Below are 68,209 nucleotides of genomic sequence, written 5' to 3'. Positions count from 1 at the left end.
AGTTCACAGTCAACATCCTTTGAAATTAATGTCCTTACATTCACTCCTAGCAAGGAAAGCACTTTTTAACCAATCATAGCTTTCTCTATATCAATTAAGTCTCTTATGAAGGGACTCAGTCTCCACAGATATGCTGGTCTATTTTTTTTTTAAATAATTTTAAATGAAAGCTGCTCTAGTCTCGCAGCAGACAGGATTTTATTCAGTACTGAGTCTCCTCACACCACCTCCGACACACAGATGCCTTTTAGAGAGGCTGGCTGACAACTACAAACACTCCTTGAAACAGCTCAGTTACCAGGAAAACTGGATCAGCACATTCAGTTCAAAGGAACGTGGCTTTGGACAAGAATCCTGCCCAGAGTAAGAAAACTGTATTCAGCCTATAAAAAGCACATGTCATCATGTGATGACATCAGGTCTGTCAGCGCTGCCTTTGCACAACCGGGGCTGCAGCAGCCCGACAAGACGGGCAGGTGTGGCTTGGGATCAGCCACTGACGGCCAGGCAGAGGCCCAGTCATGCACATCTCCTGCTCTGCAACTGCCAGGAAGAAGCAGCACCTCGCTGACATCACCCAACACCTTTTGGAATTCTCCTCCTGTCACGTTTGGACAGGGTGACACCTAAAGAACCACCAGCTTTTGATGGAGATTGTGAAATGCTGCTCAGGGGAGGATCTGCTGTTCTGTTCTCTTCCATACCCTTCTCACTGGCAAAGGAAAATTAATACATGCAGCAGGTTCATGGAGTGACTCGTGTTTAGACATATTTTTGATCATAAGATCAAGAGCAATCACAGCTTTGAAGAAAGATCACCTCAAACAACAATTAAGATTATTGTACAGGTCACAGATGAAGTTACACAGTAACAACTCACTTTTAATGTCTGCGGGTTTTTTTCACCCTGGAAGAATAATTGAAGTTATTAAGTGTTCTTTTCCATATTCTGTTTCTTCCCTTGGGAGGACACGTCTGCCACATGAAAACTCCACACCTCCCGTGCTGGGGCAGTGCCAGCACTGCGTGCAGACAGTTTTACCACTGTGGTATTCTTAGCTGTTTATTTAAACCACGCTGATGCAGGAATTCCATTGGCCCTTCCAGTTCAATTACTTTTGAATTCCCTGAACATGGGCAGCATTCCTGCAATTCACATTAGCGCCAGAATTTTCAGGGCTACTTGTGGCTCTCCTTGGCCGGGAAGATTCAACAGCATCAAAGCAAACACTGTTGGATCACAGCAAGGGAACAAAGTGAAGCAAAAGCCACAAGACAAATGAAGGGGATATCAGAGTTTCTATTTAAGAGGGATATCAGAGTTTCGAGGCGAGGCGGCAGGACAAAGGAAAACTCAGAGAACACTGCAGCAGCTTTCAGCAGCTGCCGGTTACATCAGTCAGCCCTGGGGCAGAACAGAAAAATGCCAACATCAGGAAATGCGGGATAAACCCAGACATTTTCAGCAGGTGGAGAACTGTGCACACAGATTTTAAAGTAGCTCGACCAGACACTGTCTTAAGCTGTGCCAGGTCGGACATTTGGAAGAATTTCTTCACAGAAAGGGTGATTAAATACTGGAATGGGCAGCCCTGGGAGGTGGTGGAGTCACGTCCCCGGAGGTGTTTAAGGAAAGACTGGGTGGCACTCGGTGCTCCGCTCTGGGTGACGGGGTGTGAATCCGTCAGGTTGGACTCGATGACCTCAGAGGTCTTCCGAACCTAATTGATTCCGTGAGATATCGCTCCGTCTCTTTTCCCCATTTTAAAGCTGCGAATCCCAAACTTCCACCGCTGCTCCGTGGGTATTTCCAGCCTCTGCTGGCCGCTCCTCCGCCCCGGCAGAGGCCGGAGCGCGGTACCGAGCTCCCTGCCCGCCGCGGCCCCGGCAGAAGGAGGTCACCCTGGAGGACTCGCCGCTCCCTCCCCGCCTTTAAAAATAGCCGTGGACGGAAGGAGCCTCCCGGGGCCGGCCCTCCTCTACCCGGCCCCCAGCGCCGCATCGCGCCGCGGGCAGCGCTGCCCCAGACACGCCGCGGGCCGCGCTGACCTTCCCCGGGCCCGGCCCCGCCGAGCGCCCCCGGCCCCTCCGCGCCTCAGCGCGGCCGCGTCCCGCGCCCGCCCCGCCCGGCCACGCTCCCCTCGCGGCGCCCCCGCCCTTGCCGCGGGGTCGCGGGGCCGCCGCGGGTGGTGCAGCCCCGCAGCCCCCGCCACCCCTCGCCGCGGCCCGGCCGCCCCTCACCTGTCCCGGCCGCCGCCGCTGTTGGTGCCGCCGGGGCCCGCGCGCCTCCTTCCCCACGCCGCCATCTTGGAGACACTCGCCTCGCAAATGTCTCCGCCGGCGGCCCGCGGGCGCGCCGCGATGCCCGACGGAAGATGTAGTGCGTGGGGGCGGCGGCGGCCGCCGCTCGGGGTGGGGCTGAGCCCGCGAAAGGACTACAAGTCCCACAGTGCCTCGCACCGCCGCACGGCCGCGGGGGGCTCTGGGGCGTGTAGTCCCTTGGACGGGGGCGGTGGGGCACCGCGGGGAGACGCCGGTGAGGCCCCCGGCCACAGCCCCGTCACCGGTGGCGGAGCGGCTCCGCGGGGCTCGGCTCGGCTCGGCTCGGCTCGGCCCGGCCCGGCCCCGCCGCCCGGGATCTTCCAGCCGGTGGGAGGAGCGCGGCGGCGAGTCCCGGCCTGCCCCGCGGCCCCGCCGTAAGGGGATGCGGCTGCCCGGGGTGGGCACCGCTAGGCAGCCTGAGCATCGCCTCCTGATCCCAAAAACCCTGGAGGTTCCTTCCCTGCAGGCCACTAGGGATGAGGATCCCCTGAGAGGCTGGGCGGTTTTGGGGTGAATTTCGCTGCCTTAATCAATCTCGAAAGAGGCGCAGTGAACGGGGAGGCTCCCCTGCTGCATCTCGGAGGAGGAATGAATCACAGAATCACTTAGGAAAAGACCTCAAGATCATCACATCAGTATAAAGTTTAATACCAAACGCTTCTCTAGAATTGAAATGTGGCTTTGGTACTGCCAGAGGTTTCCCAGCTCCTGTGGATCCGTCAGGTTTTGTGCCGGGGTGCTTGGATGGTTATCTCCAGGATGCTTGAGCCTCGGCAGGGCTCCCTCTTGCTCCCGGCCGGATTCCTCCCCGAACAGGAGCCTTTTTATCAGGAATTTTAAGTTTTCCCTTATCAAACAGCAGCTCCTTGCTCCACTCCCCCTCCTTTCTCGGAGCCCTCCTCCAGCCTGACAGCGCTGGCTCTGCATCTCCCGTTCCTAAAACACCCTCATTTTGACAGCATTATTCCCAAGTGATGTAATGTGACTGAAGAGAACAAACCCCCGGCTGCCTCCACCTTCCCAGGCATCCCGAGGCTGCTCTTCCAGCCTGCAGGGCCCTCCCACACCGCTGCTCTCTCAGCTGTATTTCGGGGGGCAGCTGTTTCGGGGGAGGTAAAGGCTGCGTTCGCAGGAACAAGGAGGTGTTTGGGAAGCGTGCCCAGCCCGGCAGAACGTGCAGCACTGCTGGGACAGGCCGGAGCATGGACTGCCTGGAATGTGGAATGTAAACAGAGTGTGTTACCAGCAACAGCCCAGCTACAGATCCCAACTCCCTCGGGAGCAGCAAACCCCACGCTCCTGCTGCAGCCCAGGGGCAGCTTGTCACACTGGATCAAATCATCACTGTTCTCCACACCAACCTTCCCGGCAATTTGAGTTATCCAAACTCTGGCCTCAGCCTCTGTAGCCTTCACACAGCACTGGGAAGAGACACAAACGCCCTGCTAGGATCCTGAGTGCTCCCAGCCCTGGGGAGTGCTGGCTCCAGGAGGGAAGTGCCTTGTGTCCCTCTGAGTCAGCTGCCTGCCCACCTTGCTCTGGACAAGCACAGCAACTGGATATTTAAATATTTTAATTTTCATATTTTCAGTTATTATTTGATCTTAAAGCAGTGGACCTAAACACTGAGTGTCTGCTCATTTGCAGGACAACTCCCCAAGACTGGCCTGAAATCCCAAGGAGGAACAATGAAGGTGAGCAGGGCTGGATCAGCTGGCAAAGGAGAGGAACCAGTTGTGATCCTGCTCGCCCTGAGCACTGCACAGTCATCACGAGGTCAGCCAGCCCTGTGACCTCAAATAAAACACAATAATTTCACCTCTTACCTACTGATTGTTGCAGTGGGAGCATGTGGTTCCCTCCAGCACAGCACAGCCACTGCAGCTCAGTTAAGCCACACTTTTATTGTATTGTATTCCATGCATTATGTTCATGTTTTATAGTATGACAGAGGGAGGGATCAAGATAAATGTTAAACATAAACAAGAGCAGAAAGGTCATTTGTAACAGGTCCTGAGAAGGAAAGGCACATCGTAACCACCGAATCCAACAGAACGGAAACCTTGGACAGAGGAAGACAACGCTGGAGAGCGGATGAGGGAGGGGGTGTTTCAAGTTGGGGGCTGTGGAAGCAGGTTTGACAGCCACCTGCATTCCCCCACCCACCAAAGGTCTGTAGTTCAAACGGGTTTGGGGAGCTCAGTATTCAACCAAACCACTTCCACGCTCCTGTTGCCCGGGGAGAGTCCAGGATCCCAAACTCCTCCAGGCTTAATCAGCACCAAGGGGCAGCACAGGACTCGAAGCTCCTTTCTGCAGAGACCAGCTGGGAAAAGGCAGCTGGTGGGGAGGCAGGGGAGGGCTACCCAGCACCGAGGGACCCCGAGCCGGGTCCCACCCAGCCGTGGCAGGGTCACAGCAGCACCGTGGACTGCGGCATCGCTGGTCACCTGTGGGTATTGCTATTCACTGGCATCCGGGAGGAGGGAAGGCTGGGACAGAGCGTGGACACAGCAGAGAAATGGTTGGCACAGACACTGGCACACGTCTCTGTCAGGTCAGACGCCGGGGGGGTTGTAGCACCTCGAGGGGAAGCAGCAGCAGAACCGTGTGCTGTGCCCGGTTTAAGGCAGCGATCGCTGCGGGGATCCAGCGCCGGGAAGCTCGAGGTTCCTGCCAGAGCAGCACGGGGGCTCCAGAGCCAGGCTGGACGTGGGACTCTGCCCAGACAGCGAGCACAGCACACCCTCCAGCGAGCTGACACAACAGGGAGCTGCTGGAGACTGCACACAGTGGAAATGAGCACAAAACCAGGACAGAGCTCAAACATCGCACCCAGCCCTGCTGTGGCAAAGACACAAGTGTCTTATCTTGGCTTCCAGGGGACAAAACAGTTCAGCTTCACCTTGGAATCAAGAGAAGGGATGGTTCAGTCATCACAGCAGTACCAGAGCCAGCCTTGCTCCTGTAACTATGTGTTGAAGTGTGTTTTGCATGTTAAAGGAGGAACATTTAGCAGCCCACATTTCTTCTTGAGCCCCTTGTTACCTGTCACCCTTTCCCAGTCCCTCCAAGCCACCCTAAAAGGTCACAGCCTGGGTGAAATAAGCAGCAGGGGGATAGAAAGGAAACAGAGGCAGGGCTGAGCTTGAAGCCTTTCCTGAGCAGCACAAGGCAGAGGTGGCTCTGGCCCCTGGCACAGGTGGTGGGCATGGGCAGGGGTCTCACAGCCTGCAGTGTGCAGGGCAGGGATGGAGGTTGGGAGATTTGGAAGCCTGAGAGGCTGCGCTGTGCTGGTGATGGGCAGCCCAAAAGCATGGGCAGGCAGCAAGGGTTCCCCTCGAGCTGGTGGCCAGGGACAGCTCAGGCTGAAATCCCGGCACAGGGTCTCCATCCCTGGCCACCCCAACCAGGAGAGAAGATTTTGTAGGAGTTTTTGCCTTTGCTGCCATGGATTTTGTGCTGGGCTCTGGGAAAGGGCTGAGCTGCCTCTCACCTGGGGCTTCAGTCACTCCGTGGCACAGATTGTAAACTTTAGTCCCTGCTGAGCTAAGCAAGGTCTGGATTTGGTCTCCAGGTGAGAGGCTCTGCATGTCCTGCCTGGCTGCAGCCCCAATGGCTGCTCAGGGCTGAGGGTGTTGAAAACATCTCCCTCACCATCACCTCCCTGTAGCCCTGCCTTGGCACACTACAAAATCCTGAGAGCTCAGTGTGAGATGCTCTGGGGTGTAGCTCAAGCCCTGGAAAACGCAGGCAAGGCAGGACAGGCAGCAAGCTGGAACCTGGCAGTGCCCTGCCATCATGGTGTTACCTCTACATCTGAGTGTGGCAATGCTGGGTTGTGCTACAGAATCATCATCCACAGAGGTAAGAGCACGAAATCAGGGTGTTCCTGCTGCTGGCCAAGGTCTCCACGATGCTGCCAGTGCCCTGAGCTTGGAGCTGTGAGGAGGCCCTGAGCAGACAGGTAATGCCATGAGCCAGGGCTTCTTTCCAAGGGCTGTAAGGAGAAGCCAAGGGAATCCACGTGGATGCAGGTGCCTCTAGCACTGAACCCTGGAGATGGGCCAGGAGCAGGTCCTGGAGGCCTCACCCTGCTGCTCTCAGGATGTCCTGATGGGGCCTGCAGAGATGGAGAAGAGGGAGATGGGGGAAGCCTTCCTCTTCAGCTGCAGGAAACCACCCTGGTGCCCTGGGATGTCCCTCACTGCTTAGGCCAAGGCTGGCTGTGGGGCTGGTCTCTTCTCCTGAGCAGGCTGCGTCCACACCAAGGGCAGGGAGACAGGAATAACAGTCCATGGCTCTCTGGGACGCCACTTCAGGGTTGTGTACAGAAGCTGGGCAGGAGCTGGCATCTCCAGGGAGCAGCATCTGCAACTCAGCCACATTTCTTCCTCTGCACAGACTCTGCCACGGCCTCTGCAGTCCAAGTCCACTCCTCACACGGCTCTTGTCTCTAGGCTCCAAGGTGTCACCATCCCAGTGTCTCCACAGCCGGTGCAGCAAAGCCCCTGAGGTGCCACCATGGTCCACATGTTCTTGTACGTACTGCATGTGGGCTTGGACATGGCGTGGTGCCCACCAGGTGCTGCAGGGGATGAACCTGACACCAGGCTGGGGCTCCTCCAGCACCTCCCTCTGTCCCACAAAGCTTAATCCCAGCTGCCAGGAGGAAAGGGGGGCTGGCACCCCATGGCCAGCCCTAACCAACATCCCCCAGCAAGTTCAGAGCTGTCGCCAAGCAGAGGGGAGAGGATGAGGTGCAGAACAAGTCACGCCCTGGCCTTGCGATGGAGTTTGGTGGAAAATTCACCCTCTTCTATCCCCTGGCTTGGCAAAAGCACTGGTGGGCACCACGTGTGCCCAGGGGCTGTGGCCATGCTCACACGTGGGCAGAGAGGAGGAGGTGGTGCCCACGCTCACGTGCTGCACAGACACGCCTACAGAAACCGGGAATGGCGAGTGTGGGAAGGGGTTTCCTGAGACTGCAGAGAAGCCAAGGCCGTGTTGAACAGTCAGGGCCAGGTGTGCTGGTGTGGGAGCAGTCCTGCCTTAAGGCTGCAAGTGTTCCAGGTACTGCGGCAGCGGGTTCTCCTTGACGTACTTCTGAATGTACCAGCACGTCAGGTGGGCCTTCAGGTCCTCCTCCACCACAAAGTCCAGGGCTGCCTGCAACCAGTGGAGATCAGATGGGTCACAACCAACACCCCCGGCCTCGTGGGAGCCCTGTGCCCCTCACCTGCATGGGGGAAGCAGCAGGAGTCCCTCAGGTACCCCCTGTGCGAGGCAGGTGGAGGGAGAGGCTTGAGGGGAGAGCACAGCTGTCCCGCCACAGCCATGTCACCAAATCCCCAGTTTAACCCTCAACACATCCAGCCCCGTGCATGCTGTGCTGCAGGTGACCCAGCCCATCCTGTAAAGGCCACCTTCATCATCCCTTTGCCCCCACTTACAGGGCCAGGGAGCAGCTGTACCCCCAAAGCAGCACCCCACAGTCCCCCCACCGTTGTGCTCATGGCTCCCCAGCTCTCCCTGCACAGCCCAAGGCAGGCAGAGGGCTCACGAGGGCACTGAAGGTCTGAGAGGAGGGGTCCAGCTTGAGCTGAGGTGAGCCATCAGCCCCTGCACAAGGGTTTTTTGCTGTGAGGAGGAATGGGCTGAACCTGGGCCAGTGGCTGGATTTGCTGACACTTACCCAGCTCCTCTTACCACAAAAAACAAGAATGTCTGACCCCAGATTTCCATCTGCCCCGCCAGCCACCCCATCTCCCAGCAGAGCAGGATTCCCACGGGGCACGCACGCAATTCCAGCGTGACGGGGCCTGGTTCAGCCAGGATCTCCATCCACAGCTGGGATGGCAACAGCCCTCGTGGCCAGCTGGGGCCGTACCTTTGCCAGGTGCTTGGCTATTCCTCTCCCTCGATAGGCATCGGGCACTTCCGTGTGCTGCAAGTCCACGATCCGCTTCCCCACGTACTCGTAGAGCAGCACGGCCTTGTCGTGGCAACCTGAGCGGGGGGGACACAGGGGTGAGGGCTGGGGTGTCCCTGGAGAATCCACAGCAGGAGATGGGACAGAGGGGTGAGGGCTGGGGTGTCCCTGGAGAACCCACAGCAGGGCATGGGAGAGAGGATTGAGGGCTGGGGTGTCCCTGGAGGATCCACAGCAGGAGATGGGACAGAGGATTGAGGGTTGGGGTGTCCCTGGAGGATCCACAGCAGGAGATGGGACAGAGAATTGAGGGTTGGGATGTCCCTGGAGGATCCACAGCAGGAGATGGGACAGAGGATTGAGGGCTGGGATGTCCCTGGAGGATCCACAGCAGGAGATGGGACAGAGGGGTGAGGGCTGGGATGTCCCCTGAGAGTCCCCAGCAGGATGGGCAGTTTTGGGACTGCTACAGCATCCCTCGTGCCGTGGGGATGGCTCTGGTGCTGGGTTTCAGTGGTGGCTTTGCTTTCAGTGACACCTGGATGTCCTCACTGGTCCCCCCGAGGTGTGAGCAGGGCCTTTCCAAGCCCCTGGAGCAGGAGCAAGTTTTTGACCCAGCCCTGAATCAGTGATGCCAGCACCACATGTTTAGGGTAGGAAAGCAGCTGTGGGGAGGGAGGAGATGTGATGATGGTGGGGGAGAGTAAAAAGAAAAGGGGGAAAAACAACAAAGCTGACCCAGGTAACAGCTAAATAATTTCTCCTCCAGCAAAGGTGTTTTTTTTTGTTGTTGTGGCACATAAAACAGGGCAAGACTCCTTGGTCTGCTGTTGCAGCATTGTCCAGACATGTTTTGGGGAGGATGCTGGGGAGGTGAATCCCACAAACACACAGGAAAGCACACACAGGTGTGCAAGGGGGGCTGTGCACACAAATTTACATGTATACACACACAGGCTTCCTGTTTCAACACCCTGACCTTTCTCACAGCAGCTCAGTTACAGGAAAAAAGAAGTTTTAGCTCATGTATAAATCAGAGGAGTCAGAACACCCCTCTGGTTTCATCACAGAACCTGAGCCTTCTGTGCAAAAGCAAATGGTTCATTTCTAGAGAGTTTCTGTACTTAAAAGTGACTTTCAGAAATGCAAGAGCCCAAACAAAGAGACATGTTTTGTTAAAATAATGGGAACTTTTCCTTCTCTGCAATGGTTTTTTAAGGCTGAAGGGCTGCAAAGTTCACCTGCATTCAGGATCTGCTTTAGCTGAGCACAGTACACTCTATTTCACTGCATTTCAGCTGGCAACTCCAGCCCAGCTTGCCTCATCCCTGTACTCAAGAGAAACTAGAAAGGAGCCCATTGGAATTTTGTGTTTCCAGAGAAGCAGCTCAAGCTTCTATTCCTGCCCCTTTTATGCAGACACCCAATTCTCCTACACTGGATGGAAACCTTCACATTTCCAGCCCGAGTTTATTCCTGCTGGTTTCTGCCCACTCCTTTTTGTGCCAACATTGTTCTTGGGTGGACATAAATAATTTCCCTCCCTGCCATTCCCCCAAGTATTTCTAGGCTTCAGTCCTCTGGTTCACCAAAAAGCTTTGGGTTTCCCCCAGACAGAAAAGAGGGAGCACTGCAGTGTTTCTCCACATGGATCCAGGCACCCCAAAAAAGCCAAGGGAGCAGGTGAAGCCCTTCCCCAGCAGCACAGACCTGTCCTGCTGGAGAGAAACCTGCCCAGGCTGGGGCATGAGGTGTCCTCACCCTCGCAGAGCATTTGGTGGCAGCTCTCAGGGGTGGCAAGGGCAGAGCTGGCAGCACCAAAGGCTGTAAAATGATCTTATAACAGCAGCTTTCACTCGTTCCAGCCCTTCCACCCCACTCTCCTCCCAGGCTAAAACTTTCCATTGCCTCTGCCCGAAGCTTTGAGAAGTTTAAAACTAAATTGACCACAGAACAAAAGATCTTTCTTCTTTAAATACACTTTTAAAAGATATGATCTGTTTAAAGTATCAAGGACACAAATGCATTTTAAAGCTGAAGGTGAAGCAGTGTTTGGAGGATCTCAGACATGTCCTGGAAGAGCCTTTTCCTCAATATTCCCTGTACCACAGCAGCACCAGAAACCCCCAGCCAGGACAGGAGCTGCAGAGTGCCACCAGGGCACAGATGAACACACACACACAGAAAGGATTTTTACAACCAGCCTGATTTTACAACAGAGAGTCAGTGCTGCTGGAAACTGAGCCCAGTTCAGAAAAACATCCCAGCTCAGCCAAGGGCACGATCACATCCACACACGCTCACCTCAGTGGCACAGCACACGAAACCAAGGACACTCGTGCCACAGGGTGTGGTGTGGGCCCTGTGGGTCACAGCCATGCCTTGGAATGAGCCAGCCCTGGTGCTGTGTGCTGCCCTGGCCGTGGGAGCAGCTCCCAGGAAAGCTGGAAGGGGGGCTGGGAGCAGGGCTGGCCCTTCCTGGGAGTAGCCAGCCCCAGCTCGGTGCAATCCCCCCGAAGAGGGGGGGCACAAGCAGAAACCCCACCACAACACGGCATAAGAGACACCTCCTGCCAGGCTGCAGCCCGTGCCACCCCCTGGGCTCTGGGACAGCAGTGTCAGCCTGCACTGGCAGAGCTGGGCACAGAGAGCCCCGGGAGCCTGCCCCGGAGTTTCGCTGGCACTGAGGAAGTGGAGTCGATGCAAACCAGCACAGCCAGAGAGGAGCAGGATGGCAGCAAGGGCAGCACAGCTGGTGCCCTGCTCGCCCTCTGTCCCCTCCCTCCACTCACAGGGAAGGGGAAGCTTTTCTGGGAGCTGGGCAAGGGACCAGGTCTAACCTTGCTCTCCATGGAGGGTTTGTTTCCACCGGGAGCAGTGGTGGGCTCAGCCCTGATGCCAGACACAAGTGCCCAGGCTGGGTGGCTCAGGAGCCCGGGGGAGCAGCCCCAGCCCAGCTGAGGAAGGGACACGTCAGGCATCTGGCAGGACACAGGCACCCCATCCAGCCCATCCTTCACTGCCCCCTGTCCTGGCATACACAAAGTACCCAGGGAGGGGAGGCTGCAGCACTGCAGGACTGTCCCTTCTCCCTTTTCCCTTCTCCCTGTCCCCCTGCACCAACCCCAGCCCACGATACCCCTTTGTGTGCCCAGGACCTGGGCAGGGTCCTGGCTGCTGCCTGCAAGGCCAATTTCTGTGCCCCAGCCCCCTTTGGACAGTGCTGCAAAGCCATTCCCTGGGAGCAAGGGGACAGAACAAATGCCAACCCCATCTCCCAGGAGCAGGGGGAGGAGGCAGCTCAGGTCTTCTGCTGCTGAGCCAAACAGTGGGGGAAAAAAAAAAAAAAAAAAAAAAAATGCTGCGTGTGGGGTGGGCTGAGAGGACAAGAAGTCCTGAGGAGCTTGTGCATCCCAGGCTGGAGCTCTGCCTGCCATGGGCTGGCCTCACTCCCCAGGGAGCTACTGGCACGTTACTACGGAGAGAAAACACAACAGAGCACAACAGCCAGAGTGGAGACAGCACAACCCTCGTGGAGGGGCCTCACTCGCAGGAATGGCAGCGGGGGGGGGCTGGTTTGGAGCAGTTTCCTGTTTAGGAGCTCTCTGGAGGCGCCTGTGGCACGGGAGGAGCAGGGATGTCTTTGATGCAGATCCCTGGGTCCCTGCTGCAAACTCAGCACCTTCCCCCCTCTCCTGGAAAGCATCTGCCCCATCAGGGAGGAAAGCTCCAAGGCATGACCTGCTCCAGTCTTCCCAATAAACCTGGGCTCCTGGACAAGGGAGCTCCTGAGACTCAGATCAGCAGTGGGCAAAGCAGGAGCTTCCAGCCAAAATCCTGCCCGAGTGCAGCTGGGGAGGAGTGGGAGGTTTGGGAAGTGTGGTGTGCTGCAGCCAGCAGAAGCGTTGGATGAACGGGAGTCGGAATGTGCGAGAAGCTCGAGCATCCCTGAGGAACTGGAGCTGCTCCATGCACGAGAGCCTGATGGGTGTGATGGGCATCAAGAAGTGACAGCAGCTGCTGCTAAAAGCTCTTCCCCTGCCCCAAACATCTGTGCCAGCAGCTGGACCAACCAGCCAACTGCTTTGGCGTGGGGGTTCCCTTTGGGTTTCTTGTTTTGACCTGAAATTTCATCTCAGAGCCAAAGAAATACCCAACTACTCCTGACAAAACCAGCCTATATGATTCCCATGGAAGCTTTTAGCTTTGACAAATTGATGTTTTCCAAGAGAGTCTCTGCCCAGGGAGGTTTCTGGCTGGCTCAGGCTGTTAGTCACATCCTAGCCCATTACAAATCCTGTTGGGTGTCTTTCTGCCCTCCTCTCGAGGGATAACGAGGCTCAGTGAGGTCTGGTTATAATCAGCTTTACTTTCAGCTTCTAAATGCTCCTTCATTTGGGATGCAAGGGGAAAGGGAACGCGTTCAAGTGAAGCAGCTGCTCCTATCAGAGTTTCAGCAGCTACTGCAGCAATGAGGGGAGAGAGGGGAGGAAGCAGCAGAGAAAGAAAAGACAGGGCAAGCCCCAAAAAATCGAGTGCAATTCATCTCCCCTGTGCACAAGGAGGAAGTCCTGCCACGAGGTCACACAGGGGTGCAGAGGCAAACACAGGATGATGCTGAAAATGAACACTTTCACAACCAGTTCACAGCTTTCACTGTCTCAGGCCTCCTGCTCCAGGGATTTCCAGAAATTCATCACCATGCAAAGTTTTCTACCCAGCATCACACCACCATAAACCACCAGCTGTCAAAGTCTGGCTGTTTGGTCCATGTGCCTGGTGCATCCATGTTTTCCCAGGGTATCATCCAGAAATCAGGAACATCACAGGAGAGTTGAAAGCCCACAAACTGCTATTCATCTCTACCACAGCTCAGTGACACGGGACAAGAGTGCTCCCTGAGGGACACGGGGGTCACTTTGATGCCAAAATCTTTGTCTGACCCATTTCTTGGCATTCCCTGCTTGCTGCAGGGAAAACCTCCCAGGGCATTCCACACCAGTGATGCTCATGGTGCCAGGAGCAACAAAGAGCAGTGCAGGAAATAAACACCCTGCCACGCACTCCCACAGAGATGTTATCTCCTGACCAGCTTCCAGGGCTTGGCTGCTACCAGCAAGTGCCTAACAAGGAGGAGGAGAGGTGGATCACCCACTGCACGTGGATGTTTGTCAGCACAGCAGCACGGACACCATCCCAGCAGGACACTGCTCAGCTCGGCTGAACTCGCAAAAAAGGGCTCAGACTCCCTGAACTCCCAGAAAAAAACACAGCCTTGATCATGGGGATTCACCTGGGTGAGGCCACGGCCACATTGGATGGGGCTTGGAGCAACCTGGTCCGTGTCAGGGCACACAGAAGGCGTCCCTGCCCACGGCTGGAATGAGATGAGCTTTAGGATCCTTCCAACCCAAACCACCCTGGGATTCTGTGATGCCACGACCCCCTCCTGAATCAGGAGTTCTGTGCTGATTCACACACGACTCCCACAGCTGATTCTCTCCCTCTCAAAGTTCACCCTCTCCAGTCACGACTCATCCCCACTCAGCCACCAAACACTGCTGGGCCCATGGTGTGGCTGGCAGAGCTTTTATCCAGAAAACCACGATAAAAGATTACGTTTCCCTAATAATTGTTGACCCTTGGCTGTCCCCTCTATTTCCTGCACACACCAGCTTCACTGGCTGGGACAATGCTCTGGTGGTGGCAGTGGGGACCCGGCACCTGGGACCTCGTTTGATCTCAGGCTGAAATAAGCAGTTGGTGAAATTGTTTTCTCCTCACCCGTCTCCTCCTTCCTCATCCACCACTGCTGAGCTTCCAGCCTGCACTTTGTAATTAGTGGTTGAAATGAAAATGGGGTGGGGGGGGGGGAGGAAGAGAAGTCTAAAATAAAATCCGGACTATTCTTGTTGTTTTATCGACGAAGCCTCCTGCATTCCCTATGATTTCTGAACTATACGTTATTTTTTCTTTTTTTTTTAAAGGCAGCTACCCTGCAATTTCTGCAGGGCAGCGAGGCAGTTTTACCCAGAGTAGCTCTCAGCACGACAAATGGATGGGGAAGAGATGCTGGGATCCTTCACTATCTGTAATTAACCATTAAGATGAAGGCTGGGAAAGAATCAGTGCACCACAGAGAAATTTTAGTGGCACCTACTTTTTGTTTTTTTTTTTTTTTTTCCCTTTGTTCACTCCACCCAATATGTGACAGAGCTTTTGGGGGGGTCACTGTGTCACCAGAGCTCCACAGGTGGCTGTGGCAGCTTGGATCCGTGTCGTTGGTCCTACAGAACCGTGGCACCCACCGTGCTGGAGCTCCCGGGGGGCTTCCCTGAAGGAATGTCCCCAGAGCTGGCACCGCGCCCCCACATCCCCCAAAGGCACCTGCTCCGGGGGGGGGCCCGGGCAGTGCCCCCGAACGTGCCCGTGCCACCATCGGGCTCCGCACACCGACCCCAAGCGAGGGAGCCGAGCGATGCCCGGATCCCCTGCGAGAAGGTTTCAGGAAGGGCTGGGGGGGACTGGGTGGGGGGGGGGTCCCACCGCGGCAGGGTGGGAGAGTACGGGGGAAAGTGCAGTGGGACACGGCGGCACGGGAGGAGGAGGGATCGGGGGAAATGCGGGAAATAGGTGAGAACAGGAAAAAGGGGGAGGAACAAGAAGAAAAAGGGGGAGAGCAACGGGGAGGAGGAACAGGGAGGGGAAAGGGGGGAGAGAACGGGAGGGGGGCGAAGTGGGGGGGGGGGGGAACAGCGAGAGCTGAAAAGGAACGGGAATCTGGGCCCCCCCAGCGAGGCCGGACCGCGGGCAGAGGGCAGCAGGTAACGTCCCGGGGAGCCCCGAGCGCCGCCGCTTACCGTTGAGCCGCACGGTGAACTGCCGCCGCTTGCGATCGTGCTCCACCTGGATGGGGCAGCCCTGCTCCAGGAGGCCGAGCGGCGCCGAGTGCGCCATGGCGGGCCGGTGCCGGTATCGGTATCGGTGCCGGTGTCGGTGCCGGTGCCGGAGCGGAGGCGCGGTCGGGCCCGGCGCGGCCCCGGCCGCAGGAAGCCCCAGCTGTGCGGCACGTGCCCGCCCCGCAGCCAATGGCCGCGCCGCGCTTTTGTTTTGGTACGGCCGCGCGGCCCTTAAAGGGGCAACGCCGCCGCGGCCGTGGGGACCGCAGCCAGCGCCCGGCGCCCCCGCGCGGGCGGGCACCGCCACCAGCGTCCGCCAGAACGGCGCGGGTTCGGCACGGGCTCTGTGCTGGTTCTGTGCTGGTACCGCACGGGTTCTGTACTGGTTCTGTGCTGGTTCGGCACGGGTTCTGTGCTGGTTCTGTGCTGGTACCGCACGGGTTCTGTGCTGGTTCTGTGCTGGTTCGGCACGGGTTCTGTACTGGTTCTGTGCTAGTTCGGCACTGGTTCTGTGCGGGTTCTGTGCTGGTTCGGCACTGGTCCTGCACGGGTTCTGTACTGGTCCTGCACGGGTTCTGTACTGGTTCTGTACTGGTCCTGCACTGGTTCTGTACTGGTTCTGTACTGGTCCCGCACGGGTTCTGTACTGGTTCGGTGCTGGTACCGCACGGGTTCTGTGCTGGTTCTGTGCTAGTTCGGCACTGGTTCTGTACTGGTTCTGTACTGGTCCTGCACGGGTTCTGTGCTAGTTCGGCACTGGTTCTGTACTGGTTCTGTACTGGTCCTGCACGGGTTCTGTGCTGGTCCCGTACCGGTCCCGCACTGATCCCGCACGGTTCTGTAGTGGTTCTGCACTGTTTCTGTACTGGTCCCACACTGGTTTTTACCAGTCCCGCACTGGCCCCGCACTGGTTTTCCGCTCTGGCTGCCGGGGCTGTGCCGGGCTGCCCGCGGTGCCAGCTGCTGCCCGCGGTGCCAGCTGCTGCCCTGCCGTTGCAGTGCCGGTGCCGTGCCGGTGCCCTGCCGGTGCCCTGCCGGTGCCCTGCCGGTGCCCCGCCTGTTCCTGCGCTCTCTGCCCGCCTCTCCTGGGGCTGGGGGGGTGAAGCCCCAGGCCGTGGCCCCTGTGTGATGCTGGGACCAGGTTACTCCAAGCCCCAGCCTGGTCTTGGACACTTCCAGGGATCCAGGGGAAGCCACAGCTGCCCGAGGCAACCTGTGCCACGTCCTGCCCACCCTCACAGGGGAGAATTTCTTCCCAACATCACATCTAACCCTGCCCTCTGGCAGTGGGAAGTCATTCCCTGTGTCCTGTCCCTCCATCCCTTGCCCAAAGTCCCTCTCCAGCTCTCTGGAGCCCCTTTAGGTCCTGGAAGGGGCTCTGAGGTCTCTCTGAGCCTTCTCTTCTCCGGCTGAACCTCTGTCTCTCCCAGCCTGGCTCCAGAGCAGAGGTGCTCCATCATGTATCACACACACATCTCATCTGTGACCCCAAAGCTCTGGGAGTGCCCGAGGTGGCTGTGCAGTGGCACAGGCTGGCAGCTGCAACAGGAAAAGCAGCAGCACCTAAATTAACCTGGACTAGGAATAGCTCACCAGCAGCTTCTCTGCACCTGAGCACCATCTCACGTAGCTCGGCCTTTGTTCACTCATCCCTTCGGCTCCTGCTGCCCTGTGGGAAATGGATTTGTAAAGAACCCAAGGCCACAGGACAGAAGGCCATAGTGGGGGGAAAACAGAAGTGATTGGTGGTAAAAGTAATAGCAGCATTGTGTGGCAAAAGCTAACAGGCTGAAAAACATTTATAAAGTGTTGTAACCAAGAAGTAAGTTAGCTTCTGATAGGATGGGGTTGAGTTTTACATCTCTTGTGTCTCACTATTCATCGAGACTGATAATGGAATAAAATCTTTCCAAACACCTCTCAGTTGCCCCGTCTCTATAAAAGCCAAGCAAACCAACACAGCCCGAGCTGTGGAATTCACTGGATTTGGTTGCCCTGTGCTGCTCCACTGGCTGGTGCTGCTGTTCTCCTCTCAGGGTCTCCTGCTCTTTCCCCACTCCCATCGAGCCTGGCCCTGCAGCAGCCCCTGGCCCCAAGCACTGGGTGTCTGCTGGGCACAGGGCTTCATTCCCTTCCTCCTCCATGAATGTTGGCGAGGGGCTGTTGTCCTTCTCCCCATCCCCTCCCTGGCAGCCTTTGCTCCCACACCGTGTGCTGGTGCAGGGAGGCACAAACAGCAGGGGAACGCAGGGAATGCAAAGCCTGCAGCAGCCAGGCCCAGCACTGCTGGCATGTGGCAGGGAGGGAGGGAAGGGGATAAGTGGCATGATCCCAGAGCTGTCAGGGAGGGCTGATGCCCTGCAGCACGCAGGGATGCTCGGGACACAGCGGGTCTGAAGCCTTAGGAGAGAGGAGGAAGGAGAAGCAGGTTTTGCCCAGACACGGGTGAGCAGCTCCTTACTGCTCTCTTGGTGATCGCCCTGATCCAGAGGCTGCACAACCAAAGGTTCACCTCCGGCCCCTGAAAGCATGGAGAGCCTTCCCACGGGTGCCAAAAATCCGGTACCCTTGCCAAAATCTCTGTGAGCACTCGGGCTCCATGGGGATCCTGTGCCTGTGACGATTCCCTGGGACAGCGGCTCAGACGAGGAGGGGCAGGCAGAAGAAGCCGTGGGAAGCTGCAGAAGAGAAGGAGACGTCCCCCAGGAGATCCCCAAGCCCTGCCATGGCTCGGAGGTGACCTCGTGGCTGCTTCTGGTGCCTTCCTCACAGCTCGTGTGCTCCCTGCCTTCCCACCCTGTTGCATTTGGCTGCTGAGTGCATCCCAATTTCCCTGTGTGCAGAAATTTCCCGATTTCTACAGAGCTCCTGTGCTGGAAGGCCTGGGAGCAGGGGACACTTGTGGAGTGCCCTGGGGTTGAGAGCCAGAGACTCAAATCCAGGCAGCTGCTTCACCCAGCCCTGGACCCACAGCTGGAGCCAGCGGCCTCGGGGGGATGCAGAGGGGGGACAGTGCACACTGGGACGTGCCTGGGGACAGCAGGGCCATGTCCCGAGCTTGCAGTGACACCCCAGGTGCTGCCAGCAGCAGGGCCAGCTGTCAGAGCCCGTCCCACAGCTGCCCATTTGTAAAAGAGCTGGTGATGCTCTGCTCTGCCACAGACCCCCCCCAGAACTCACAGCCGAGCGGTGCCTCAGCCCAGAGCTGCGTGGATCAGTTCAAACCCCGCTGCTGACTCCAAGATCCGTGTGGATAAATGCCAGAAAGGGCCCCTGAGCTGGCCCAGCCCTGCAGTGACACCCACGGCTCTTGCATCAGCGCTGATGACCCGCGGCTGGGCTGCAGAGCAGTGGCTTTTTCGGAAAGACTCCTCCTCGTCTGTGTTGAAAGACTTGAAAGGTGGTGGATCTGCGACGTCTCTGGGGAAGGTAATTGCTCTCCCCATTAAAAACCTGTCCTTGACGTTCCATTTGAGCCCTTCCACCTTCAGTGGATCTGGTGCCTTTGGTGCTGGATCACAGCTCTGCTTGAGGCACCCGTGCAGCCACAGATCCCAATCCCTGCAGCTCCTTCCCTCTGGCAGTGATTCTCTTCTACTGCCTGGCTTTGAGGAGGTTTTTCCAGTCCTCAAATTCATCCCAAACGCTCTGCAAAGCTGAGAGCTGGCTGCGGCAGAGCAGCTGCGATCTCACCAGTGCTGTCAGCAGTTGCCACCCCTCCAACCCCTCCTTTGGATCTTTACGGATCGCGCTAAGAATTCCAGCCAGAAAACGGCACTTGGAATCTCCTTTTTTTCTTTGTTTTTTTTCTTTTTCAACTGCATCTCTCACATCCTGCCCGGCACTTCTGCCTGCAGCCCAGCTCGGGTGGCTGTGGGGGCATCCTTACCCCGGGATGTGCCACGTCTAGGAGGGATTGATTCCTCAGTGACTCACAGAGGAATTAAACCATGGAATCACAGAGTATCCTGAGCTGTAAGGGACACACAAGGATCATCCAGTCCAACTCCAGGCCCCAAAATCCCACTCTGTGCCTGTTGTCCAAACACTCCTGGAGCCGTGGCAGCCTTGGGGCCGTGCCCATCCCCTGGGGAGCCTGGGCAGTGCCTGGTCACGGCTCTGGGGGAAATTTCCTTTCCCTAATATCCAACCCAAGCGCCCCTGACACAGCTCCAGCCGTTCCCTTGATTCCCGTCCATTTCCCAGCCGGACACATCGCTGGCACCCGTGGCACGCAGGACCCACGGGAGACGTGAGCTGACCACCCTTAGCCGACAGCTGAGGTGCGGGGGTCGAGGAGCAGCACAGGACGGGGACCCCGGGGGACGCTCGGCGGCGGGGCCACACCGGCGGCGGGGCCACCGAGGCCACCTCTCCCGGGGAGCAGCGCTTCGCCCGCCCGCCTCACTTCCCCCTCACAGCCGCGCCCAAGAACCGCAAAGCCGTTTCCGCGCGGAGGCCTTAGCCACGCCCCCCCGGCGCGGCGCTGGCCAATGGCGGCGCGGGGGCGGGCCCGGCGGCGCGGCTGGCGGCGGGGCCGCGGCGGGCGGGACCGGCGGGCTCCGCTCGGGCCGGGCCCGCCGGGCTCGCACTGCGCCATGTCCCTGCCCAGAGGTACGAGCGGGCTCGGGAGGGGGCGGCCGCGCCTGGGGGTGACCGCGGGGCACGGGGCTGCTGCCCAGCCCGCCGGGCGCGGGCTCCCCGCCGCTTCCTCTGCCCCGGCGGAGGCCGGAGAGCCGGGATGCCCGGGGCTGCGAGCCCGTGGTGGGGATGTGCGGAGGGGCCGCGGGGAGTGGGCTGTGAGGGGACGGGGCGAGGCTCCGCTCGGCGTGGGGAGAGCGGTGAAAACAGGCGAGGTTTGTTTGGCGCTGCTGGAGGCTTCCCCTGCCTCGAGCTCCCGCTGCTCGGGAATCCTGGGCTGGGAGCCGCGGGCCAGCGGGGCCCTCCCGGGTGGGAAGGACCGGGCCGGGGCTCCGGGCGTGGGCCTCGTGCCGGTGCTCGGGCACGGCCGGGGCCCGGTGCCGGGCGTGTGCCGGGAGTGCATCGCTGCTGCCCCGCCGTCCCCAGCCGGGGAGCGTGACCGTGTGTCACCGGTGTTATTTATAGAGCGCGGCCGTGACTCAGGTGGCCTGTCCCCGTCGCAAGGTGAGCCCCGGCCGGCAGGTGTCGGCCGGCGGAACGTGCCGGGATGGATGGGGACGGGGAGGCGGCTCTGCCGGTGTCCCGGTGCTCCCCGGAGCCGGCTCCATCCGCGCCGCGGGCGCAGACCGGACGGAGCGGGGGGCGCACGGAGTGTGGCTGCTGCCTCTCGAATCAGCGGAATAAAATTCGAGGGGTTTTCCCTGTGCGGGAGTGATGCTCTGGAAACTCGAAGTCAGGAGCCATGTGAGCACCTCCCGTGACTCTTTTTTCTTTCCCCCCCCCCCTCCTCCACCCGTCCCGGTTTTAAACGATCCGTGTCTTATCCGGAGGGAATGTGGACCTGAGTTTCCTGTTTGCTGTGTAAGCAGGGGGTGAATCAGCAGCGATTTTCGGAGCTGCTGAGTGGAGCTGCTGACTCACAGGTAGGAGCACATGCCTCCAGCCATCCAGCCTTGGAAGGGATCATCCAGGCTTCTTAAAGGCTGGCACACCGGAGCTCAGACCTTTCCTCGGCTGCGTGTGCCGGACCGGCGGATGTGTGGATGGAGGGACGAGGTGAGCCTGACCACTTGTGCCCCATGGGAGATGAAGCCCAAGCTGGGCCTGGAGGATTTTGGGGGAAGCAGCGTGGCTGACAGCAAGAGGTGATGCCTGGAGGAGCACCTGGGAGCGTGGTGCTTTCCTCAGAGGAGGTTTGGAGCTGCTCTGTGCGTGCAGGTTTCTGTTGGTTGTGGCAGACTGGTTCATTCATGCAGTTAACCCTGGTGTGCTGTGCTGGAGGTGTCACACTGTGTGTGCTGAGAGCACCCCGGTGTCTGCTGGCAGCTCAGAGTCCCCGTCTGACCTGAGCTCCTTTGCTTCCATCAGGGCAGCAGCACGAGGGTGGATCCTGAGTGTGTGTTACACATCTGCCTCCTCTCATCCCAGCTGGCTTTTCCAGGGATGCTCGCAGGTCTGAGTGTGTGTACCTGCTGCTCATGGCAGCTGCTTCCCTCTCTTTCAGGCAGCCTGAATTTAAGCTAAATTTCCCTACTTTTCCTTAGGGAATTTCAGTGAACAATCTCAGGTTTCCTTTGCTGGTTCTCTTTGGGTTTGTGTTGCTCAGGGTTGTAAACAGAGGCTGCTGTGTTGAAGCTCTTGGTTGGCTCTTTTTGTGACAGATGCCTTCCAAAACTCACCTGCCATCACTTTGGCTTAATCATGGGGTTGTCTCCTGCCTCGGGAGATTTTTGGGATACGTGGCTGGCCGTGACACTGGTGACAGGAATGGTGCTGTGCCGGGGCTTTGCTCTGCACTAAACACAGCTTGGGAGATAAACACCTCCTGGGGATTTTGTGGAGCTTAGGGAGGATTTTGGCTTGCTTCCTTCCTCTTCCCATTGCTCCTGTCTGTTTGATCCAAGTTATCTCACAGGATCTTGTATGTGGGAGAAGTCTCCTGTGTTATCTTGCACTGTTGAGGCTGATGTTTACTCATGTATGCAAAAACTCCCTGTTTCCTCAGGTCACCCAAGTTCCCCCGAGCTGTGGTCTCATGGCCTGGGTGGCACTGTAGGAAGGAATTGGGAAAAAAGCTCTGGAGCTGTCCCTGTGTCCTCCTTGCAGAACTTTGCAAGGGACACAGCCTCTGGGTGCACCTTGCAACCTGGGGCTGGGCCTGGCTGTGATTTTCCAGCAAGGTCTGCACCTTTTTAGTGCATGGGTGCTGTGCAGGGAGGGTGTTGTATCCCAGAGGTTAAAGCAGGAGGGGATGAAGCCTCAGGGAATTTTCAGCCTTTGTGTGGGTGCGGAAACACAGTGGAGGATGCAAGGTCTGAGACTCTGGGGATACAAAACCCTTTTCCCTGGGCCTCAAGGTGTATCTTCTGCCTGCCCTGCACGTGGAAATCCCTGTGCCCATCCCTGGGGCTGTTGGCTGTCACCTGAGCGGCCCCTGATGCCTGGAGGGACAGGCAGGAGCGTGCTGCTGGGGAAACGGTTGTTTCCCAAAATGTTGGGAGTTTGCTGGGAAAAGCAGCTGCAGGGAGGAGGGGAGGGTGAGTGCATGGGTGGGATCTGGAGGGAGAAGACCTGCTTGTCCTGTCCTGGCTTACCCAGCACCTATGCCTGAGTAATTCAAAAACAAGTGTTTTTCCTTAGCAGGGAGATGTCCTTTGGGAATAGAGGTGCTTTTGGGGAGAGGGATCAGGATCTGTCTGGAGCCAGGCTGTGCCTCTGGGGAGGCAGCTCTCCTTCACCACAGAGGCTTGGAAAAGCCAGCAGTGAGAAATGCCAGACCCTGGGGATGAACTGGTGCTTGTTCTCGTGGCATGTCTATTCTGGGTGGGTAAATAAGTGGTGGTGCCTTGTCCCTGCTGTGCCCTGGCCGTGCCCTCCGTGGGAGCACAACACTCTTATGCAATTCAGGCTGTGAATCCAGCACTGTCTCATCTGCCATTTACACTTTTCCAGCTGCCATCCCCCCCAAAAAGGCAGTTCTGCCAAAAATACACGTGTGGGTCGTGACCTGCCGAGGCAGGACTTTGGCTCTGGGCTCCTGTTGTGTCCAGGCAGAGCAGCCACCAGCCTGGTGTTCCCAGGGTGTGAGTGGTTGGAGAGGTGGGAGCTCTGATCCCATGGAGCCATTATTTAATTTGAGTTGAAGCACCACGGAGCTCAAATCCAATTAATTGTAACGATCCTGGAGAAAGCACAGCACTTTGCTCCTGCCTTCCTCCTCTGCTGGAATAACGGTGGGTGCCTGGAAAATATCATGCTGGATGTGATAAATATGTAGCTGTGCCTCAGCAATCCATTTCCCTCCCTGGAGGGATGCTTCCCTGCTTTTCTTTTAGTGGATAATGAATCTCACTGCAGGCTGATCCCTTTGTTTTCCAGCTCTGAGCCGTGGTCCAGGGCTGAACTGGACGAAACTCCTCTGTGCTTTGTAGAGGCTCCCTTTGGGAGCAGCTTTCTGGTACTGGTGATTTTGTGCCCCAAAATGACACCTCTGCAGATGTGGGGCTCTGTGGGTTTCTGGACAGAAGATGGTTTTTGCTTGTGTTGGTTAATATGGCACAGCCTGGGCTGGCTGTTAGCTGGGGAAAGAGCTGGGAGAGGAACTTGTGTTGGCTCGGGAGGTGATTTTACTCTATCAACAAAAAGTTTGGGGTTTTGCTGGCATGACTCAGGGTGGCTTGTGGGTTCATATGGAGCTGGATCTACCCGCTGCCTCTTGCTGACAAACCTCTGTAGCACAGGTCAAGTGTTAGTCAGGGATTTGGAGTGGGGGAAAGGGCAGAGAGGATTTTTTTTATGATTTTCATCTCCTCACGACCTCTTACCTGTGTGGGGGCAATGCTGCAGTGGTGCTGTGGCAGTGCTGAGAGTCCCAATGTTCGTTGTCCCGCGGAACTCTGGAATTACTGGGCACAACTGCAGCAATCTCAGATGTCACAGTGCTGCCTTGTGGCCCCAGTGGGCCTCGCTTTGCCATGGATCTGAGTCTGCTCCCTTTTTTGGAGCTGGGACAGGGCTCCCTGTGTGCTCCTTTCTCTTGCAGCCATTTCTCTGCCCAGCAAAAGGCTGGAGCAGAGGTGCTGCTTGTGTGGAATGTGGTGGTTTATAGTGTGGCCAAGGGGAAGGGCAGGATTTGGGGGTCCCAGTGTGCAGGGGAGGAAGGAAATCATTGCCTTATGCTGGGGACCTGCAGTGGGGTGAAGGTGAGGATGAGCTGGACCCTCTCCAGCACCCACTGAGCTGCCACAGCCTCCATCCTCTTGCCTGCACTGTGCCCAGGGAGGGGCACTGCTGAGTTGATCTGTGCTCTAAGCCTTAATTTCATCATATCAATTGAAATTATTTTTTAAAAAAATTAAATATAAATTTCCATGAAAAGCATGACTTATAAGAGGAGGCAGGATGAGGAGGAGACAACACTTACCAGAAGTTGTTTGTGGAGCATTCACCCCCCCTCACCACCACCGAAGACAAATCTGGGTTTGGAAAGGAAGAAACCTCCAGAGTGCTCGATACAAGTAATTTCCCATCAGAGGCTGCTAACCTTAGCTGTGGTTTGGCACTGGCATCAGCCAAGCTGCTTGTGTCTGATGGAGCTCTCTGGGAATGGTTTGGACCCTTTTCTCCCTGGGATCTGCCTGTTGAGCACCAAGTGCTCCTTGTCACCAGTGTTCGTCCCTGCTGCCTCCTCTCCTGCCCCGGTAGTGCCTTTTAGGAAGTGTAAAAAGCAGCTTTTAATTCTTGTATTTCATTCCTAAAAATGTTGGAGGTTTCTCAGGAGGAACGCCTAAATCCCTGCAGCTGGGATGGGGTCCTGCCAGCATCAAGAGCCACATCCTCCCTTGGCATCCACGGGTGATGGGTGTGGATGGGGCCAGCAGTGCAGGACGGAGGGACAGGAGGGGAAGAAGTTGTCCTGCAGGGCCTGGCAGGTGACAGTCATGTGTCTGACAGGTCATAAACACGCAGGGCTGGTTACGTGGATGGGCTGGGGGTGGCTTAGGGGAGGATGACGGGGTTATCTAGGGTGTGTCAGCTTGTCTGGGCTTGCAGGCCAGTTAGAAACTGCTTTGTGGTGTGTGTGTGTGTGAATTCCCGCCTCGCCGGGGTCCCGTGGGGATGGCTGACGCAGCCAAGTGCTGCAGGGGGTGGCTGCAGTGGGCTGGGTGCCCTGCATGTCTTCACTGGGGTGTGTTAACAGCAGCTTGGAGATGGCAGCAGCCTGACCTTGCTGGCTGGAGGGCACAGCTGGAGCAGATGTTCCCTCTTGCTGCACTCATCCCTCCCTGCAGGAGGCTGTTCCCTGCTCAAGCTGGTGAAGGGCAAACACGCTGCACGGCAGTGGTTTTTTTTTTTTGCTGTAGCACGAAGATCTTGGTTTGCTTGGTGTGGGAGTGGGAAAGTTGAGGCTGGACAGGGAGATGATGAAGCAGCAAAGTGTGCAGCCCTTGGGGTGGCCCCTCTGAATCAGCCCTGAGCGTTTGGGGCATGGCTGCAGGGGTGTGTTGTGCTGCAGACACGAGGATGTCTTTGCAGCTCGTCACTAAAATGACGTGGCTCCTGTGCTGAGGGCCAGATGTGCTCACGGTCAGGGCTTTTGAGGAAAGCTGCTCTGCATAGCTCACAGTCCCCTGCTGCTCTGCACCGCTTGGTTTCTCTCCTGACGTGCTGCCAAGTTGCGCCCTGGCCAATGCTGAGATGATCTCGTGCTGATACGTGGCTTTGGCTGCTCTTTGTCATCTTCCAAACACCTCTGAAAGGTGCTCGGGGGTAGGTGACAGGCCCAGCCCCACGTGCCTGTTTGTAAAACCCCCAGAAAATCCCTGCTGGCACGGGGCAGGGCAGTGTGAGACACCTTTGTGTGTGTGCACGTGTGCTCAGCTGACTTCTGAGGTTTCCCTGGTGTCCCCAGAACTAAAATCCTCCACCCTGTGCCAAATCCTCACCTGTTTCATGTCACCCTGTTCTTTTGAGAGTTTTAAAGTTCTTCTAAAAGTTCCTATGCCTTCTGATATTTACATATTTCAACTGAATTTTCTCAGGCATGTTCATGTAGACGATTGTTTTACATTCTTCTTTTGTAACTGAAGAGAATTGATAGACTATTAGTTTCACCAGTGTAGTTGAAGAGGTGGTAGTTTCACCCTCCAATTCACTGTCACTTTTACTATTGTATATAAACTGGAGTCAGAAAATAAAGTTAGCTTTTTTAGTTCTTTTTCTTTCCTTTTACATCTAGCCTGCTTCTGTGAGTTATTTCATGTCGTAGAGTGGCAGTTTCACCTGTGGTGCTGACTGCCACCCTTGTGGTGGTCAGGAAAAGAAAAAAAGATGTAATTGAAAGAGGGATGAAGGTGCTGGTGGGTGGTGATGCTGCTGGAGGACCAGCCTGGACCTGACCAGCCCCTGTGCCAAGCTCTGTCTCTCTCTTTGGCAGCACCCGTTTTCCTTAAGCCTGGAAGCAGCTCCACACTGCTTTAAGGCTGCTAAAAAGAGGGATGTGGTGGGTGTTTCAGATTATCTGCTTGTACAGCTCCCTGTGTTTACTCTCTGGTAGCATCTGCAGCCCGTTTCCCTCAGGTTTTTGGTTGATCCCTGCAATTGTTTGGCTTTGAGCATCAGAGGTGAGCACCAGGTGCCAGAGGATGGCTGGTGCCAGCCAGGGCTGGGGTTGTCCTCGGAGCCCAGGATACCTGCAGGGCTGTGCTGTGCTGGGGCTGCCTCTTGTGCTCTGCAGATGCTGCTTTCTTAGCCAAGAGCAGCTTTTTGCAGGTATTAATTACACCTGTCCCTGCCTGGTTTCTTGAAGGGTGGTGAGAGTGAAGCGAGGCCTGGAGGAGATGCCTCCAGAAATAACCAAGCAGAAATTGTGGGTGAATGTCTAATTCTTATCAGCCTTGTGAGTGCTGTGCTAAGGTGCTCGAAAACCACTCAGCTTTTCCTCCAGCAGCTCCCCTGGAGGTGTGATGTTTTTGTGTACATTCCAGGTAGCTGCGAGAGTTTCCCCTTAATTTTGGATCCACAGAGGGTTTTGTGTTTGGTAACTGTGGGTTTCCCCATGGGGTTTTACAGCCTCAGCTCAGTGAAGGAAACCATGTGTAAGGGACAGGAGCCAGGGTGTGTTTCCCTTGATCTCAGACAGGTTTGATGTTTCACACATCTCCTCCCAGCTCCTCTCCACGCGTCACCCTGCAGAGAGAGCGCTGCTCCTTTCCCCAAAACACGGATGTGAGCCTCGCTCTTCTGGGAGAAGGGGGATTCTTAAAAATTGATTTTCTCTTACTCAAGTGGAAATGGTTCTTGGAAGCCCTGAGTGTGCCCCAAGACAGCTGCAGGCTGGGCTGAGCTGAGTCACTGCAAGCTCTTGAGCTGGGATGTGAGCTGGATGTGTTGGAAGCAGCTTGGCTCTGGAGACCTCTGCCTTCCTGGGATGGAGAGGCAGCTCTCTCATCTGCCTTGACCAGGAAAAACCTGCAACTCTCCCTTCCCAGAAGGCTGGAAAAAGTGCAGTGTGATAGGGTGGATATGAGAGAGTGACAGAAGGAGGGGAAAGAAGATCAATCCCACCCAGAGGAGCAGCTGTGGTGGCAAAACACCGCTGAGCTGTGGGCACGTTTCCTGTGGAGCTTTTCCTCGTCATGAATCAAAGCTGCCCTGTAGGTACTGGGCAAATCCACCTGAAAATAAATGTTTTCCTCACACAGACTTGGTACAGCCTTTGATAAGAGCCTGTGGAGAGGAAAGAGGGCAGGGACATGCTGGGCAGTGGGGCTGGCAGTGTGCTGGTGCTCCAGCCTTTAACTGGGGGGCATTTTTAAGCTTTGCAGCAGGGAATGTGAGGGAACAAAGGAGAGAAATGTTCACAGGTGATTTCTCACAGACCAGCTGGACATGGGGTTTGTTCTGGGAGTGTGGATGCAGTCTATCCTGTGGGGCAGAGGAGCAGTGATGGAGGGAGGGCAGGAGGTGCATGGTGTGGGCCATAAGGATGGTGTGGTTAATGCCAGTAAAAGAGGCTGCAGGTCCAGCTTGTTGGGGCTGAGCTCTCTCTTTGTACTTGTGTCTCCTGCCTGGTTCCCTGGAGCAGAGAAGGGGATGGGTGAGAGAGGCAGGGAGGAGGGTTGGCACTGAATATGTACCAAAAAGAGCAAAAATTTGGTGTGGGACAGCAGGAAATGCAGGGAATTGTACTGCAGCACTCGCCTGCTGCTTTCTGTAAGCTGCTGGAACAGCACCCTGCTCCAAAGGGAATAATCCAAGGTTTTCTCTGCTCCTGCACCTCAGAGATGGCTCAGTGCTGGAGGTCAGAAGTTTTCCTCGGAGGGAGCACAGGCTTTGTCCACCCGAGCTGTGGTGGCACCCTGGCAGTGGGAAGCATTCCAGGTCCCTGGGGAATAATGTCACTGTGAACCCTCAGAGCAGCTGCTTGGCCTGTTCCCCAGTGCAGATGCTGCTCTTGAAGGTCCTGCCTGAAGTCTGAGGGCCAGGGAAGCACCTGGGTCAGTCTCTTGTTTCTGCCTCTCTCCCAGGGCAGGCAGCTGGGAATGTGAAGGTTTTTTTTTTCCTCCATAAATTCCATTTTCATAGCAGGTGCCTGCTCTCTTACATCATTTGCAGAGTTGACATCACTCTATCCGTGCCCAAAGCAAATTGGAGGGAGGATGGTAGAAATCTTGTTTTTCCTAATTTTTCTTTTTTTAAGAAGCAGAGAGGGGAATACTTTTCTCTCTTGATAAGTTCACAAGGACACCTGGAAGTACTTGAGTGATGCCAGTTTGGATAGAAAAAGTGTCTATTGATGCTGGAGTTGAGTTACTGCTGACAATTACAAAGTCAAACTATTCCCTTTCCCACTGTGCCTCCTGTCAAGCTGATCTATTCCAAGGACAGTTTGAGTTTTCTCTCCCATCAGGAAACTGTCACTAGCCAGTCACATCAATTCCAAGCAGATTTTATTTTTTCATGGCTTAGCCTACCAAGTGAGAAATCAAAGGAAGGAGTGATGCTGGTACTTGCTGGCAGGGAGAGGGGCACAGCTGATGATGCTTCTGCCTTCTCCTTTTCTTCTATTTTTTTTTTTTTTTTTTTAATTCTAGCATGTTCTTTGCTTTTCTCTAAGCATTGTCTCCTTTACCTTCCCCTGACAACCCCAGGGCATCAGGGCTGGGATTCCTTCCAGATCTTTGTCTCGGATCTTTGAAGAGGTGCAGCCTCAGCCGCTGCTTTTTTTTGGGGGAGAAATGCAGTTGGAGTGAAGGATGCAAAGGAGGCAGTGTCCATCCCAGAGGATGCTCTGCCTGCACCCCAGCTCAATGCCTGCTCTGAATAGCTGCCCCTGTGACTGTCCCCACCTTTGCACAGGGGTTTTGCACAAGCTCTGGTGCAAAGCACCACAACTCTGGGCACCTACGTGGCATGTCCTGTAATGTCACCGTGCGAGTGTCAGCCAGACGGGGCTTTTCAGCTTCCTGAGGGGAGTCTGGCCTCTGGTCACGAGTGTGTTCCATTGTCACGGGGCTGGGCGAGAGCAGGCTGACACATGGGGACAAAATCAAACGTTTTTTCCAGCCCTCGAGGTTGTGCAGGTAACCTAAAAATACAACTGGAATGTGGCTGGGCGGTGACATCCTCCCGGGGCTGCCCCGGTGTTATCTGGCTGGTGCACAGCCCGGGTGTGGCTCTGAGCCCCAGAGGTGGCTGTGCCAATGCCTCTGCTTGTCAGAGACTCTGGCTGAAGTGCCCATCCCCAAATTCCTCGCTGGGCACTGGGAGGTCACATCCTTCTCCCTTGCACAGTCTCATCCAGAGCCGGTGGCACTGTGGCTGTGACGTCCTGCTCTGGCTGTCCCCAACCATGGATGATGGCATGTCCCGTGCAGGGGGGTGAGAAGGATAACACTGTTCCCTGTCCAACTGGATTCAGTTCAAAGGTTCTGTTTTCAAGCAGAGTTTCCAGCCTGTGTGTCCCGTGCATGGCTGGGGCACGTGAGGCTTTCCCATGGGATGTGTGCCTGGTGCGTGGAGAGGTGAGCACACCCCGGACTGGGGCAGTGCCTGCTCTGCAGCCTTGACCAGGGGAGCTGCTGCCCTTCCTGGGAGCTGTGGGCAGCATCAGGCAGTGTGGTGCTGGGATGGGAGAGCCAGCTGGTACATGGGCTTGTCCCTGAGCAGAGGGAATGAAGTATTCCATGAAAACCAGACTGTCCCCGTGGTTAGACAGCAGCTCTGCTTAGGGGACAGGTGAAGTAATTAATTTTGTGCTCTATCCCAAACACACTGATGAAAAGCTCCTTTCCAGCCCCGAATGGGACACTTCTGCTGCTCGTGGCAAAGCAGCTCGTCCCCTTCTCCACTCCCTGGCTGTGGTGGTGACCCAGCCTTAAGTGAAGTGGCCTCGGGAGGGGCTGTGTGTCCACAGGGGAAGGGTGGGGAGAGGGGCCCGGTGTTGGCAGGGCACTCTTTGAGCTCACTGCTGTTTTTGAGGGTGTGCTCTTCCCCTTATTCGAGCCAGGCCCCTGGCAGGAGGCTGCTGGGAGGGATGGGAGCCATCCTTATCCCTGGCTCTGCCCTGGCATACCTGACCCTGTGCAAATGCCTGAATTCTCCCCAGGATTTGCTCTCCCAGCATCCCTTACCTGTTTTGGGGTGACATCCCTCATGGGGAGGCTTTGTTAACACCAGTGAAACACCTGATGCTTTTTGTTCCCCTGGGATTACCCGTGCCCTATAAAGGATAGGATAATTTCTGGCAAATGGTGCACATCTTTCCAGGCCTGGCTATTCCTACTGCACCAGCAAACCTTTGAAAGAGTTCCCAACAGTGAGACTTGAAAGGATGGTTGGGTCTGTTTTTGTTTCTTCACTTTTTTTTTTTCCTTGTTTGTTTATTTTTTAAGATGCTTTTGAGATGTCAGGAAGCTCTGCTTTAACACCACCCCTGGTCCTTGGGGCGCTGAAACCCAACAGGATTAATTCAAAGGAAATCTTCTTTCCCATCCCACCTGCTGGGTTAGGGACTTTCTGCTCCAAAGCAGCTCTGACTCCGTGGGTGTCTGTAAAGATCCTTGGAGTGTCTGTGTCTGGGTGAGAGGGAATTAGCTGTTAGCAGAGTTTGTGATGGGAGGGCAGCACAGCACTGCTCTCCCCAGGAGTGCTGAGGACGGGTGCTGGTGGCTCTCAGTGCCATCTGCAAGAGCAGCTCCTGCGTCAGCATCCTTTATGTGCTGATGATCTGTGCCTGAAACTATACCCTGGGAGTGGAAATGAGCCTGAGAAAATACCTTCCGCAGTCCTTCTGGGGCTTACATAAACACTATTTAAAATTAGAGCCACTCATTATGTTGGTATGTGCGTTTACCTTGACCTCTGACTTTTCAGCCTGCAAATGTGCCTGGTCCGGCACAGCCTGGAGCTGGGAGAGAGCTCAGCAGCAAAGCACTGGTAGATCTTCTATAATTAGTTTAAGGTAAAGAATCTGGTACAGTATCTCCCCTCCAGGCTGACAGGGAAATCGAAAACAAAACTGCAGCCTGTCAGAGCTGAGCCTGGCTTTGATCAGGAACATCAACGTTGGCTTCTGCTGGAGCGGTTTTGAGGGAAAGGGGAAGAGCAGCAATTCTTGGCCACGGCTTTTCTTGCACGTGCTTGCAGAGAAATGAATGCTTTTATTTTCCCACTCTCCCTCGCTATTTCCCAGCCAAGTGCATGCAGCAATTTATATTTTGCTACCAGAGATGCCATCTCGGTTGTCACCCTGGAATAGCTGCTGAGCTCTGAGCTGGCATTGTCATGGAGCAATATTTCTACTATTTGTTGTGGTAATAGTTGTTAGTGGCGGAGCAATTAACGTGTCACCTGCAGCACAACGAAATGTGACCTCTTTCCATCCCAGCGCCCCTTTGGTGCCCAAACCAGCGAGCCTGGACTCCCCTTGGCTCTGCTGGTTGGTGCCAGGGCTGTCCTGGAGCAAGGGTCACTCCGGTGGGATGCCTGGGCCTGCGGGCTGGCTTGGAATGGTTGAGTTAGTGGGAAGAGAACGTGTCCCACCGGGATGCACTGTAGCAATCCAGCGCTTCAGCAGCTCCCGGAGCTGGAGTTTGGCTCCCCACCAGTTTCCTGTTGACGTCACCTGCTATTTCTCTGCTGCAGTTTTTACAACTGTTGAGCTTTCAAGGGTAATCGGAGCCGAGTCCGGCCAACCTCGGCAGCTGCCGATGAGGGAACGCGGCTCTACCTTCCCCAATTCCCCCTGCCTGCCGTCGCTGCTGCTCCCAGCCTTGGGGACCCCTGGGATCTGGGGACGCCCGGCGAGGAGGGCTCTGTGAAGCCAGCGGGTGCTCGGGGCCATGCATTCCCACTGAAAAGAATCATCGGTGCTTGCAAGAAGTGCCGTGCGCTGGATCCTGCGGGAATTTTTTCCCCTCCCTCCTCCAGTCCGCCCCCATCCCTCTCTTGTGCCAGGCGTGCCGGCGCTGCTCTTCATTTCTGGGAAACCATGGACAAGAAGCAAGGTAGATGTTGCAATTTCCAAAACACGTGGTGGGGGAGAGCAAAGGGCTGGTTTTGGTGCTAAAAGGGGCTCTGTAACTTTCTGGGGTCAATCCACGCGGTTTTCTTTCTCCTGGCTTGGGCAGGGGGTCGGTCTTTGCAGCTGGGGATCTATTTTTAAAGCACTGGAAAAGTTGCATGTTTTGTGGGGTTAAAACTCTGGCGTCTTAATTGTAAAAAAAAAAAAAAAAAAATCAAATCCAGCATGTCTGAAGGAAAATATGCAGAGGGTGAAGCTGGCTTCTGGCTCTGGTTTGAGTTGCATTCCTGGGACGCAGGGTTTTCCAGCAGCTCTCCATGGCTGTCCCTGCCTGTTGCATGGGCAAGGTGGGTGCCCACGGCCCCAGCAGTCGGGAGCTCTGATTCAGCACAGGCTGAGAGGCTGTTTTGGGGCTGCAAGGGGCTTTTTGTGCAGCGTGTTTTTTTCCTGCTGCTGGCTGGCAGTTTTGCAGAAGTGTGGAGCGCGCTGACCCGCGGGAGCCCCTCTGCAGCGGCACCTCGGCTGGCTGATGAGTGATGGCTCTCAGCAGGTTGAGAGCCCTTTTTCCACTTCCATGGATAGCTTTTTCCACTCCCAACAGTGGAAAACAGCACAAATTGTGCCTGTGAGGAGCTGGCTCTCGTGACCAAGCACCCAAATTCCCCTCTCTGCTCTGCACCCTGCCTTTAATTTATTTCCTTTCTTTTTTAAATTTTTTTTTCCTTCACGCTTTTTTGTTCCAGCTCTTTATTTGCAGCAGGGCTGGGATCCACCCTCCAGCCTTCTGCCCTATCCATGGCATCTGACTCTCCTCCTTGGATCGAGGAGAACCAGGATGCATCCAAAACATTTCCCCCAGCACTAACAAAGCAGCACAGCTCTCAGAGCAGCCTCCCGTGCCCAGGACTTCACCTGGGGCTACAACCAGAGCCCTGGGGAGGCAGTGGTGAGGTTTAATTTCAAAGGTCGACTCAGGCAAATAGTTTTATTTGCAGTTCTTTAGATTGTCCTCTTCATTTCTCTCCGCCCACGCCAGCAGAGTGGGAAGGAAAAACCTCCCGAGGAGAGGTGCAGCTTAATAGGGCTGAAGTTGGTGGTGGCAAAAATGAGGATTCCGGTGTTGAATTAGGCAGTTCCAGGAAATGTCTGGTGGTTCTTAACTGGTGGTGGTTATAACATGAGAAAAAATCTCGTTGGGCTTTTTTGTTTTTTTTTTTTTTTTTTTCTCTTTAGGAGGAAATGGTTCCTTTCTTAGCATAAAGGATGCAGTTACGTGCCTGCAGCATCACGTGGGTTGCAATTTCATCCGCACCAGGAACTTCTGTCAGCTAATTTTCCCTTGCCTGGGTGCAGGGCACTGTGCTGTGTGTGTGTGTGGCTGGCAGCCCTTTCCTGTGCCCAGAATGGTGCCCTGCCATCCCGTGGGCTCGGGGCTGGCAGCAGAGCCCTGGAGCTTGCAGGGATAACCAGGACATGTCCCCAGATCGCCTTGTCCTGCTGCTGCCTTTTGGCCTTTGCAGAGGGATCTCTTGAGGGGAACTTGTGCTTGCAGACACCCCTCTTGCAAGAGCCCAGTGCCCTGGGAAACTGGAGCGTTTCCAGGATTTTCAGGTGACATAAGCAGTTGTGCACATTCTAGCAATTCCTCCTGCACCGACCCTCGCGGGATCCCAAATGTGGGGGGGGATTGTGCTGAGTCTCAAGCGTAGGAGAGACAGTGCCAGGGACTCTCCAGTGGGAAGGAGCTGACAGCAGCTGCCTGCGGGGGCTGAAGGGCTTGAATTGCAGGGTCATGTCATGCCCATCCCACTGCTTTTCCGCTTCTCTCTTTTTTTCCCTTTCTTTTATTCCCTCCCCTGGTTTTTCCTGCATTCTCATTCACCCTGAATGGGGCATGGGCTCTCCCTGGGGAGAGGCTCTGGTGCCACAAGCAGTGGGAGAAGCTTGCAGCAAGTAGTTGTTCAGGCCAGCTTTTGGGAGCTGGAAATCTTATGTCAAATTTTAGGAGAGCTGTAACAAATGAATCCAATCTCTGCCTCAGCTCCCAGCTGCAGGGCAGCATCCTGGGTGATTTTATTCCTGCAGGAATGGGCTGAGCTAGGTTTTCTGCCCTTCACAGCTGGCCCAGGCAGAGTCTGGGAGTGGTGGTATAATATCTCTGTTTTAATCAATGCTTTTTCATACTGGAGCTAGGAAATGCTTTTTGGGGCTAAGCAGGACAGGCTGGGAAAGGGATGGTTGCTGATTCTGGGAAGTCAAAGGTGGTAGTTTGGGAGTACAGGGAAGTGTGCAGGGTGCCTGTGACAGCAGAGTTCATGGCCAGTGCACATCAAAAGACTCTCCTGTACGGAGCAGGGGGTTTGGAACAGGGAACCTCTGTGTCCCTTGCCGCCCTGATATCCCATGCTGCAGATCCTGCCTGCAAGCTTGGGCTCTGCTGGACAATGCACACTGTGGTTCCCAACCCCACACTGGGTGCTCCCAGCTCCCTCCAGCCTCGGTCCTGCAGCCAGAAGGGCTGAGGAAGGGCTGAGGCCATCCTGCCTGGGCGCCTGTGGACCCTGCTGCTGCCCTGTGAGTCACGGCCGCGGTGCCAGGGGAGCTGCTGGTGGCACAGAAGGCGCTTTGTGCCGGCTCTGCGGGGTTACTATGGCAATTGGGGAGAGGGAGAGCAAACAGATGGAGCAGAATCCCGGCCAGCATGGGGGGATTTCAGGCCTTCCTGTAGAGGTCTGGCTGGTAACTGCTGGGGGAGGGGGCTGTGTGTGGAGCAGAGACCAGTCTGAGTTTTGGAGCAGCTCCTGGGGGTGAAACGCTCAGCACAGAGCTAAATCCATCCCCTGGCACAGGATGGGTGCCCACAGCAAGCTCCCAGCTGAGTGCAGAAGGACTCAGGGGACCCCAGTTTCTAGATTCTGTTCTTGGCCTCCCACACTGAGTAGCGAGAGGCTGGGAGTGGGAAGGGGAGGCACTGGTGAACCCACGACAGCATCTTTCCTCTGGCTCTGTTCTGTGTTTGCTCCTGTCGTTGCTGCACTGGGTATTTTGCCAAGTGCCATCAGTGGGAGTCTGGAGCTGTTTGTAGTGCCCCTTCCAGCCCTGTTGGGTGGGCAGTGGGGAAGGGAAACTCTGCAGGCTCACAAATTAGAACTTGTGACTGCTCTGACATGGTCAGGTGGTTTCCATCCGAGCGGGATCGGTTTGGGGTGGAGTGGCTCCTTGGCTGGTTTCACTGAGCTGGAAGTTCACATCATGGAAACTCTGCTGGTCTTGGAGTTTATGGCTCAGCTCTGATGCAGGAAAAGTGGCAGATAAGGTGGGGGCGTGGACTGATCTGTGCTGATTCCCTCAGCTGGGAGGGATGCTGCTGGTCCTGCAGGTGGGACCTGTGCAGTATGTTGCAGACCAGCTTTAACCCACAGCCTCAGTGAGGTTTGCACTTGAGGAAGGACAAGGCAGAGTCCCAGGCACCTGTTTTGTCCTGGAGCTGGCAGGGCACAGGGCTGGGGGCTGTCAGTGCTGGGGACATTTTGGGCATGTATCTCCCTTCTGTCCTGCTGCAGCTGCAGGAGCTGTTGCACGGTGCTGTCTCCTGAAATTCCAGCTCCTTGCTCTCCCCTCCCTTCCCTGGCAGCCTTTGGAGTGCTGGACTTTGTCCACATGCCTGCTCCCAGCAGCCAGGCAGGTAGGAGCTGTTTTGAAAGGCTGTCCAAGGCCACGCTGAGCTGTCTGCTCCCAGCCCCATGCCTGCAGCACACCTTGATATTCCTGCTTGCTAATGGATCTTCCAGCTCTGTGCAGCCACAGCAGCTTTAGCTGCAAAGTGCAGCTGCCCCCTTGTCTCTGCTGGGGGGATCAGGACCTCGATGCTCTCAGCTGCTGCACTTTCAGCCCCTTGGGGTCAGTTTATTTTCCCAGGGAGCCGGGATGGAATTTTCACCTGCAGGTTTCTGGCCCTGCCCAAGCCCCGTTTCCCTCTGCAGCAGTGGGTTTTGTTATCTCAGGGATGTTTGGAGTTGGGAGCAGGGGGACAAGAGCATCCTCTTGCCAGTCACTGCTGGTGCCTTGTCCTGGTGCCTCAGCCTGTGCAAGCCCAGATTTGTGGGGGGTTCACTGCTGGCTGACAGTCAGCTCATGTCTGCTTTTTCCCTGTTTTCCATTTGTTGTGGATTGGGTGTCCCCTCTCCTGCTGGGACTAACCCCTTGCTTTTGTTGGATTTTGGAGTGCTTTTGTTGGATTTTTGCTGGATGTCTCATGGTCACTGCCCTCCATGCCAGATCCAGCTCTGGCTCTTCCCAGGAAGGCCAGGCTGGGGCTGGGGCCCTGGGGGTCAAGGAGCTTCTGGACAGGGAATTTTTTTTGGGAGCCCTGCACATCACTAATGGCATGGGGACCTCTTGTGGCTGGAGAAACGAGGATGGGGCCAGGCTTGGCTGTGCTCCTAAAGCCCAGCTGCCTCCCTCTCCTGGAGCTCTGCTGTGTCCATGAGCCATGAGGGGTACAGGGCTGCTCTCTGGTTTGGCTGGAGCATGAAGGTGAGCTGGTGTCTCGTTTTTCTCTTTCAGATTCCAAAGGATCCTTGGAGCCACACAAACCAGGTAAGTGCCCAGCAGAAATTGCAGCTTTCACCCCTGAAAGGGTTTAAATCCCAAAGAGAAGGGACTGTTAATAGCCATGAAGGGTAAAGAGCACTTTTGGGGTACAGTGCTTGGCTGCAAGACCTGGAAAATGGTCTGTTAGTGCACCCTTGGCTATTTCTACAGAACAGTGTTCAACATTGTCATTGAGACCCACTTGTGCTCTGGCTCTTGCCTGAAATTTTGGGCAAGTGGTCACTGTGACCTTCTTGGCATTTTGCTGGCCATGGTGAGGGGTCCAAGCCGTGCATTCCTTGCCTAGTGGCTGCTGGGAAGGGGGTGCTTGAAGGAAAACAGCAAAAATCCATTTGCTCACGTGTGCATCTTCTCTTCCAGTGAAAGGCAAGAAGAAGCGGGATCTGAGGATAACATGCGTCCCCATCAAACCACCCGTGGCCAACACAACGTAAGGATCTCTGCTGCTTTGAGGTTCTCCAGAGCTGGATTTGGCACTTCCTCGAGGGGAATGGCCTGTGAAGACTTCCCAAAATCAGCAGAGTTATTATTTTCTCTTAAGCTGGGGCTCGTGGGTGATGAGAAGGAATTGCACACGTGTGTGCAGACACGTGCACAGCGTGTGTTGCTCTGGGAGGTGCCTGTTTGATAGGAAAAGTCCTAAAGGCAAAGACTCAGAATCCTCTGGGGAGCTCTCCTCAGTCTTTCTGCCATGGCTGTGCCAGTGCCAAAGGGCAAAGATGTGGTAGAGAGAGTGAATCTGCCTGAGGGAAGAAGGGGGAAGAATTTGAGTGCAGGGGGAGAGAAGAGGTGATGGTATCTGGACCATGACAGAAGCCAGAGGCACAAAGGGTGGGGAGTGTTTTACCTGACCTGGGTATCAGGTTTAGTTTGAGTTGTTTGCAGCTCCTTACCCTGCTAAAAGGAGGACGCAGACATCTTGCACTGTTGTGCTGCTTGGTGCTGGGGCCAGTGCCCAGCAGTATCTCAGGGCACTGGAATTTCTCCCTGCCCTGTTTGCTTTGAGCTGCTGATGCTTGTTATGCCATGGGGGAGAGCCCAGGGTAGCAGTGCTCGGTTTGACAAAGAGCAGACGGCTAAAATTCCACTTCCATGGTGCTCTTCCAAAACACTTCGGGCTGCATCGCCACTGCTGAGCCTTGTTTGCTCCAGAAACCTGTTCTAGAGAACTCCAGGAGAGCAGTGGAGTCCCCAAAAGGGAAATATCACTGCTGAAAACCCCAGGTAGAAAGGGGGAGGAAGGGGAGCTCTCCCACTGATGCTGCGCAGCCTCGCACAGCCCTGCCCCGCCTGTGACAACCACCTCCTTCCCCCATGGGCACATCTGTCTCTGCTCCTGCCAGGGTTTGAATTTCCCCTGGAGAAGGCCTCATGCTGGAGTCTGCAGGGCTTTGCATGCCCAGAGGCTGGTGCAAGCTGTCCACTGCTCTTTTTCTCCCTGCTTTTCAAGCTGCAGTGCAAATATTTGCGCAGTGCAAGGCTTTTGCTCAGAGCCCAAAGTACTTCCTTGAGGCTGGAGGCTGCTCTAATGGGAACTGAGACGAAACCAGTTGGGCAATCTCTCCTTTTTAGAAGCTCCCAGGGGATGGGGAGAGCCCAGAAGTGAAGCACAAGGGGCAGAACACTCATGGTGGCTCTAAAAGTACCGTGCTGCTCAGAATGGGAAGTGGGCAGCAATAAGGAAAAAAGCCATAAAGGACAACTTTCACCTGCCTGGTGTTGTGCAAAGGGTGACACCAGAGTGCTGCCTGCTCTGCCTGCCTGGAGCAGGCAGCAGAGTGTACACAAATGACTCACAGGGGAGGAATTACCTGTTGTTCCCTCGCGTGCGTTTCGGGCTACGTGGCTGTGCTGGTACAACACCTGCCTGTCAAAACATGACAGCTGAGCTGCTCTGCCACAAAAACGTCTCATCTCAGCTCCTCAGGCTCCCCTCCTGAGCAGGAATGGTTTCACAGCCTGGTGGTTTGGTGCATGTCTCACCTGGCTGACTCCCCAGGGTTCTCTCTGTGCCTCGTGGGTGTGGGGTGAGGCGTTACTGGCACGATTTAAAGCATTTGTGGGTGTTTGGAGGGGGCTGGTTGGAACCTACAACGAGGCACGGGAGGGAAAGCAGCAGCTGAAAGTGCTCAAAGGATTGTGAAACCTGGCTCTGGCCAAGAGGGTGAATGAAGCTGGGCTTTCTCCTGACTCTGTCTCATTTCTTGCAGGCCCCCGAGGAACTTGGACTCCAGGACGTTCATTACCATTGGAGATAAAGTACGTGTCGTTGGGGTTGCTTTTTTTGCTTCTTCCAGTTTGGTTTTCCCTGGGCATGGAGAGCTCTATGGATTGTGCCTTGCAACCTGTCAGACCAGGAGTGCAGCCTCATGGGATACAGCTTTTAATCAAAACCATTCTTGGATGATCCAACCCATCTGTCCTAAATGAGGGTGGCCTCACCAAGCTCTCAGACTGCCCCTAACAAAGTCCCGTTATCCTGCCTACCCACAGGTCTGTGTTGCTGCTTGAGGCCCAGGAGAAGCTGGGCACAAAGTTTCTCTCTGGTTCTCAAAAGTCTTTCCTAGTGACCTGATGTAAAACACTGCTGGAAATAGCCACTGTCTCTCTTTTATTTCGTTCTCTTGTCATGGGCTCTCTTGAGGCTGCAGAAGCTGTTCACAAACGAGCTAAAAATACCCTGCATTGGATCAGCCCTATATCTGGACCCTTCCAGGCTGGGAGGTGGCTTGGCTGATGGGATCTGGGTCCCTTGGCCTCAGTGCAAGGATTAGGGTTGAGGAGAGGAAACTTTGGCAGGGTCCAGGGAACGGTCCTGCTGCCTGTGCTGTTTTCTGGGCCTGGTGTCGTGTGTAGCAAGAGCTCTGGGAGAGATGCTCTCTGTGACAGCCTGGGTACTGTGTGTGCAAGGGGACAGTGCTGCAGCCCAGGGAAAACTCTAGAGTCACTTCCTTGCCTGCTCCAGTGTTTGCAGGAAGGGTCTGGCCCGGGTATTTTGGAGTGACATGATGGAGAAGAGGACTTGGGCAGAAGTGCAGCTTCAGGAGTGGAGGTGGGTGGTGACCTCGGGTGCCTGGGATGTGCACAGGCCATGCCATGCATCCCATTGTCCTGGGAGGGCTCCGTGGGTGCATCCATCACCTCTTGTTGCTGGGCAGGGCAGCACTGGTTCCTGGAGCGTGCTGGGAACTGCCAGCTTCTGGGGGAGCCTCGGGGCAAATGCCAGGAAAGGAAAAACACAATAACCTGGAACAACTGCGGAACACGTGTCCAAAAAGCACCACCAGCTCCTTCCTGGAGGCCCCTGCGAGCCTGCACTGCTCTTCTGCCAGCTGCCCTTGGTGGGAGGTCGGACGTGTCCCCTCAGCCCTGCTCTCCTCATTTCAGGACCCACGTCCTGCCCAGGAAAGGGCCAGCACCCTCCTGTGCTGGGCAGAGCGTGGCTCAGTGCTGAGCTCAGGCACAGCCCTCCCTGCCCGCCACATCTGGCTGCAATCAGCAGCCACATCTGGCTGCAACCGGCGGAGCCAGGGCTGGCAGGAAGGTCGGGCAGACCTGGTGGCTGCTGCTGAGGGGACAGTGCTGGCCAGGGGCCTGGCAGCCACACGTCCCAGCCTGGCTGCTCCAGGCCAGAGGCCGTTTCCTCTCTCCCTGCTCAGGGCGTAGCTCGCAGGCACCGTATCCGGAGCTGTGCCGTGCTTGGTTCCCACCCTCGCTGCCTTTGTGGCCACTGGGGCAGTTTGGCATCCTGGTATTATTTTCGTTCCCTGAGACCGGAGGAAAACTGGAGGCTGGATAAAGGCTGGCTAAAAGGAGGCCTGTGACTTATTAGGAGCGATGAATGCAGCGTCCAAAAATAGCCCGTGTGTCACTCGGTTCGTGCCCTGCCCAGCAGAGCCAGCAATTACAGGGGAACGTGTCTTCAGGGAAACTTGTTTGTGGCTTGTGCAGGAGCTCGCTGGCTCCCTGCAGTGTCAGGCACTCGCTGGGGTGAGCACTGGCCATGGTTTTTTTCCCAGCTTGAAGCAGTACTTAGGAGTTGTTTTCTTGGTGTTAACTCAGGTTTTACCTTGCTGGCAGCTTTTTGGTGGTAGGAGAAGGTACTGAAAGTGGGTAAAACCTGTTTGAATTCACTGATAATTAGAAATGGAGTTGCTGTGTGCACCCCATCTGAGAGAGGCTTTGCACAGGTGTTGTTAGACACACACAGGTGTATTTGTGACTGGTGATTTTTGGGATGTGGGGAGAGGTGAGGGATCCCTGGCTGTACACAGGAGTTTGGAGCTATGGTGGAGGCTCCTGACTGCTGCCCATGTTGGCACAGGAGCTGTTAAAATCCTGCAAATAGTTCAGCAACTGCAGAAATACCCTTGTGTGGGTAATCCCCCGCAGGCAGAGAGGCACCAACCTTTGGTGCCCTTTCTAGTGGCAACGTTCCTTGGGCTTAAAGGATGAAAGTCCTGATCTCCAGCTGCAGAGGGGGAATTAAATGAACCCTGGTGAGTGTGGGGTGAGAAGGTTTGGGCTGTGATTCAACAGAGCCAAAAATACCCCCATCCTCTCAAAGCGTGGTGCCTCTGGAGTCCTGTAGGTACCATTGTTTGAAACGCTCTGCACGAGCGAGCTGACAGTGTTGCTGATGTCCTTGTTGATAAAGGTGCTTGTCCCTGATGCCATTTTGTCCTCTCTCCCTGAAGAACTTCGAGGTGGAAGCTGATGACCTGGTGACCATTTCGGAGCTGGGCCGTGGGGCCTACGGCGTGGTGGAGAAGGTCCGGCACGCGCAGAGCGGCACCATCATGGCCGTGAAGGTGAGGACACCTGGGTGGGGTGGGGATCAGCAGGGGCAGCCCCAAGGGAGCAGAGGAGCTGCTGAGCTCCACTGGTTGTGGCAAAATGAGGTCGGGCTTATCTGGGTTTGGCAGCCTCTGGAGTTCCTGGTGTGGTTTGGCCAGCGGAGGGTCTCTGCTGATACTGGCTGGGCACGGTGGGGTTGGTAACAGGCTTGGAAATCCAGAATTGGTGCCTGCAGTGCGAGGCTGGGATGTCAGAGTGCCTGTCCAGGCTGCTGGCCTGGCCCTGCACAGCGTGCCAAGGGGTTGGCATTCGTTAAGGCTCTGTCTGGCAGAGGCAATTTGGGCGTCTCCTCCTGGGTGCTGCTGGCTGCAAAATAAGGATAAAACACCCTGGGCCCAGGACTGCAGGTCCTGAGTCAGGCTGGGGGATTCAAGGAGCTCAATCAAAAAATTATGCCTTTTTGCTTTTCTTGCTTTTAGCCATGCAGGTTGGCCAGTTAGCCAGCCTAAAACAAATGTTTGAATATCTACTAATGTCTTCTACTGTTTGAATATCTGATTTTCTACTGTTTGAATATCTGATTTTCTACTGTTTGAATATCTGCTATCTGGTTACCCCACCTACACCAAACCCTTCTTGTTTCATATTTGTCTCAGAGGATCCGAGCCACTGTGAACACGCAGGAGCAGAAGAGGTTGTTGATGGACCTGGACATCTCCATGAGGACAGTTGACTGCTTCTACACAGTCACCTTCTACGGAGCCCTCTTCCGTGAGGTACTGACCTGGTGGGTGCCTGGGGGCACCTGGGGCTGTGGGACTGCACTGGAGGCACCAAACTGTCCCCAAAACACCTCTGTGTTCTTCAGCCCAGCTCTTTGTCTCCCTTGGGTTTCCAGGGAATTCCCTCTCAGCTGCTTTCTCTCCATCCGCAGGGTGACGTGTGGATCTGCATGGAACTCATGGACACTTCCCTAGATAAATTCTACAAGAAAGTACTGGAGAAGAAGAAGACCATCCCTGAAGACATTTTGGGGAAAATGGCTGTGTCTGTGAGTGGCTCTTGGGTCCTTAGATGGGTTTGTGCATGCCCTGAGCCTGCTGGAGGCCTCCCCTGTGGCCTGTGGTGTGTTTGCAGTGAGAGGCTGCTGCTGCCTGTGACTGATGGGTGCTTTTTCACTCTTTTATCCCCAGATTGTACGAGCTCTGGAGCACCTGCACAGTAAACTGTCTGTAATCCATAGAGGTAAATGCTGGATGGGGTTAGTGGAATGTGGCTGGAGATCCAACCTTGAAATAGGCTGGGGGAGGGACACCTTTCCAGGTGTGCTGTGTCCCTGTGGGATGCCTAAAGTGGAATCTGCTGGTGCTTGGGACTGTGGTGAACAGATCTAGATGCTTGTTCCTGAGATGCTTCCCTTTTTGCAGGGTGTTGTTCTTTTCCTCCTTTCCAGATGAAGGGTTGAATGTATCAACAGAATTCCTCACTACCTGTATTTTATGAGCATCTCTGTCCCTCTTGGAGTACAGAAGTGCCTTGAAGGCAGCTCTTGGAGATAAAATCCCCAAATCCTCCTGGCTGGGTAGTTTTAGCATAGTGGGGACTGAAGGAGACCTTACAAAATCACAGATGGGAATTGTAACACCCAGGTCTTGCTCTCCATCCTGGTAAAGTCTCTTGTGTAGCTGTGGACAGATCAGGATGTGGATGAGACAAACTCTTTTGAAGATTTGATAGAGCTGTGCTGGGCACTTAAATCTCTCCTAAGGAGTTGGGGATGAACTCCTCAACACTTGATTTCAACCTTTTGACCTGCCTGGTTGGAGGCAGGACGTGTTCTCCCTAAGGACATGGTTGTAGTTCACCTGTGGATGACTTTTATTGCAATAAGACTGCTGGGGTTTTGTCTCCCTTCCCCTGTGTTGGGGCCTGCCTGCTCCCTCCCAGGCCTGCAGGGAATTGCCTGTTTTGTCTGAGACTCTTCAATACCCCTGAACAAGCCCAATTTCCTCTCTTGCATTTCCTTTTAGACGTGAAACCTTCCAACGTGCTGATCAACAAGGAGGGGCACGTGAAGATGTGCGACTTTGGGATCAGTGGTTACTTGGTGGACTCTGTTGCCAAGACCATGGATGCTGGCTGCAAACCCTACATGGCTGTAAGTGCAACCCTGTGCAGCCTCAGCCCTGACTGTAAGAGGCTGCTGCTTAGAAATCAGTCTGTTCCACCTCCACCCTGAGATAAAAGCCACTCAAGAGTGCTCTGGTCTCCCTGACTCAGCAGAGCCCCCCTTGAAGCCCAGCTCTGTGTGTTAATCCCAGAGTGACTCTCCCTCTGCCCCTTCCATTTGCAGAAGGATACAAAACTGGTTGTGGCACTGCTCCTTGTTGGATAGAAAGTGCTGAGGCTTTTCTTGGCAGGGTCGTTCAGTTTCATCCTCAAGTCAGTGTGAATTTCCCTTTGCCATCTGCGGCATCCCTGTGGGAAGTGTGTGCTCCTGAGGCAGGGATCATGCAAGTCTCACTCTCCTGCAGAGAGGGAGAGTTGATGTGAGTTGTGTGGAGCAAGATGTGGCTTTCATCAGAGCTAGATTTAACCTCAGACCTTGCCTCCCTGGGGACATGAGCCAGGGAAATCCACCCAGGCTGGCTTTTGGAGCCAGAGATGCGCTCTGTGGGGTTTGCACTGGGAAAGCAGGAGTGGTAACACCTCCCATTTTGCTGTTACAGCCAGAAAGAATAAACCCTGAGCTGAACCAGAAGGGCTACAACGTGAAGTCAGATGTCTGGAGCCTTGGGATCACAATGGTAAGGCCAAGGGCTGGGATCTGTATCTGCAGCCCCGGGGTTGGGATGGGGATTGGGCAAGGTGGGGCTGTACCCCTGCTGGGAGCAGTGGCAGCTGGGTGGGTGCCCATCAAGCAGGACTCAATTTGAGTGTGACAGCTCAGGGCAATGAGGTTAATTACCCAGGGAATTCAGGCTCCCAGCAAGTACCAGGATGACAATGAGTATCCACACTGAGTATCCAAGAGTCTGGCTTTTAACTGCTCTGTAGTTCCCTGCCTGCTGGCTGAGGGGTGGTCAGTGGAGCAGGGTTTGCTGCAGCTGGGGCTCAGCCTTCCTGCTTCACCCCTCCATGTCACCAGAGCCTTGCAGGGGATTCCAGTCCTGCTGCAGTGAGAGCTGCTGTGTGTGGTTTGCAGCAAATCCTGCCTGCGGGGTAGCTCAGAGCAGCCAACAGGAAGGGGAAATGCTTTCAGTTCCAAAATTGCAGCTGCTTGGGATGGTTTATCTGCCTCCTGCAAGAAACAGATCTTGCAGAAAGCAGCTGAGATCCTCTGGCGCCAGCAGACAAAGGAAATCCCAGCTGTTGGCTCCAAGGGATGCTGCCAGAGAAACAGCTCCTGCTTTCCAGGAGACTCTCTCTCTCTGAGGGTAGATTAGTTTCAGGAATTTTTCCTGTGCCCTCTTAGCCGTGGCTTTTGTTTTGGGGGCTGCATCCCTGTGTTTGTGCATGCTGTGCTTTGGTAAATATTCCCTCTTCCCCAGCGTGGTCTCATCCACAGTGGCCTCATCCAAACCCAAGCCCTTCTCCCTGGTGTCCCCATGCCAGTGCAGAGCTGGTCTGGCTGACTGGAAATGTCATCAGCTCTGAGCTGCAGGAAGCTGTGGGATGGGAGACTCTGAGTGATGGAATATCCAAACCTTTCCAAAGCTGGAAGGGAGAGGACACCTTGCTGGAAGCTGGCCAGCCTGCAGCTGAATGGAGCCCCAGAATGTTTGGTTCCCTCTTGGTCTTCCTCCTGGGGTTTTTTAGGTTTATTTTCTTTATGAAGGGGTTGGATTGATTTCAGACCAGACTGTTTGTGGAGTTGCAGGACTATTCCAGGCCTTCCTAGGCTGGTGGCTTCATTCAGTTTTGCAGCAGCAGGAACTGAGCTCCCCTGACCTGAGCCAGAGGCAGGGAGGGACACTGGGCTCTGTCCTTTCAGGTTTGTTATTCCTCCCATCCCATCACACCCTACCAGGCAGGTCTCAAGGTTCTGTTGCCCATTTTGAGACAGGAACTGATCCTTGGCATGAGGAGACTACCCAAAAGCTGTGACAGACTTTTTCCTGCTTAAATGAGGGATGGAGCAGAGGTGACTTGTAGGAAGAACCCAATAATTGAGGTGGTTTTGGCAAAACTACATTCTAGCACTTAATTTTTCTTGGGTTTGTGGATTTTTTGTGTGTTTAGCTCATGCAGTGCCAGCCCAAGGCCCAGGGGCTGCCTTAGGGCCAGCAGAGTACTTTGGAAGCCAGTTCAGAAACAGTGTGCTGTTATTATTATCTTTTTAAATAATCCAATTTTACATATCTTTCGTGACTTCCTGTAAATGCATTAATATGCTGAACCAACCACAAAAGGAAGTATTTTTGGCCTCTGGGTCTTTGTATTTAAAAAAAAAAAAGGTGGTATGACCCAAATTGAAAATGGTTTGTAAGGAAAGAGGGTTTTCCTTTGAGTCTGAGCTGGCTGAGCATCGTGGGGTTGTGCTTGGTGTGTGTCTCACGTTGCCCTGCCTCCACCCCCAGATTGAACTGGCCATTCTCCGCTTCCCATACGAGTCCTGGGGGACGCCCTTCCAGCAGCTCAAGCAGGTGGTGGAGGAGCCCTCGCCCCAGCTGCCCCCTGAACGCTTCTCCAAGGAGTTCGTGGACTTCACAGCGCAGTGGTGAGGCTCCAGCAGGCACTGCTGGCTCTCCCAGCCTGGCTGAGGAGGAGCCCTGATCCGTAGGGGTTGGAGTGAAGCGTGGGGCTGGCTTTGCTGTCCCTTGGGAGCCCATTTCTGCCCTCCTCGCTGTACCTGGTGCTCAGCATGGCAGGAAGCACTGCCCAAACTGGTTTTGCTCTCAGCCTGACTCACCCAGGCTGGCTGGAAGATGCAGAGGTTTCTCTTCCCCTTTTCCTGTCGCTGCTGCTGAAATGTTGGTGTTTTCTGGCAAAGTGGCAGTGAAACCAGAACCAACCCCTGGCAGCCTCTGGGTGAAAGCTGCTTTGTGATTTTGTGGGAAGCTGCTCCCCTCAGGGTGTCCCCTGCTCCCTGGGTGCTGCCAGGCAAAGGCAAGCTCACCCTGCAGGTACTGGGAAACCATATCCTCTCCTTCCCAGTTGTTCTGCTCTGCGTGGGACAGACTGCAGAGCTGCTTGGCTTGTGCTTTTTGTGCCAAAACACTGAGGTGTCCTTCCCCAGTTACCTGCCTGGCTGATTTGCTGGCGGTTCAAACCTGCTCAGCCAAAGAGGGAGAGGGATGGGTGCAGCCCACAGGAAGCATTTCATGTTGGGTGGGAAGGGGAGATCCCCTATGACAGACCACGATCAGCAAAAGAAAAAGATCCTATAGCCTTTCTGTCCCATTTTTTTTTTCCTTCCAGCTTAAGGAAGAACCCAGCTGAGCGAATGAACTATTTAGAACTTATGGTAAGTGCAGAGCTGCTTCTGCTGGTCTTCATTCCCAGTTTTGAAACTCAAGTCAGTGGTCCAGCAGGGAAATGGGACAACATGTGGGTGACTTTTCAGGCAGGGGGTGGGATGGGTGTAATGTGTCAGAGGTGGAAGGGTGTGTTGATTTCATGGGTGTTAAGGTCAGGGTTTCCAGGTGTTTCCTCCCTCTGTCCTATCTGCTCTTGGAGAGTTTAGACCTGGAAGGATGGTAGTACAGCTGCCAAGGTGGAGTGTCCCACTGGGGCTGAGCTGAGAAATGCCAAAGTTCATCTTTTAGCTGAAGAATGGTGTCCGTGGGAGCCTGGGGAGGAGGGTGGGGTCCACCTCCAGCTGTGTGACATGTCCTGGGGTCTTGGCCTTGGTGTCAGCTGATGTTGTCTTTGATCTCGTTGGCAGGAACACCCTTTCTTCACCTTGCACGACACCAAAGAGACTGACATGGCCTCCTTTGTGACAGAGATCCTCGGGGAAGACTCCTAACTCCCAGCTCCCTGCAGTCCCTCCATCCTGGCTTCCCCGCAGGGCAGGAGAGCGAGCCAGGACTGCAGTTCACAGTGCTTTGCACAAATCACAAATCCACCTCCCTGGCCTGGGGGCATCTCTGGCCCCAGCAAAATCTCTTTTCTCTATCCCCTGAGAAAAAAATCCCCCAGGAGGAGCCTTTTGAAGCCAACACCTTCCCAGCCAAGCCAAGGACTCTGAAGGCTCAGGAGGACCCTGGAGAGGAGCAGTGCCTGGGCAGGCAGAGGATGCCAGAGGCCACCTCCCCTCCCCAGTACCCAGAGCACAGCACAGGGGGTTGTGTTTCTTTGCTGTCGGGGGAAGACAGAGAGAATCAGTGCTGCTGTGCTTCTCCCACTCCTCTCCTGCCTGCCCAAAGCCCCTTCCCTGGAGTCTGGTCTCACTTGCCTTCCCTCTGTGCCTGGCTCTCTGCCCCCAGGGGCCCACACAGCTTTAGGGGCTCGTGGGGCTCCCTGGGCTGCTGCTCACACCTGAGGCTGTTTTAATGCCTGGCTGGACACCAAGGACACCTTGAGGCAGCACCAGCTCGGGCATCCCTCTCCCTCAATCGATGCTGCTCTCTTGAGGAGGGGGAAAAAGGCATTTTTCCGCGAGCCCACTGTGCTACAAGCTGCAGCCCACGCTGTCCCCACGCCTGCCCGTGGGACTTCAGGCAGCATCCATCCCTTCCCTCGTGGCCACAAGGTGATGGAGACACAGCAGCTGCCCCAGGCTGCCTCTCCTCCCTGTGGCCCTGGGCTGGGAGGACACATCCCTGCCCCGGGCAACGCCTTGCGCAGCCCTGGCTGCCTCCACCTTGCCTGGCTCCCTGAGAAGTCTCTGCTCCATCTGCTTGCCAGCCTGGAGCTGCTGTCAGACCTCGCACTGTGACGCTGTTCCAGAGGCTGAACTCGCACCCCTGGTGTCCCAAACTGTCCCCAACCCCTGCGGGTGCCAGCGAGAGCCAAACCCCAGTGACTGGCCCGGGGCTGCCGACAGTTGTACATTTGTTGTCTATATATAATGGACTTTGTAACGTGTTCCCTAGGTTTGATCTAACTCGCTATAAATTAAAGCCCTTCTGTGTGCGAGGAGGGAGGAGCAGTTCCTTCTCTGCTGACAAATCCACTGTGAAAACCTGATGTGTTTCCCCAAGCTCCCAGCCCGAGGAGCCAGGGGAGCAGGAGGGGTTTCTGGCTTCTACTGTACATGATCACGGATAAACGCACCGGCTGTGGATTTTGGTTTTGTTTTTTTTTTTTCTTTTTTTTTTTAAATAATTGAGTTTTTCCGAAGGATTTTTTTTTCTTTTCTAATATATATTTGTGTGTGTGTATGTGTGCTCTATATATATTATATATTTTTAAATCAATGATGAATGTGTGGATGTCTATGTGGCCAGCAGATCTGGCGTAATAAGATTTTTCTGGCTAAATTCGGGCAGGTGGGGAAGGGGTCACTAGAAAACACTCTGGCCTAAGATTACATTTTTTTTCCTTTCTTTTTTAAAGAAATGCATCTATTTTTTAACTGAATCTTTTAAAAATGTTATTCCTGAAATTCATGCCCTGGAGGTCTGGATTTCAGGGTGAATTTCTAGTGTTCAGGGTCCCCCACAATGAAGAATGATGTCCCCTTAAATTCATTATCCCCCCTCCTGCAGTCCAGGGTTTGATGCAGTGCTGGGGACCCCCTGCCTGGGAACTGGGGTGCTCCACACCATCTATCCCCACAAGCTGCTCCTGGGAAAGCTGCTTTGGGGCAAATGGTTTTCAGCCCTTGAGGCATCACACAGCCAGGCTTTTCCTGTGCCATCCCTCTGACCCTCCTCCCTGAGTCAACAAACCCTGAGGAACCCAGCCCAGGTGGAGCTGCACAAACCCTGTTCAGCTTTGGTTCGATCCTGACCCCCAGCCCACCTCTGGATGGAAAATAAGGAAGTGATTGATGTTCTCCATGTCTCCCTCCTCCTCATCCTGCTCTGCAAACCACCCAACACTCACCTGTACCTGCTTGGTTTGACAGCTTTGCTGCTGAGATGTACAATTGTATTTTTTTTCATAGTTGGTTACTTTGGATTATTTTTGTTTGGAGTTGAGCTTTTGGGTTTTCTCCCTTCTCTCTTTGTTTAAACCTTTTCCCCCTTTATCTCACCCTTTTTTGGTGCTTTGGGAAATGGTGTTCATTTTTTTTTTAAAATTTTTTTTGCATGCTTTTAATTTTTTTTTTCTGCATTTCTCCTCCTGGAGAAAGTCCTGATTTCTGTGTTTGGATAATGGAGCTTCTGCCCTTTCAAACACAGGGGAGATGGCTCCGGGGTGGGCTTGGGCCCCTGTGGATGAGCTGAGGCTTTGCTGAGGAGGCAAACACACCACACCTCCCCGTGCCATCTCCTCTGCTTCATTCAACACAGGTCTTACCTGTCCAAATCCTATGTCCCTTTTCACTTCCCTGCTTCCCTGTCCCACCTCGTTCCCTCTGCAGTGGCAGTTCCCTGGGGAGAACCAGCTTGGCTTTAAGGTGGGCAAGGATTTTGACTTGCATGGGAAACCCTTTTCCCCTTGTATTTTTGGGAATGATCTGTACCCCTCAATCCCCACCCTTGTTTCCAATAAAATTCACCCTCAAACCTGCTGCTTGTCTCCTCTTGCTGTTTGAGCATCAGCTGGGGGCTGTTTGGGGCAGCAGCTTGGAGGGGGATCCCGATTTCTCCTTATAGTGTGGGGTGATGCTGCTCCTGATTTGGGGATTGTACAAGCTGTGACCCTTGGGATGGGATCCCTGGAGCAGCTCCCCTGGGACTGGGGGTGCAGGAGGCTGTGGAGGGCCGCTGGTTCCAGTCTGGGGCTTGCACAACACGGGATTGTGCAAGCATCCCGGAGTGGGACCCCCGGGAGCGCTACCGGGGGCTACCCAGGGCTCTGCTGCTCTTGCTGCCGGGCAGGAGGGTGAGGCTGTGGGTTTCTGGGGCAGGGGGAGGCTCACCATGGACTGGGGATCCCCTCGAGTCGAGGGTCCCGGGGCAGCAGGCGCTGCCCGCGGCCGCGAGGGGGAAGCAGCGCCCGGCGCCGGGACCCGGCGGGACCGAGCGGGACACGGCGGGACGAGCCGGGATCCGCGGGGTGAACATCCACCGGGACACGGCGGGACGAGCCGGGATCCGCGGGGTGAACATCCACCGGGACACGGCGGGACGAACCGGGATCCGCGGGGTGAACATCCACCGGGACACGGCGGGATGAGCCGGGATCCGCGGGGTGAACATCCACCGGGACACGGCGGGATGAGCCAGCCCCAGGGGGGTGAACATCCACCGGGACACGGCGGGATGAGCCGGGATCCGCGTTGTGAACATCACCGGGACACGGCGGGATGAGCCGGGATCCGCAGGGATGAGCCCCCACCGACGGTGGGACCCGGCGGAGCCCCCCCTTTCCATCCCAAGCTGCTGTGACCCCCCCTCTCGGCACCTCCCAGCCCTCCCTCGAGGGTGCGCGGCCGGGATTAGGGCAGGGGGGTCCGGGGGATCGTGCACACGGGGGATGGAGCTGCAGGTTTGGCGGGGGATTGGGAGTAAGGAAACAGCTCCCTTCCCAAGTATTTTCCTTGTCAGCCCTCTCCAGGCAGGATCAGGCCGGGGACACCGCGTCCCTCAAGCACCGGGATCTTGGTGGCGATGCTTTTTGCCTGGAAATGGGGCCGGGGGGGGGGGGGTTCAGCGGTGCTGAGGAGAGCAGGGACCCCAGGAACACCCATCCGTGTGGTGTGGGGACACGCTTGGAGAGGGGGCCCGACCTGCTGGGAGCTGGAGTCTGCTCTGTTCCAATTACCAGCTTAATAGCTACATCGAGACCATTAAAAATGCATCAGTGCCTCCAAGGAAAGAACTTCAGGAGAAGTGGAAAATTCATCACTTTGAGTTCCCTTATTAGGAGAAAAGGTGTTTTTTTTTCCCCCATTTGTCTCAAACAGAGGCAAAAAGAGGTTATTTCTGCCTGGTGACTCCCCCGTGGGACTGTCACAAGGTGCGAACAGGCAGTGCCCAAACCTGGGTGAGAAGGACACAGCTCCTGCTGCAGAGAAGGGAAAACTCAGCACATCCAGCACAGGCAGGGGGCACGGGGACCATCAGGGATGCAGCAGCTCAGTCTTCCTCAGATGAAGAGCCAACAGCTCTCCCTGTCCTGTGCTGAGAACACGTGTTGGGAGCATGTTGTGATAATGAGCGACACAGGGATCCTGGGTAGGTGCAAAGGGAGTGCTCTTCATGGCCAAAAACCCCAGGCAGGTGCAAAGGAGTGCTCTTCATGGCCAAAACCCCGGGCTTTTAAAGCAATTAGCCAGTTATCATGGTTTTAAGGCACAACATGGTTACGTGGGTACATGGTTTTAAGGCACAACAAGCCCAAGTCAACCAACCACCACACACCACGAAGTGGACAAGATGTGGACGTGTGGCAGTCACGCAGCACATCTCTCACATCTCTCACATCTCTGTACCCCTATTCCAGCTGAGTCACTCCCCCATAGCTCCCTTCTCCTTAGCCTAAGTAACAGGCTGGAGCCGTGTCACAAGGCCCTCCCTCTATAAAGCCTTACCCATCAGTAACACGAGCAGTCCCTCTAAAAGGGCAGACCCCAGTGTGCTCCCCCAGTACAGTGCAAGTGTTTGTACTGGTCATACTGGCCCTTTGCAGGGGCGGTTCATCAGGAACTGTAGTGGTAGGACAAGGAGTAATGGGTTCAAACTGAAAAGGGGAAAATAAAGGTTTGAAACACATAAGAAATTCCTGGCTGTGAGGGTGGTGAGACCCTGGCACAGGTTGTCCAGAGAAGCTGTGGCTGCCCCTGGATCCCTGGAAGTGTCCAAGGCCAGGTGGGATGGGTCTTGGAGCAACCTGGGGTAGTGGAAGCTGTCCCTGCCCATGGCAGGGGGTTGGAACTGGGTGATCTTTAAGGTCCCTTCCAACCCAAACCCTTCTGTGCTTCCATTCCGTGGTGGTTCTCTCCAGGAGCTCCTGAGCTGGAGCTCACGCTGTTCCTAAGAGCCGTGTGCGGAGGAGGGCTGGCTAATGGATTAGCAGGGGGTGTGATGATGCAGCCAGTTTTCTGGGGCTGAAGGTTATTTATTTTGCTTAATTTTTCCCTTTTTTTTTTCCTGTTTTTTTTTTTTTTTTTTTTTTTTCAGATGGTGGCTGAGCCCGTATCTAGGACAGGGGTGGTTTTTTTTGGTGCGGGTGGCCTGTGGGCACCTTGTCGCTCGATAGTGTAAATTAGCGAGCTCACCCAGGCCAGGGGTTTGTACGAGACGTGTTCAATCCTCCCCTAATAACTGTCTCACCCAGAAACTTCCAAAGCTCTTGTAGCACCTAAGCACTAATGAGCTGAAGCTGCAGAATAGCAACGAGACCTCAGGAATATGGATCAGCCTTTCCTGGCCCAGCCAGAGGCTCTAAAATCGTTTGAGCTGGCACACAGAGGGACCAGTGCAGCCCAGCTAGGAGGGAAGGGTTTAAGTGAGGTGCACTGGGTGGAGAAGCCTTTGCTGCCCACGAGGAGCTGCTGGGGATGTCTCCCAGCTCTCCTCTCCAAATAGAAGTGTAGGTGGCTCGTGTTGAGGTGAGGAGGGCTCAAACTCTGGTTGAATCACTGGTATCCAGGTGTGTTGGTGGCCTGCCTTTTCCCCTGATAATTGCTCATCCCTGGCTGTGAGTTTTTATGTTTGGTTTTTACTGCTGGCTCGGACAAAGCATCTTCCAAGCCCTTTCTGCCTGTCCCAGCAGCCTGGTTTGCACACCCAGTCCCAGAGTGTGTGTATTTATGGAGTGAGTTGTGCCACCCGTCCGTGCACAGCTGCTTTGCTGCTCCATCCCCTGGGAATTGTACAGGACCAACAGCAACTCCCCATCAACGGGGTGCTGGAAAACTGGGGTGATTTCTGCTGGAGCCCCAGAGCAGGGGGAAAACTCCTTGGCTTGCCCAGCAATATCAGCCTCCAGCCTTCCCTCTCAGCTTGAAACTCCTATTGATTTTTCAGAGGCGGGAATGCTGGGGGGGGGGGAACGTGGGGGTGGGAGAAGGAAGCCTTAGCAGCGCAAAGCCTGAAAATACCAAAGCTTGACGCCAGCGCTCCGGGGGTGAGCGGGGAGGTCACCTGCCACACAGGGAGCCCCGGTCCCCCGGTGGGTTTGCCGGGAGCCTTTCCAGCCCCGCGAGCGGCGGCCGTGGCCCCTCACACGCTGCGTTAACCTTTCTGGAAATGCCAAGCGGAGCTGGAACGGGCTGTTTATTTCCAGACGCCGGGAGCGGCGGCGGGCGCTGCAGGCACAGAGGCAGGGGGCTGAGAGGAGCCTGGCGAGCCACGGTGGCTTTTGCACCTGATTTACATCTCGGGGCAGCTCGGGATGGAGCAGGAGACAGAAACCTTGATGAGCCAAAGCTGCTACCTCGATATCAGCTGTGTTTTCCTCAGTGTCATTCCGCGCTCAGGGCCGCTTGTTTCTCCTCGAGGGATGCACTCCTTTCCTCTGATTGAGGCTGGGATTTCATAAATAAACCCCGAGGTTTCAGACAAAAGCTCTGGCTTGGGTCCCAAGCTGCCACGAACGGCGTGTGGCTGCTCTGAGCTCAGTGAGGCGATTAATTAGCGTTTCCCAGGTCATCCCGACCCTCTCTGCACGGGCTCTGCAGAACATCACGCCTGCAACAGGTCCCGTTCCGTGCCGGCCACGAGGAGCTGATGAATGATCCTGAGGGTGCCCCAGGATGTGCCGGTGGATCGGGGAGCCCTGGCTGTGGCAGGAGGTGTTTGGCTGCTGCCCCATCCCCGGCAAAGGGAGCCCCAGGGATGCTCATGGCAGGCTCGCCGTGGCTCTGTAAACACCCGGCAGCTGCCGGGAACCGATGCGGGCTGGCTCTGCACGCTCCGGGCACGGGCACGGACCCGACACAGCCGGGCGGGAGTGACCGGCAGCGTTGTTGGGTGGAATTTTGGGAGCCTGGGGAGAAGGCAGGAGGAATGCGGGGGTGCTGGTGGCTCCCAGGGCTGTGCTGGTGTGAGGTATAGGGGTGGCACTGGGATTTCTCAGGCACTGCTGCCTCCAGCTTGTCTTCTCACCCCGGTGTTTTTCATAGGGGTTGTGGGGTTTTCTTTTTATGCCGTGCCTCTTTTCAGGAACCTCTCCAAACAGCCCAAAAGTGGTCTGGGGGTTCTGGTGACTGCACCCCGCTTCCCAAAGGTTTCCTGGGCTCTGACCTGGCCCCTTTTGTCTCAGAGGGGGTGAGCTGGGGTCAGGACCTTCAGCTGTGAGGACACTCTGGCCTCTCCCTCAGCTTTGCCATAACTCTGAGCGGAATCCACAGGAATTTGGGTTTGCTGTAGGCTGGAGCACCTGATTGCCCTGTGGGGAACCTTCCAAGACTGGAAGGTTGATTTTAGGGGTGCAGGGCAGCCTCTGTGACCTGCATTTGGGGGATCCTTCCCCTCGGGGAGGGGGGCAATGCCTGCCAGGGCCGTGATAGGTGGTCTGCCCTCCCTGAGCCCCGGCAGCAGCAGGACGTGTCCTTTGTCGTCATCCTGCCCCACCCTGAGTTTCTTTAATTACAGCTTTGAGAGAGATCTTCCCCTTTATTCCCCCAAATCTGCTCCGTAATTAAAATCTTCGATCTGGGCCAGCGGGGAGCAGCTGTTGCCTCTTTGCAGCGTGCTGCAAGCTGCCAACCCGATTGTGGCCTCGCAGGGACAGGACAGGGACAGTGCGGGGACAGGGGGCACTGCCGTTGTCACTGTCCCACCTGGTGAGGCCCAGGGGAGCTGGCTGCTGGCACCAGCCTCGCCCTGCCCGTGGCGAGGGCTGAAATCATCCGAGCTGTGAGTGGGGACCCAGCTCTGGGTCCCTCTGCGTCCTTCCCTTCCAGTGGGGCTGCAAATGGCCTGAGTGCAACGAGCCCAAACCCCTTTTGGGCTTGCCAGCTCCTGACCTGGAGAAGGGCTGGATGATGCAGGTGGATGAAGGTGAAGCTGGGGCTGTTCCTGGAGTTTTGTCCCTGGAATCCATGATGTGTCTGCCCAGGGGCAGCTGTTTCTCATCCCTCCTGTCCTTCAGAGGAAGCCTTGCAGGACCCAAATCTGTGGCTGGCACCTCACAGGGCTCGTGGGACACCCCTGACACCCCCCGTGTCCCCATTCTCGCCACAGCCTGGGGACATTCCCTGCCACGGCCGCTGCAGCCTCCTCGTGTTTTCTCCCAGAATTAGCCCAGGGAGGTGATTTTACCCCTCCCTGCCTGCTCGGGGCCGGCGTTTCTGCAGCGATCCATCGTCAAAGCAACGGGGAAGCGTCAGGAACAATTAGTGAGCTGGTGGTGTCAGCTTTATCACAGCTGATGTGTCTCTTCTTAATGAAACTTGTGGAAGAGAAAAGCGGGGAAAAAAAAGGGAAAGGCTGCTGACAACAGATGTATTATTTCACCTCAGATTTACTGGTGCATGCATTTTTCATTCATGGAAGAGGCTGATATGCAGATTTATTCAGAGCAGAGCAGGTACAACCCTTCGTGGATCAATTCCTGCAGCAGGCTTAGGAGAAAAGGACTTGGCTGAGCAAACAGCCATGCGAGGCACTTCCCAAAGCCAGCCCCAAATTTTGTGCCCAAGATGGGCTAAAAGGTGAATATTTTTTTTTTTTCTGAAATTCACACACTTCAGCCCAAATTCTATTTTTGTTTTTGGCCAGGGGAGACTTCCACTGACAGTTACAGCTTGTGTTTCCCATGTACTGCAGCTGGGGTGGCCTGGGTTAACTTTGTTCTTCTTCCAGCTCTGCTTTGCTGGGGGCTCGGTGCCCCCAGGGTGGCTTCACCCCTACCCTGATTTGGAGAGACTGAATTTATATTATGGCCAATATATATATATATATAAATATTAAAAAATCTATTATTTATATTGAGATGGCTTTTTCAGGAGATCCTTCTTTGTTCTGGCTCCTTGGTCACCAAAGTCATATCTTGAACTTCAACACCAGAGCCAGGTGTCTCTTACTGGTAGCTAAAATTTGGCCTCCAGACGTGTCTGAAGCTCTTCTCCTTCCATACACAGCATGTTGTGGTTTCTCTGTGATTTGGGGGGCTCTGCTCCCCTGGGGGAGGACACCCTCTGGAAGCCAAGTAGAATTTAATCTCCCTGCAGTGATGAAAGTGAATCCAAGAAAAGTATTTGAGGTGTTTTTCCCTCTCATTAGGAATGGAAGACAGGAGTCTTCTGTCTTCTGGGTACTATACAACCAGCATGAATTATTTAGGACCAAGCATCTCTCCGATAAATAATTTTTTTATGTGGGGAGATTAAATCTGAATTAAAAAAAAAATATAATAACAAAAGCAATTTCTCTCTCGTAAGTCCTCATATTTCACCCAGCAAAGAGATCCCAGGCATCCATTCCTGTATTGATCAGCAAATAGGTCCTTTTATAGATTTAGTTCACCCAACCTTGTTTAATTTTGGATTCATTGATTCAATGCAAAGATCTAGATGAAAAGCAAGTGGGCTGTTTCCAGTGCTGGTGATGCTATTTTTAAATAAATCTAGTGCATGCTAAAATAAATATGCAAAACATTTTGTAAGGCCGCGTACGGGTGGGGAGACCAGATGTACTAAAATATTTAACAAACTTTTCCCTGATTTCTCGAAATGCATGTTTTATTTACTAAACACCAGTGGAATTTAATCTCACCCAATGTTTGCTCCAACCCATTGTCTGGGGTGAGCAGGAATGCGGGACCTTGGAGGAACTGTCTGTGCAGTGACATTGGTGGCACATTTAAATGCAAAGCTCATTAACCGTGTCTGGGATTTTTTGTTTGTTTCTCCCTTTTTTTATGTTCACGTTCCTTACAAGAGCAAGAGATGAAATACCAATCTGCAATTCCCTTTCATCTCCAGGCATGTTTAGCTGGTGGGTTTTTTTTTTCCCCCTTCTGTTGCTCAGATGACAAAGTTTCTCATTTGGAATTTTATTTGATTTCAGAAGATGAGAAAGAATTAGAAGCGTCTTCAGGAGGTTGGGCTCACCTTACTCTATCCAGGATCCTTCAGAAGGAGGATGAGTGACTTGGCAAAGGCTCCTGCCCGCAAAGGATGGAGTTCATCCCAGGGTCAGAGCTGCATCCTGGTTTTTCCTTCACCTGGGGTGACCACCCTGCAGATCCTACAGATCCCAGCCTGCTTTCCTGGGGAATGCCATCCCGCTCCGGGTGTACGTGCCTGTCTCCTTCAAACCCTCTGCTTTCAATCCAATCAAATTTAATTGAATTGTGGTTTTGATCACATCTGACGGTGGCAGAGATCTTGCTGATAATCAGATTCCCATGGGCGACGTGGAAACGGGGCTGGTGGAGGAGGGAGGAGAGGCAGGGGCTCTGTGTGCCACTTGGTCCTCATGAGACACCAGGGAAGTGACACAGCAGCCAGCCTCTGTCCACTCTGGGGACAGTGACATTTTGGGGACGAATGAATGAACTGAATGTCCCAGTGGGGGCTGAACCCTGCAGGTTGTGTTGGTTATTCCTTGGCAAAGCCTTCCACCTTTGCTGCAGCAAATCCAGCATCCCCCCAGCACTCCTGGTACCCAACCTGGCCTCACCCTGCCCTGCCTGGAGTCTGTGCAGGGATGTGCTCAGCTCTCTGCACATCTGCCACTGCTCGCACACGTGTGTGTGCTGGGTGGCAGCAATTAATCATAGAGATTCATGTGTGATTTACATGAATTCAGCTGGAAGTGCAGCCCCTGGGATGGGGGAATATCCCTTGTAGAGCTGTGCTGCCCCCTGCTCCAGATGCCTTTCTGTCAGCAAGTGCTCCATGCGGTGCTTGTTGTGTGTGTGATTTTAGGGGTATCGAAACAGGAGGGGCAGAGCAAGCAGCAGCCTCTCCTCCATCCCTTGGTCCTTGCCAGGGGCTTGGGCATGGCCGGGAAGGCCTTGGGTATGCTGAGACAGCAGGAATTTCCCCCAGATTGGGATGAAAAAAATATCCTCCACCCTGACCTCAACCTCTCCCCTGAGATGCCGGAGGGACACGTGTCCCCCATTCCAGTGCCAATGCTGCTGACCCCAGGGCACACAGGGAAGAGAAGATGAGGGTCCACAACACAACCCCAACCCCTGTGGTGCTGCCATTGCACAAGACCACAAGCCTTGCACTGAGTTTGCAGGTTCCCTGTGGCAGCACATTTCTCTCTCTCTCATGATTTTTCATAGACCTCTATGAAAAATCGCAGAGAGAAAGAAAGAGAAAACAATTTCTATTTCTGCTCCTTGTTTTTCCCATGTGGAATGTGTTTGGAGAATTGTTTACCTGGGGTGATTGCTTGATTGGATTCTGGTGAGGATTGTTTGAGCCTGGTGGCCAATCCAATCCACCTGTGGCTGCACTCTCAGAGAGGGTCACGAGTTGTGAGTTAGATATGGTAGTTAGAAAAGTAGGTATGTAGTTTTAGTATCTTCCTTTATATAGTATATTAATATATTATAGCATAGTTATAATAAAGAAATCATTCAGCCTTCTGAACTGATGTTGGACATAATAATTTCTTCCCGTTGGGCTCGCCTGCATTTTACAATAGTTTCCAGGACAGAGGCTTGGTGGACCTGCTCTGCCTGAACCCTTCTTAACCTTGCACAGCTCTGTTTCCCTTGGTTTAGGTGTTCCAGCAGTTTTTCCCATCGAGCAGGTGGCTGTGGCTAATTTACCTCATTGCTGTTTGCAGGGCACAGCCCTGTGGTTTAATGCACCCAATCTCCTCGGATCAGAGAATCCCAGAATGGTTTGGGTTGGAAGGGACCTTCGAGATCATTCAGTTCCAACCCTGGGACAACTTCCACTAGACCACATTGCTCCAAACCACATTCAGTCTGCCTTTGGACACTTCCAGGGGTGGAGAAAGAGGAGATCTATGTCAGCGAACTGCCAGAGGAGGATGGAGGGCTGTAGTTGTGGGTGTACATGAGGAAAGAGAGACTCCTGCAGGGACCCTGCAGTGTGCTGGCTTGGTCCAGGAGAGGTAGCAACAAGCCAAGAGACTCAAATATCCTGGCCAGAAGGATGAGAGAACATTGCCAAGACAAGCAGGTGTCCAACAGAGCAACTCTGGGCCTGGAGGAGACGGGAGACGAGGGGAGTCTGGAAAGGAACGCCGAGGAAAAAAAACCTGAGGTGTAAGGTGACAGCTAGAAATAGAAGGGAGCAAATGATATTTGTATCAGAGGTATCCTGGGGAAGGCATGAAGGAATCCAGCCCTGAGATCCCCAGCTCCTCGTGTTCAAGCCTTTTTTCTCAAACCCAGCATAAACCATCTTAAAGGCTCGTCCACGAGAGAGGATGGAGCTGGCCATGGCAGCTGGGCACTTCCACTGGTCCACTGGCTTGGTTCTGGTTCACACCTCCCCTGGTTTGGTTCTGATCAATAATGAGCTAATTAGTTGCTATGGAAATGTAATGTGGGAGAACATTGGGGAGGAGAAATTATAGGTAATTTTTATTTGTTTGGGCCCTGTTCCTATAGCAACAGGAGAACTTGTCACTGACTACCAGTTGGTTTCCATGGAGTTGGCTGCTAGTTCTGGGTTATTAATGCCTCCAAGCATTAAACAACTTACCTAGTAGGGCTGGTGGATTGTCCTCCATGCTCCATGGGAACTTTGCAGTTTGCCAAAGTCGGGGCCTGGCTCTCGCAGTGGAAAGTGCACGCTCCCAAAAGTTGGGCTGGAGTGTTCACCATCAACAAACAGAGTGCTGGAAGGATCGATTATTCTACCCCTCTCTTGAATTGAAGACATCGTGAAATGAAAAATCCATCACTTCATAGCTTGTTTGACTCTCAGCATTGCCTGATTTTTAATTGGATTTTCTCCGTCTTCGGCTTCCAGATGCTTGGCGTTGATCTGCCTTTCTCTGCTAAATTAAAAAGTCTTTTAGCACCTGGCAGTTTTGCTGTAAAGGGACTTACTGTAATTAAGTCCCTTCTCATCTCACCAGGACTGGTTCTCCTGAATGAAGCCGTTTGTTTTCCTCCAGCCCCTCACCTGACGCGTCCCCCGTTTCTGTGCTCCTCCGAACAAAAGGGATGTGGTGTCTGCTTTGCAGAGGGTTGGAGCTCTGTCGAGGGACCTCTCAAACTCCTCCAGAAGCTGAGCCTTGGAACCAAACCAAACACTCCTGAGCACTGAAGAGACTGGATTTGGGAGAGATCGGTTTTATGATAGGTTGTAATTTCCCTCCCACCAGCTAACTCCTCAGCTTTCCACGGGTGATAATTACCCAGTAGGAGCTAAAATGTCTCTCCCTACTCCCCCCTTATCAACCCATTCTCCACTTTGAAGGCATTGCCACTTCTTTCCAGAGTGTCCTGGCCAATCTCCCCGAGTGCCTGCGCGTCCTCTGTTGTTCTGGAAGATGGTGCAACATCCACCACCTCTCCCCGTGGAGACCGAACTCGCTCCAGCTTTGAAGGCAAATAAGTTGATCAGAATGTGGATAAACCTTTAATGATATTTGGCTGAGCGCACCACGCAGTCGGAAGGGAAGCACGAAGCAAAGGGCAGCTCCTCACAACCAGCCCTTCCTTGGATCTCTTGGCAAGCTCTGCTGCTGGCCCCCAGCTCTGCGTGCTGTGCTCGCAGCTGCTCCTTCCCCGTTGGTGAGGCACAGCCCAAATGTCTCAAATGAGGGTGCAGACGGGGATGGAGGATGAGTCTGAGGATGAAGGCTGGCTGTGGAGATGGGAGGAAAGCCCTGAGCCATACAGGTGGGGTCTGGCTGGCAAAGATGGAAGAAAGGCTTCACCCAAGAGCTCCTGCATCTCCTTGGTGCCACTTGACAGATAAATTATGTAAGAAATCCCTCCGCAAACTCTGTGTTTGTTCTTCCATATGTTTCTTTCCAACAGTGGTATCCATGGAGGGAGAGGCTTGGGAAGTTCTGTATTTAGGCAGCTGGCAACGATGGCTTTAGCAGAGACTGGCTGTTGGATGGAGAGCGTTAGCTGGGTGAAGGGGACACATACAGCACACCAGGAACCCAGCTCTGGGTTGGGAATCCGGGCTGGGCACCCAGGAGATGAGGGCAGTAGGTGCCCAGGAGGTGACGTGCTGGGAATGCACTGCCTTGTCCCTGCCTGGGGGCAGCTGCTGGGGTCTCTCTGCCCATATCAGTGTAGTGGCTGTAAATAACAGGGATGTTCTGGGTGGTCACCTCCAGCCTGGCTGTGATCTGTGACTCACCAGCTTCCTGTCCACAGCAACGCTATGGGTTGACTCACGGCTGTGGGAGTGTTTCACCCTGAGCCCACAGCCCTTTGATTTCACCAGACACCCTGGTGTGTTTACAAACGAGAGGTCTCCATTTCAGGGCTGTGGAAACTGGTGACATCCTGCAAAGCCACGCGGCAGATGATGCTTCATCCTGAGCTTCACCTGGTTCTCCTCCTCCCCTTCCCTCATGTGTGGCTGGGAAGAAATGCATCCTGGCTTGCTTTGAGCTGCAGCTCTCCCAGGTTGGGCTTTGCTTCACCTGTGTTGTTGCAGTCCCTTGAAAAATCAATGTCTCAGCGTTCCTGAGCCTGGAGCAGCCACGGCTCTGCACCAGAGCAGGCATGTGGCCTCAAGGAGGTGTGGGAAGGCAGATGATGGGGTGGCCTTGTTCAGCCACCCAGAAGCTGTTTGAAACAGCATCTGAAGAGGGGTCTGAGCTTGGAAATTACCCAACACCTGGGAGGGTGAGACCAGCCTTTGGAAAACGGCTTTGAGTCACAGAATCATTGAATGGTTTGGGTTGGAAGGACCTTAAGATCATCTAGTCCCAACCCCCTCATCATGGGCAGGGACTTGGTGTCCCCGATGACAGTGGGGCCGTGCTGCTTTGTGCCACCATCACGGCACAGCTGGGGAAGGGATGGCGTGTGCCATGTCACAAGGTAAGGCTGCTGACAGAGCCATCCCTCGGGGATGTGGTGGCTCCTGGCACGTCCATGTAGGGCTCCTCTCCCCCAGCCCATGCCTGTGCTCTGAGGGACGTGGTGGAGCCACCTCGGAGGGGTGTGAAGGGAAAGGGTGGCGTGGCTGTGGTGAGCACTGGAGATCCCGCCCGGCTCTGCGGGGACTGTGGTGGGAGGGGGACGCAGGGTTTGTTTGTGTGACACACGAGCACATGCTTTTACTCTGAGTAACCTTCTCCTGCCAGAGAATGGAGCCTTCTGCCATGCCCTGTGCTCCCAGGGGGGTCCATGGCAGAGCCCTGGAGCCGTGGGCGTCGTGTCCTGGAGCAGGGCAGCCACATCCAGTGCCTGTCCATGAGAGCCGGCAGCAAGAAGGTGGCCATGGAGGAGCTCCATGCTGGGACAAGCCTGGGTGGCTACTCCTTGTCATCCAGCAGCTCTGCCATGACTGTAACAGGCAGGTTTGGGTTGTTCTCCACAAAGTAGGCAAGACCTGTTTGGGTACAATGTTGTCTCAACCTCCTGCTCCAGGTTTCTGCTGTCCCCAGTCCTTTGTGACGCCTTCAGACAGCTCTCCTGGGAGGTTCTCTAGTGCTGAGGTGTCCAGATGGGCTTATGGTGAAGCTTGGGGACCTTCCCAACTCTCACCTCTGCCTCCCGAGACCCCCAGGATTTGTCCACGCCCTAAAGGTCAAGCAAACTTTAGAGGAACTGAATTAACCACAGAATGGTTTGGGTTGGAAGGGATCCCAAAGATCATCTCATTCCCACCCCCTGCCGTGGGCAGGGGCACCTTCCACTGTCCCAGGCTGCTCCAAGCCCCATCCAACCCGGCCTTGAACACATCTTCACAGTCCACCCATTTTTCAGCCTTGTTGGTTTTAACCAGCCATAGCTTGGGCTTGGAGCACGCTGTGAACCTGCAGATCCCAGTCCTGGAGCAGCTCAGGAATGGCTAGGGAGAAGCATTTCTCCAAAAGCCCCACGTGTGACCTCACAGCTTCAGCCTAAGATAAAACTGAGGAGCATGAAGGTCTATTAGAACATCAGACACCAGAGCTACTCTGAAGCAAGCCCAGGCTGGATTAGTCCTGGATGAGAAAGCCCTTTTACCTTCAGGAATGGCCACAGCAGACCCCATCCTGCACAAAGGACTTGCTGGCAGCCTCCCCTCCTCGCCAGCTGTGGCCAAGAGGAGGTTGCATGTGCCAAGGGGTGGATCTCCTGCAGCCTCCCGTCCACTCCCTGCCCGCTGACGGCCTTGCCTCACTAGGAACATGTCTTTCCAGGTGAGCATGGCAAGGTGTTTCCTGTGGAGCCACTAACCAGTGGTTGAGCAAGCGTTGCTGGCTTGGAGGCAGGTTCTCCTCCTTCCCCAGCCCTTTCCCTGCTCTGGATCCATCCGTGGGGGAAACGTCCTCTCTGAGGTGCCGATGTTCCCCGGCTCCTCGGCCTCGCCCACGGCAGGAGTGGAGATGTGGTGGTCTCCTCTGGGCTCCGGCAGCAGAAGAGGGTGGTGAGGGCTGGCTCCAAAGAGGTGAGATCTTCCTCCACCAGTGCTTGGGAGGTAGGAGCAAGAGGAGAGCTCCAGGAGCCATCTCAGGAGCTGACTGAGTGTGAGTCTGGGGGGATGGGATGGGACGGGATGGGATGGGATGGGCATATGCAGCTGCTCCAGCCTTGTTTGACCTCCCACTGAGGTCCAGAAGGCTCCTTGATTGCCAGGAAGGGTCATTTGGAGGTTCAAAGCAGTGATCTACAGCAGTCCACCTCTGCTGGAAGTGTCCTAGAGGCTCAGGGGATGAACCAGCCATCTCCCATGGGACCTGGAAGGGTTAGGAGGAAATCTGGGAGTTTTTCTCCAGGCCTGGGCTCCTCATCTGCCCCCAGCAGCGAAGGGAAGAGTGGATGTGGTGGCCTGGGGGTCACCTGGGTGCTTGAAGGGACTCAGGGTGGTTTCCTGGTCTAGCTCGGGGTGCAGCAATGTGCTCCAGCCCCAAGCAGGGCTTTTCCTCCCAGCTGGGCAGCAAGGCCAGAGCAGGTGTCTGTTTTTGTAGGAACTGTTTCTGCCAAGGGATTTCCTTGCTCTGTTCTTCCCCATCCCACCACAGGCTTTTCCATGCATGCTCCTGCTGGGCTGTCTCTGACAGGACTCCCTGGACTTTTGGACACTGACAGGGATTTTGTTCTCGGTGTAAGGACAGGTCATTTTGTGTCCCCTGTGACCTGCAGGGCAGGTTGTCCTGGGCTGGTGGCTCTTTGGGGAAGCCACCCTCTGTTCTGTGCCAGTGAGGAGCTCACAGTGCCTGGGGTTCAAGGGGCGCTGCCGTGGGGATCTGACTCTGGGTGGGACCCAGAGGCTGTGTTCCATCTCTAGGACACCGTGCTCCGTTCTCCCTTCTCCATCCTGTTTAAACTTGCATCACCCAATCAGCTTCTGCAACAGAGCAAACATCGTCTGGTAATTAATCTGCACAGATGGGCTTTGTTTGAGCAAGCTGGTGTGCACTGGCCTCAGAGGAGGGTGCAGCAGGGGGCTGGGGTGGGGGCACCTCACCACGCCCTGCTCCAGGCTTTTCCCGTGTCCAGGAGATTCCTGGGATCACCAGATCTTTTGACCAGTGCTTGGAGCTGAAGGTGCTCCAGGATATTTGGTTTTGTCAAGGGAGAGAGACATGATAAAATAGGTTTTGTGGTCGTGAAACCCTGATGGAGCCAGGGAAGGAGGGAGGGAGGAGACTCCCACTCCTCTCTCTGGTGCTTCTTGCCTCCTCTTGAGCTGCTCCATGTCCTGTGATCAGAGCAGCTGGGCTTGGACATGGAAAATGTTAAAATGCAGTCAAAGATCTCACCTGGAAAACCTCGAAGTAAATGGGAATCTGCATCTGCCAAGGAAAAAACCTTTTGGAAGTCCTCAAGTGCTTCCAGACCCTTGAATTATTTTTGCTGCCCTGGTAATTATTGCCTCAGTATGTGCTGAATTGGAAAAGTGCTCCTGTTGCCCCAGAACCTCATTTTGCAGGTGAATCACTGTTAGCTGATGGTTTTTGCTGCAGTGGGCTCACAGCACCATGGCCACAGCTGAGGGAAGAGGGGTCAACTTCCCAACCCCATTAGCCCCAGGTCCAGTGCATTGAGCACTCAGTGCCCTGCCTGCCCCAGCCCTGCCCAGGGAGTGCATTTCTGGGGACAAACTGGAAACACTGAGCTGTGTCCTGAGCCCATTTGTGACTGAGCCCAGCCAGCCATTAGGCAGGGAGACATCTCCCCCACCTACATGTGCTGGTGACAGATGCCACGGGCAGCTCCATAAACCACAGGAGAGCAGAGCAGCACTTCCAGCCTCAGAGGCTTCACCTCCCTGGCAGCCAGATCCCAGCCCGAGCTGCCCTCCTCCCTGGCCTCGATTCTGTTTCACTGCCGGCAGCTGGGGCTGTTCTTGTTTTTAATAGAGCATTTCTAGATTACAGCAAGTGACAGGAGAGTGATTTGTGATGGGTCAGGTTTCCTGCCCTTTCTCTTATAGCCTTGGCTTATAAAAATATACTCCCTGTGGGATTGCTTCGAGTCCATCTTTGTTGGCCGGTTCAAATCCTTCTTTTTTATTTGTGTTAGGAGGGCTTGGGAAAACTTGATGCCTCCTGGTACCAGTGCCCAGCAAAGCCCAGTCCTTGCCAGGGCTCCAGGGTGGGGAAGGCTGATTTCCACCTCTGTGGAGATGAAGGGAGGTGCCCTGGGACCCCGAGGCAGGGAAGGATTCACCTTGACACCGCTGGAAGTGAGGCCTTGGCCATCACATGGTGCAGTTTCACAAAGACTCATCTCGTGTGCCCTGTGTGTGGTCCTGGTCTCACTGCCTTCATAAACATCCCTCAGCAGGGAATCTGTTGGCTTTGGTGTGTGGCACGAGGCTGCTTTTGGTGGGGATTGGTGTCTCAGGGGGCTGGGGGGGCCAGGAGCTCCTGCAGATCCCAGAGACATCAAATGAACAATTAACTGAGGCTGATGAAAGGATCTGGGGGAAGAGTTCAATGCAGGAAGCAGCACGCATCACATCCACAGTTCCCCACCACCCCATGGTGCCCCACTCTGCCTCCCTATGGCTTCTCCCTGCTTTGGGAGATCTCAAAAGGCCTCACAACCACCACTAAATGGAGATTTTTTTTTTTTTTCCTGGGCAATCAAGACTGACCCTGCTTCCCAGACAGGGAAACAGGATGGGATGAGATGAAGCCATTCACCCAAGCCCATGCAAACCTCAGCAGCAGATCTGAGTCCCAGCCTCCAGCATGGCTGCAAATCCTCCTGCTAATCTCTGCTTTGCTGAAGAGCTCCAGGGGATTTTTAGTGGTCCCGTTGAGATTACTGTCATTTTTCTCTCCTTTCCTCCTCTCCACCTTGGCAGAATTGATTTCCTTTACTTGCCTTTACCTTTCCTTTACATTTCACCGTGGCAACAAAGCTATGAGAAGATCCCTTTCTTCTGCAGGACCCCTCTTAAAAAACCTAGGAAGCCTCCTAAGCACGTCCGAGTGGATGCAGCTCTGTTTCCCAGTGCTGGAGGTGCCAGTTCTTCCCTTTGAGAGCACTTCAAGCACTTCCACTCCAGCTCGTGAGGGGTACAGCACAGATCTCAGCGGGAGCAGAACATTTCCAGGACCTTCAGGAAGACAGAAGCACGGCAGGAGAGGCAGAGACCACCCTGGGACATGCAAGGGAAGGAGAGGGCACCTTGCAGGATGAGGTGGCTGGGCTGAGCCAGTGCTGCATCCATCCCAAACAGGTTGGATGTGCTGGTTGCTGGCTGCATCCCTGTGCCGTGCTGGGGCTGGGCTGCCGAGCTGGAAGGAGCCCAGGGAGAGAAAATTGGCTGGCAGAGGATCCAGTGAGCAGCACAGAGCTTGTTGCTCAGGCAGGAATTGCTGTGTCCCAGAGCCTCAGACTCTGCTGAAAGTCCCCCTTGTCTGGGGATGGTGTGGGCAGAGCTGTGGCACCCAGCCCTGCAGCACCTGGAGACCCACAGCTAAAAACCAACTGGGAATCGTGGAAATGCAAGACCTGGCTGTTGTCACCTGCAAGGGGACTGTGCTGCAGTGTCCCAGCACGGCACAGCCCTGAGCTGCTGCTGCCTCTGCCCGGGCTCCAGGGCAGGGCATCTTCTTCTCTTGCAGCACTTTGGGTGGCTGAGACACTTCTGCAACAGCAGTAACTGGCTTTGAGTCTGATTCTGACCCGACAGAGCCCTGCTAATGCAGCTCCTGGATCAGAGCCAGCAAAGCCGGGGTGGAATTTCACCTTTCTCCACAGAGGGAGATGCTCAGACTTGGATATGTGCAGGCAACATCTCTCTCCTGCTCACTCCAAGCCAAGCAGTGATGGGAGCTGTTCTCTGGGGTGGGCTTGGCTTGTGGCACAAACGTGGGCTCAGCCTCCCAAAATCACTCAGGAGTGCAAATCTTTGCATGCTGCAGGCATGGATGGATATGATGAGTTGTT

General features: G+C 54.9%; 3 protein-coding genes and 1 long non-coding RNA gene across 6 annotated transcripts in view; 1 reads left to right on the top strand and 3 right to left on the bottom strand.

The window, feature by feature from the left end:
* Nucleotides 1-2,397, bottom strand: part of TMEM11 (transmembrane protein 11) — an 8,605-nt gene extending 6,208 nt beyond the window's left edge. The window contains exon 1 of the mRNA XM_053991666.1: nt 2,242-2,397. Within this exon, the coding sequence (XP_053847641.1) occupies nt 2,242-2,306 (65 nt within the window). The 5' untranslated portion in view covers nt 2,307-2,397. The remainder of the gene's footprint in view (nt 1-2,241) is intronic.
* Nucleotides 2,398-4,207: 1,810 nt separating this feature from the next.
* Nucleotides 4,208-15,628, bottom strand: NATD1 (N-acetyltransferase domain containing 1). Its single transcript, XM_053992100.1, has 3 exons — nt 15,115-15,628; nt 8,213-8,331; nt 4,208-7,491 (listed from the first exon to the last, which is right to left on the bottom strand). Exons 1-3 carry the CDS (start codon nt 15,209-15,211, stop codon nt 7,375-7,377), a joined length of 333 nt encoding a protein of 110 aa, XP_053848075.1. The 5' UTR covers nt 15,212-15,628; the 3' UTR covers nt 4,208-7,374.
* A 4,084-nt stretch (nt 15,629-19,712) lies between these two features.
* On the top strand, nt 19,713-50,356 carry MAP2K3 (mitogen-activated protein kinase kinase 3). 3 transcript variants are annotated; one of them, XM_053991892.1, is made up of 14 exons: nt 19,739-19,767; nt 20,664-20,850; nt 36,887-36,919; nt 37,295-37,364; nt 39,145-39,193; nt 41,632-41,745; nt 42,388-42,507; nt 42,666-42,782; nt 42,925-42,976; nt 43,762-43,889; nt 44,461-44,538; nt 46,312-46,451; nt 47,153-47,198; nt 47,619-50,356. In XM_053991892.1, the coding sequence occupies exons 2-14, from the start codon at nt 20,838-20,840 to the stop codon at nt 47,700-47,702; spliced, it is 1,044 nt and encodes a 347-aa protein (XP_053847867.1). In that variant the 5' UTR covers nt 19,739-19,767; nt 20,664-20,837; the 3' UTR covers nt 47,703-50,356. The 3 variants fall into 3 exon arrangements, with proteins under 3 accessions (XP_053847865.1, XP_053847867.1, XP_053847864.1); XM_053991890.1 differs by lacking the exon at nt 20,664-20,850 and having other exon boundaries at nt 19,713-19,767; XM_053991889.1 differs by lacking the exons at nt 19,739-19,767; nt 20,664-20,850 and adding an exon at nt 31,966-32,303.
* On the bottom strand, nt 22,717-24,801 carry LOC128815298 (uncharacterized). The gene is made up of 2 exons (XR_008439608.1): nt 23,619-24,801; nt 22,717-23,035 (listed from the first exon to the last, which is right to left on the bottom strand). It is a non-coding gene; the product is annotated as an uncharacterized LOC128815298 (long non-coding RNA).
* Nucleotides 50,357-68,209: the final 17,853 nt, after the last annotated feature.

Source organism: Vidua macroura, chromosome 16 (assembly GCF_024509145.1).
Source record: "Vidua macroura isolate BioBank_ID:100142 chromosome 16, ASM2450914v1, whole genome shotgun sequence".
Lineage (NCBI taxonomy): Eukaryota > Metazoa > Chordata > Aves > Passeriformes > Viduidae > Vidua > Vidua macroura.
The sequence above is the reverse complement of the archived record's forward strand: the minus strand, read 5'-3'. Positions and strand labels throughout refer to the sequence as shown.

Bases quoted from the DNA above. Each gene is read 5' to 3' on its own strand.
- NATD1 (XM_053992100.1), bottom strand. From the start codon at position 15,211: ATGGCGCACTCGGCGCCGCTCGGCCTCCTGGAGCAGGGCTGCCCCATC. The intron at 8,332-15,114 runs GTAAGCGGCGGC...CCCCCCGCTCAG, and splicing joins GTTCACCGTGCGGCTCAACG to GTTGCCACGACAAGGCCGTG. The intron at 7,492-8,212 runs GTACGGCCCCAG...CACTGGTTGCAG, and splicing joins TAGCCAAGCACCTGGCAAAG to GCAGCCCTGGACTTTGTGGT.
- MAP2K3 (XM_053991890.1), top strand. The intron at 43,890-44,460 runs GTAAGTGCAACC...TTGCTGTTACAG, and splicing joins GCTGCAAACCCTACATGGCT to CCAGAAAGAATAAACCCTGA. The intron at 47,199-47,618 runs GTAAGTGCAGAG...TCTCGTTGGCAG, and splicing joins TGAACTATTTAGAACTTATG to GAACACCCTTTCTTCACCTT.